General features: G+C 39.9%; 6 protein-coding genes across 7 annotated transcripts; 1 reads left to right on the top strand and 5 right to left on the bottom strand.

Moving 5' to 3' along the window:
* Positions 1 to 1729: 1729 nt before the first annotated feature.
* Positions 1730 to 5513, bottom strand: tlr18 (toll-like receptor 18). Its single transcript, XM_030783212.1, has 3 exons — positions 4528 to 5513; positions 3227 to 4403; positions 1730 to 2215 (listed from the first exon to the last, which is right to left on the bottom strand). The coding sequence occupies exons 1-3, from the start codon at positions 5511 to 5513 to the stop codon at positions 1730 to 1732; spliced, it is 2649 nt and encodes an 882-aa protein (XP_030639072.1).
* An 8413-nt stretch (positions 5514 to 13926) lies between these two features.
* Positions 13927 to 21674, bottom strand: LOC115818047 (semaphorin-7A). Its single transcript, XM_030781281.1, has 14 exons — positions 21596 to 21674; positions 19438 to 19577; positions 18988 to 19050; positions 18412 to 18507; positions 17978 to 18083; positions 17439 to 17546; positions 17060 to 17199; positions 16434 to 16609; positions 16060 to 16168; positions 15641 to 15842; positions 15341 to 15456; positions 14857 to 15029; positions 14687 to 14742; positions 13927 to 14273 (listed from the first exon to the last, which is right to left on the bottom strand). The coding sequence occupies exons 1-14, from the start codon at positions 21672 to 21674 to the stop codon at positions 13927 to 13929; spliced, it is 1911 nt and encodes a 636-aa protein (XP_030637141.1).
* Positions 21675 to 25655: 3981 nt separating this feature from the next.
* On the bottom strand, positions 25656 to 27479 carry lingo4b (leucine rich repeat and Ig domain containing 4b). Its single transcript, XM_030781283.1, has one exon. The coding sequence runs from the start codon at positions 27477 to 27479 to the stop codon at positions 25656 to 25658; it is 1824 nt and encodes a 607-aa protein (XP_030637143.1).
* A 14493-nt stretch (positions 27480 to 41972) lies between these two features.
* ctsk (cathepsin K) lies at positions 41973 to 46952 on the top strand. The gene is made up of 8 exons (XM_030781323.1): positions 41973 to 42061; positions 42927 to 43053; positions 43770 to 43892; positions 44451 to 44603; positions 45326 to 45544; positions 45800 to 45965; positions 46085 to 46193; positions 46382 to 46952. Exons 2-8 carry the CDS (start codon positions 42928 to 42930, stop codon positions 46479 to 46481), a joined length of 996 nt encoding a protein of 331 aa, XP_030637183.1. The 5' UTR covers positions 41973 to 42061; position 42927; the 3' UTR covers positions 46482 to 46952.
* A 2076-nt stretch (positions 46953 to 49028) lies between these two features.
* Positions 49029 to 53395, bottom strand: ethe1 (ETHE1 persulfide dioxygenase). 2 transcript variants are annotated; one of them, XM_030782185.1, is made up of 7 exons: positions 52922 to 53395; positions 52035 to 52179; positions 51597 to 51745; positions 50473 to 50602; positions 50204 to 50293; positions 49933 to 50049; positions 49029 to 49507 (listed from the first exon to the last, which is right to left on the bottom strand). In XM_030782185.1, exons 1-7 carry the CDS (start codon positions 53111 to 53113, stop codon positions 49461 to 49463), a joined length of 870 nt encoding a protein of 289 aa, XP_030638045.1. In that variant the 5' UTR covers positions 53114 to 53395; the 3' UTR covers positions 49029 to 49460. The 2 variants fall into 2 exon arrangements, 1 of the variants encoding a protein (XP_030638045.1); XR_004025545.1 differs by having other exon boundaries at positions 49398 to 49507; positions 49933 to 50052; positions 50206 to 50293.
* Positions 53396 to 59611: 6216 nt separating this feature from the next.
* On the bottom strand, positions 59612 to 66027 carry drd2l (dopamine receptor D2 like). Its single transcript, XM_030782018.1, has 8 exons — positions 65948 to 66027; positions 65629 to 65869; positions 64620 to 64729; positions 63624 to 63760; positions 61611 to 61816; positions 60907 to 60990; positions 60221 to 60548; positions 59612 to 59808 (listed from the first exon to the last, which is right to left on the bottom strand). The coding sequence occupies exons 1-8, from the start codon at positions 66025 to 66027 to the stop codon at positions 59612 to 59614; spliced, it is 1383 nt and encodes a 460-aa protein (XP_030637878.1).
* Positions 66028 to 70903: the final 4876 nt, after the last annotated feature.

Raw genomic sequence — 70903 nt, 5'->3', positions numbered from 1 at the left:
ATGCATCAAAGAATAAAAGATAAAACAAACAAACAGACAAAAACAATAAAAAAAAGAGGTTTGACTACTCGTATATTGATATGCTATACTTCACAGTTAATGTACATTTTGCGTGCCTAGGTTTCCCAAGAACTTGTGAACAGATGTGTATTTTTTGAGTGTTTAAACACTGTAGTGATCATGCACTTAAAGAATTTCAAATCATTTTGAAGAACTCTGACTTACGACAGGCATGGCAATACAAATCAGGCACTGAAGCAGAATATGACATGCAGTTTTAGTCTGGGACCAAGCACAGTATGATACCAATCTGTTCATTCCTGGTACTCATCATCAGTATCGGGAAAAGCCTAAACCTGAATAACATGTTCTCAGAGAAACAATGACTGTTTTCCTAAAGGGCTATTCACTTCATTGGCCGCATTCCATGGTCATTTTGTGACAGATTAATCAACTGGAAGTCTGAGTCACCAGAGAATTCCTGAAAATGTTTCAAATATGCAACCTTTCATGGTGACGCACCTCAAGTTCCCATAAGATGTAGATTTTTAGCCTTACTTTTTAATAAAGGCTTCATGGGCAACGAAAAGGACAAAACCAGCCAAATGAACTTTTTATTCAAGTAAAATGTGTATTTTAGATTACACCGTCTTCTTATTAAGTAATATTATTGGCTCTGTCTTATATATGTTATTTTATCCAGTAGTCATATGAACTTTGATTGTGTGCATTGGTATGGCCTGACTGTGCCCTAGTCTTCTATCTGCGCTGTTTGCCAAGAACACTGGAAGGCTGTGGTATGAGAGGAATTCTGCTCTCCAGTTTCCAGGTCATTTATTACTTCTGGTTCCCACTAGAAACAACAGAGTTGAAACAAAGTCTCTGTACTGGATGCCTGTTTAGAAGTGACTCTATTTTGTTGAGGTCTTTTATCAGTGATGTTATCTCATAAATGAAGGCCATAGAAAGAGAGAAATATTCACTATGAGTTATACAGAGTTGGTCGTGTTAAACTGTATTGTGCCTGCGTTATGACTGCCCATGCACTGGGGATATTTTGCAATTTTGTGTGCAAACCTTCAACAAAAATATCTAATGCAGTCAGTCAGTTCAAACTGGCTTGGTGAAAGGGTATCTAAGGAACTTGGCACTGAGGAGACTTTGAAACTTTGTGTGCAATCATTTAACACAGATATCTAAGACAGTCATTTCAAACTGGATATTGGTATTATAACATGAGATGGCATCTAAGACTCTTCAGAAAATAAAGGGGCTTAACATTGCTGTAGTTTCCAGAATTAGAGTTACTTAATTTAAAGGGGTCAAAGGAAACTAAATATTGTGTTAAATCATAGCTGGGCAACATAACTGTCTTGAGACATCAGCACCCCTTGCACCTCAGCTTGTTACATTGAGTTTAACATGTGAGATCTTACTTGATCCATCAATTTAGGGGACTTGTCATCATCTCAGAACCTTTGGCTGAGTGTCTTGGAGCCTGTAGAGTAAATGACATCACCATCAAAGGCACTGATGAGAGAAAGGGATTAAGAGCAAGAGGATCACATCGTTCAGTGTCATCATCCATGTGATCCATGCCAATCTTGCCAGCCTGGCAAACACTGAGAACCTCATCTCATTACCCTTCAGACACAATGTTCTGGCACAAACATTGTAAAGTCTGTCTCATGCTTGGACTCATGGCAAAAACACGTCATCTCTTTTAAACTTACATCATCTCTGCAGGGGATATGTTGGGTGTGTGGTTTTGTGGACTGGCTTCTGGAACAGTTTCAACCTCCCCACTGGTCTCCTGGAAGACCTCCGCACTTTCCTCTAACTTTAGAACAGCATCCCCTGTCCGCTGGTTCTCCGGAGGGAGCTCAACTACAGATATGGCACTCCCGGTAGAGGGTCTATTTCGGCCACTGGTTGACCGCCTCTGAACAAGGTTGGGCTTTCCCAGGACGCTTTTGAGTTGGGCCCAAAAGAAGGGTTGTTGCTTGGGTTGTTGAGGCCACTCTAAATATGTCTTGGTGCTCAGCATTTTCTTGAGTTTGCAGTACTTGCTAGGTAAAGAATTGGGATCAATGGGTTCCTTTACGACAAGGATGACATCGCTGAAGGTCTTGCCAATAGCTCGCTGCTGGGCAAAGTAAAGCTCATAGTTGCACCACTCGCTGTCTACAAAGTGTCGAGACAGCACAAAGATAACCTATAACAAGAAAGAGGATGTTAGAATGGATTTGAGAAATGGAAAAGCTGGTCACGCTTGTGTTTTTAGTCAGTCTCGGAAGTATGCTGGTTGGCATTATCAAAAAGTTAAACAGGTCAGACATGAATGCTGTGGAGGTTCATGACCTTACTGAATTAATTACTTATTTTAATGATTTGAAATTTCTTTCTTTGATATTTTTAATGATCTCACTTCTTTCTTTTCAAATGTTTTGAAATAATCACTTAATTTCTTTTTAAAAAAAATACTGATTCATAGTAATCAGCAATAATAATTGTTCTTTAATAATGAAAATAAAGTCAATGCTCCTTTCTAAATTTGTCTACTTGCTGATAACTTATCACTACTGTATTTGGTCCAGCAAGTTTCCAGCATGCCACCATTTCCAATCTTATTGTTAAACTGTCAAAAATCAAGGACATCATTGATTTTTTTATCTCTTGCGTATTTCACTGGCACCTAAAACCTTTTAAAAAATCTTTTATGTTTTTTCTCTTGCAACCCCCTCTTATAAACTGGCACCTTTCTCAATTATTTACCAGTCTGTTAATGCACAAGGTGACAGCACAAAAACTCTGTTCCAATACTGAATGAGGAAAGAAATGAGAATGATAGAATTAGAAAATGTAAAGATTGTATGTATCTATGATTCTAGATGTAATCTATAACTGATGTAATCTATTTATGTTTTCAGGTATGGGGCAAAGATGCTCAGCTACCAGCTGCTTTGGAAACCAAGCGACCAGCTACCAACTGCCTTTGAAACAAGAGTGTAAGGGGGAGTTTGCATTACGCGTCATTGGAGAGCAAATGAGAGCACAAGTGACGTTCAACAGTTTTAAGACAAAGATAAATTAGCTGATCAACCTAGCAATATAGCAGCCTGGTTTTGGCCGCCTGTCTCAGATTCTCAGAAACCATCAGACAGCCTATGACCTGGGGGAAGCCTGGGCTAGCAGAGACAAGTCAATGCCAAGCATCCGTACATACCTTACGACTGTTCTCAATGTTTTCAATGATGTTGTCAATGATCCACTTCCCCGGCATAAAGTCTCTTTCATGGATACAAAGACGATAAGGAGGCCTGGCATTCTCCAGACATGTGAGAAGATGGTCTCTCACCCAGTCAGCATCAGCGTGACTGTAGGAGATAAACGCATGGAAAGCATAGTGTACTGATGGGCCCGCTCCTTCCTTATGGGCCCGATATTTGGCTCTGATGATCTGATATGAGGCTTTAGCATACCAGGGGATGTTGAAAACGTAGCATACCAACATGATGGCCAAAACAACCACAGAGGTTGTTGCCACAGAGATTATTATGACAAGTCTTATGTCACAAGCCACATGGCCAGGGAAGTACTTTGAAACCATCGTATCAAGCAAAGCCTCTGGGTGGTAACACTTGTAGTTTTCAGGCCAGTCGATGATTTTAACCTTGCCTTTGGACGTGGTCTCATGGATGAAATTGTGAAGATCGCAAGTACAATGGTAGGGGTTGTTCCCTGCCTTCAGAGTGACTAAACCAGGCATGTCTTTGAATAATCCCATGTTTATGAGGCCAAAAGAGTTGCCATCCAGGGACAGGGACTGCAGATTGGGATTCTTCCAGCCTGCAGGAATGAATTTAATCTTGTTGCCAGACAGGCGGACCTCTCTGAGGTTGCTGGCCTTTTCAAAATAGTCCTTATCCACCCGCTCTAGGTTGCAGTAAGACAAATCAAGGAAGACCAAGGTGGTTGGTAGACACTTGAAGCTGGTGGTCACTATTTGGTTATGGTGAGCCAACAAATGGGTGATATTTGGCTTCCAGGTGCAAGCATCACCCTCGGCTGAACCCAGCTGATTGTAACTGAGGTCAATGATTTTCAGGCTCTTAAACTCACCTGTGAGTGATGCCACATCACTGAGGCTGTTTAGGAAATTATTGCTAAGATTAAAGAGGTGAAGGGACGGCATGGTGCCCTTGTAGTTACACTGCTGGTTGTAGAGGTAGCTACTCCTCAGTTGGTTCTTAGAGACATCAAGTGTCTGCACATCACCCATTTCTTGCCAAGCATCACAAGGCACGGAGTTGAAATTGACATTCCAAATTATCAAGTGGCGGATTTTGTTAAACCAAGTGAAGCGCCAATCAAAACGGAGGATGTCTGGATTGCTGATGTCCCTGTAGAGAGAGAGAGAGACATAATGAAGAGATCATTTTTATGAATTTTGACATTTCTGAAAAGTTTTTTTCCCCTGAATTCTTAGAAAGTGACATTGCAGAATTGGTGTTAAAAAACACTTACGAAAGCACAAGTCTATCCAAAGCTAGGTCTGTCACACTGGAATCTTTCCCATTGTCCACAAAAGTGGGCGAACGAGCAAAATCAATGTACATAAGTATCAGGGATTTAATTGGGCTGACTTGAATGTTCAGCAGGAGCATCCTCAAAAGGTTCTCATTGACCTTACCACGGTGAAAAAAAAGGTCATGAGCCCGAATGTATTGTAGGCCACTGAAGAGGTCCTCTGTGCTTGTATAGTATGTGAATTCAAAAAGGTTTCTGAAACGGAGAACACGAAAGGTCTTGTTTGCCAAGTCCTGCAATATCTGAGGCAGCACATGTGGATGGTTGTCTATGGCCACATCAAACCACATGTTCTCTGTTTGAACATGCTCCAAATACCCTTGTTCATACTGTTTTAGACTAGTTCCGGTTTTAATTGCAAATTTATTCAGTGAAAGGCTTTGCAATGCATCAAGGTCACCTTTCCTCAAAGTCTTGACCAAAGGACCACCCATAGACAGCACCTTCAGAGACGTGAATGCAGAGAAGACTTCCAGATCCAGAGTAGCTTTACTGTATAAATTATTTGACATATCTAGGTTTTTCAGTTTGATAAGAGGTGCCAGGGCTTTGGAGGGGATTGCATTCAAAGAGTTGTTGAAGATGTTAAGTTCCTCTAACAAAAGATTGAACTTGAAGGCTTCATCCTCAATCACTGATATGTTGTTGTACTGAAGCAAGAGGACCCGTAAGTTAGGCAAGTGGGAGAAATCAAGGTTATAGATGCCGTCCAAGATGTTGTAGGAGAGATCCACTTTTGTCAAAGAGGCTGGGAGATCACTGATAGGCACACGATCCAGACGTTGTCCCTTGCAGTCTGCTATACTCTGATCATCTGATATGTGGCAGGGGCTTTTAGCATCAGTTGGACTGATGAACAAAAATCCATGGACGCTGAGCAAAAGACTGAACAGAGCAATCAATGTTTGCCTTTTCTCTGCCATTGACATCTGTGAGGGAGAAGAGCAGACAGAATAACTTTCTATCAGTAACTTTTCTATCATTTAACATGAACAATCAAATAAATGACTTTCATCATAACTTTCATTATGAGTCAGTTATAACATATTTCTTTGTTGTAATGGGTGTAAAGGTAAATTATTGTATTCTATATGATTATGGCTTAGAGAGTAATGTAACAAAACAGTTGAGTATGTAGGTAACCAATCTGGAGCTATGATAACAATGTAAATATAAAAGAAACAGCTATTTTACTTGGTTCATAACTTTCAAATCCGTACTGCCTTCCATCCGCAAATGACTGTACCAAACACAAATACACCAAAATAAGTGAATAAATTGGATTGTCTCACTGACTTGGCTTTGGGAAAAGGGTCACTTTCAAATGATGACTAAATGTCACCATAAACGAACATGTGTTATATCTAAGTCTTTTCTCTCAAGGTTTACCAATGTAAGAAACGAGAAACACACATACTTATTGCATAAGACCATGGTTCCACTATAAGACATATTCAAACCCATTCCCTCTTAATTTATTAACTTTTCCAAGGAAATCAGTATACTTTACATAAACTGTGATTCAGGCATCATATAACATACTCCCATACATAAATAAACTTTTTATATTCAATTAAAATTCATTAAAAAATTCCTGCTCGATTTTACCAACTTCTTGATGACTACACTAACCTTTATATTCCAGTATACAGTATCATTATAAACAACAGCTATCAACAGCATGGGTGCCTATGCAGAAACCCTGCATTTCCAAAGATATCACTTTTCAGGAGTAATGGAAAACTTTTACTCTCCTAATTGTCATTATATATTCAGGTAAGTATTACTTCAACTTTATTTTTTCCAATTTTAATGGTGATAATAATAAAAGTAAAAAATTAAGTTACAAGGTTTGTGTAGACTGGCAAAGATATGAAGGTGTACAAATGCAGACTGCGCTCATAGCATATATATATCTACAAGATCATGTGACATACACATCAGACCTCATATTTATAAAAAAATATTACAAGTCTATCATTTAGTCAGTCATTCATCTTTTAAATTGTGTTACCTTTCCTCAGAAGAAGTGCTCATATCTTGGCGGCAGTATGCTGAGGTTTAAACATGAGGACAAATAGCAGGAGTTGTTCAAAAATTTGTACTACCAGTTTTCCATATTAGTAAACACAGGTACAATGTTCAGCAGGACAGTTTAAGTCTGCATATCACAGCGCTTGTTTATACTTGGGGGGATAACTTGTGGTTTCATTACTTCTTTGCAAACATTAAGCCACGTTTTATTGCCAAGTTTGACAAACAGTACTCCTGTGGTTGAAATTCTGCCAGGTGTGGTGAGGCAAATGTTTAGACTTCCATGTCTCCCTTTCCATTACACAGGAACTGTTTATAACCCTTTGAGGTCATCATTCGTTTTCCTTCTGCTTGAACTTAGTTCATTTATCTACAAATCTCATGTTTGTCCTCTCATATTCTACTTAAGGTGAGCGCTCACTGATCCCTTGACCCATTCTACCAAAACAAACTTCTGAGAGTGGTTAATTTTCTTTCTTCCTTTTAAAATGTAAATTTAAAACGAAAGAGAATTTAGATTGTCTAGTTTGTTAAACTGCTTGGAAAATGGTTTGAGAAATGCAGAACTCTATCCGGATGCAAATTCATAGCTACAACTCCCTTCCAAATTGATTGGCATTTCCACTATCATGGTGATGGTACAGCACTTTCAGAGACGTTTTTGGCTTCCATACATTAAAAGGTTTAAATATGCATCCTTGTCTCACCATTAAAATCATTAATGAGTCAGTTATTAATCCACTATTTTCATTAGTATACATGTCAGTCATCACTGTAATTTAATTTTGACTGTTCAGGAACTGAGAAATGTTACAACTGCATCATGACTAAGGCCCTTGACACTGATGAGTAATAATTAGCCTTGCATCACGAATTACAACACGCATACAAAAAAAATGAAGTCATGACTGAATTACAGAACACTGTGTCACTGATTTAAGAGTGATTAATAATCCAACCAAGACTTGTTGGAAAATGCCCAATTATGTCTCTCTTGTGTTCAAATGAAAACAATCAGCCTCTGTGACCTGACAGACAACAGAGAGCACAACCTCAAAAAGCATGACTGGTCTGTAGGTTGGCTATTAACCAAAAAAAAGATGTTAGTTCCTGATTTTCAGGCACGGGTAGATATCTGACATTCAGATGGGTCAAGCAAATATGTTTTCTTCAGCATCTGAACAAAAGAGCTTTGTCTGAGAGTAATATTTCTTTTAATAAATAACAAGAGTGATACCAGTGTATTAAATGTTATTAAATGTTATCTTGGAATGACTAACTGGAACAAATATTTAAAGAAATTCGGGGAAATTGTTCAAATAGACAGTGAGAACAAAACAAGATACAACCTGAAACCAGGATTAAAACGGCCTTAATCAAAAGAACAGGCACATACAAATACATGCCTCCTGGCTCCCTATTTAAATTAGAATGGATTTTATGACCATGGTTCATTTATCAGAGACTCTTGAAGCTTGGGAAGCATCTCACTCTGTGCCAGTTTCTCTATTACTGAAGTGTAAAGTAGCATTTCAAATGTAGAGAAACTAGAGAATTGTGAATTCATGTGTTACACATTTACAGCAAATGGTTATCACCTAGGGGAAAAAAACGAGAAAAAAAAACTTGTCGTTAAAAAAGGAGAATCACATTTCTTGAATGATTTCCATTCTGTTACATCATATTGCCTTTAGGCGTAGCTTCTATTATTTACTCTGCATGAGATGCACAGAAATCATGGCACTGTTAACTACAAATATTTTCTTATAGTTTGACTGAACTCCTTATACTCTATCTTTAAGTCTTTGAGTCGGGTAACAGAGGAAACTCCTCTGGAGACAAGGCAACTGAATGATTGTCTTGATCATAAAATTGTTGCTTTTTCATCACTTGATTTTTATCTGAGTTTCTTGCAGTTTATGAAACTGTGAGAGACCACAGACAAAGTGACTTTTGCCCAAAATTCCACGCAGTGAGTGAGTGAGAGAATGAGTGAATAAGTGAATGAACGTTATGTTTGATGAAGAGACTGTAAGAAAACATCACTTAATTTTCAGTTAAAAAAGATACTTCAAGTTGTATCAAGCACCTCAAAAGAACCACCGCCATAATCTCATTTTTACGGTAGACACTCATGTAACACTTGTTCTGGAAGCGAAAAAGTTATAAAGATTAAGTTATAAACAAAACAAAGTAATGGACACTGTTGTGTAAAGCAGCACAGTGACGGGTACCGATGGTTCTGTCTTTTGCGTTCTAGTGATTTTTAGCTCAGCCGCGAGCAGATAATGTATATACGGCTGTAACATCATGCAGTCTCAATTTCACATACATTTATTATTCTATAGCCATTCTATGTGGTATGTTTTGTCACATTAACCTATTAAAAGAGCAAAAACACATTAAATAGCCTATTTTAACACAATACTGCTTACCGGTAAGCTGGCGAAGTTTGTCAAAAATTGTACCCCGTTTCAAAACTGATGATATAGGAATGAATGACGGACAGGGCAGAGAGTTGGTATAAAACAGGCAAACTGTCGTGTGTTCTCGTAAAAACTGTGCTTTTAGTGAAAAAAAACAACAAAACAAACCACAACAAAAACAAAAAACTTAGGAATGTGAGATGAGTTGAAGAGATTCACAGGCGAGTCGTATAAGTGGGTGGTTGAGTAGTCCACATTGTGCAGTTACCATTCGACAAAGCGAACAATGTTATACTAACGCTGGTGATGTCAGTAGTTCTTAAAATCCAACGTGATCAAAATAGAGGAGTGTTGAGGGATAGCCCAACTTTTGCTCTTAATATGCGCCAAGAAAGCGCAGTCATGACACAGCTGTATTCGGTTCATATGACTCACCTACGCAATTTCATTGCACACTCAATTCTAACACCAGCACAATATAACTGTTATTCCAGAGTAGGCTATTGCTATGAGGGTGAAGGGCAGCCACCAAAAGATTCGATGTTGTTACAGGCGGATTAGCGGGCGTCTAATCAATGTTCAGGTGGCTCAGTTTCATGTGTTACCTTGTCTTCATGAGGTAAACGAACTCAGGACTTGACCCAGATAAACGGGGGTCGGGATGACTTTTGGCTCCCCATTTATCAGGGGCAATTGATTGCAGCTCACGTGGATTTGTAAAGGGCCTGGAAGACTTACTCATCACAAAACTGGAGATCAATATTCTCTCCTGTAAGCGACGATTTTCCCTCGCTGAAATGGACGCGCGGCCTCGAGACTAACTCGCTCCCCTATTGTCAATCAAAAACTCATTACGTTTGAGGTACAATCGACATTTATAGCTTTTCGAGATCAGCATTGGCGTCTTATGTTTACCACTGGACACACGATCATTTAGTTGAAAAAAGTATACCTTCGGAAGCCCGTTGGGGAGAAATCGCTGTTTGTGGCATTTGTGTCGTATGCTGGTGTATTTATACTTGCTTATCTGTGTTTAGGCATTTTCATGGTGAAGTGTTTGTTACATCACTGGTCTCAACGTTGGCCATGACCAGTGTTGGGGTATAGTTACTTCAAAAAAAAAAGTAATTAGTTGTAAGTAACCAATTAGGCTACTTTAAATTGTAATGGGATAAATTTACTCGTTACTCATTTTAAAAAGTAATCTCACTACTCATTACTTTTGAGTTACTCTCTAAAAGTACAAATTCTACTAAGAACATCCCATAGCTGTTCTGTTTATTTTTGCCGCAGCGCTGAGAAACGTGACGCTGCTGTAGTAACATGAGCTGGCTTGTTCCGTGATGATCTAATTCACGTTCCTAGCCGCAGTTCAGCATTAGCTCCCAACAGACTCCGCCTGGCAGGCTTCCTGAAGTTCGGATTGACTCATGGTGGGAATCTCAGTGTTCTGCCACGGGTCTGTTTTTCCGTTTGCTCACTGTGGTTTCTGTATGATTTACTCATTTCTGTGGTGATTGCAGACTCAAGCTTTGTTTTCTTTTAGTTCGCTTTCTAAACTTTCTAAAGACATCTTGAGTTTGTTTCCGTTTGTCTGAAATCTTCTCTGCGACAAATCAAGTTTACCCCTACCGGACGCATAAACTCATTTCCCCTAGCACAGTTCACGGGTTTTGTAAAAACGTTTTTAAGAAGGTGTAATGTGTTGCACGTAAAACCAATACATTTACAGCTACCATGGGGGCACACTAGAAAATAACTACATATGAATGATTCTATACTTCCTCTGTACCTTACAGTTGTAATTTGACTTAATTTACACACATGACAATAAAACTCCGTGAACAACCAAGACCTTTTTGTATTCATGGTTTAATCATTTCACTTCACATGTTCAGTAAAGGGAAACATGACATTTCTTAAGATATTTTACAGTATATATGTATTGGTTTTTAATATTTTGACATTCATCTTTAAAAAAAATGTTAGGCTTTGAAATTTGGCAAGTATATTTCATCATCTTTGCCTTGCAACATTTTTTTTTTTTTAGCATTATTCCATTTGGGGCAAAACAGATAACAGAACCATCTAGACTCCAGGTATCACTTGGAAACAATAACACAATAGTCTTGACCAGAGCCACCTGATACAAGTAGTGGTACAGTTACAAATATGTATGTCATTTCATTATCAGATGTTTGTTGGCCCTCTCCATTACATTGTGAAATAAGCTTGGAAGAACTGAGATTTTAATGGGGAAGTTAAAACATGTGAAAGCCCAGAGACATGGTTAAGTCTTGGTTACATAGGGAATTAAATGTTTTCAAAAGCTGATCTTCACAGTACAACTGCATGAAAGAGATGTGTATTATTAAAGAGATGCATATTATTAACGGGTAAATAACACCTTTTTTTTTTTTGTACGGTATAATGTTAAGGATCCCTGCCATGAAAGCGGTCTTTCACAGATTCAAAAAGAAAGACTTGGTGCACACACCCACATACAACAAGACCGTAAACTAATAATTAAAAAATAAAATTATAAACAAACCCAAAACATGCTGGATTCACCTCCAGAGACATCCACTTCCAAAAAAGTCTCCTATTCTATTTGTAATTTCCACAAAAAAGTAAGTAAGTAAGTAGGTAAGTAAGTAAGCATGTAAGTAATAATAATAATAATAATAATAATAATAATAATAATAATAATGTGATAAAAGTTGATATAGTTGCTCATATGTTGTTCAAAGACTATATAATCTGGATCTAGCTGTTGTCAAAAATCTTCCTTTGTTAGTAACCGAATGCTTCTGTGAGTGGGTAAGTACGTGGAACATTTGCAGTTTACGTGAATGTGAGTTAGAGAGGGATATATCTGGCATACAAGCATATTGCAAAGTGAGCAGAAGCATTAGGGTAATGAGGCAGTTAGACATTTGGCACATTCAATTCCCTGTTATGCAAACGGCAGATCAGACCTCAGGGCTGTCACAGGAATGCTAGGTAGCAAGAGAGAGTAGGAAAAAAAAAGGCGGGGGGGGGGGGGGGCAGCTCTTATATTCAGCGTGCAGGTGGTGGGATTTCATGGTTGGCTTTTATAATGCAGTCAGCACATATAGGTTTCCTTGCACAGTGCAATATATTTATACGCATTACACTCACATTTCTCGGATTGTTTTGGCTTAGACACAGTTCACGGAGTCAAGCACAGGCATGATGGCACAGGCAGGCACAGCTTGCACAGAGAGCACTCTGAAGCAGACAGGTGGTCAAAATCGACATAGAAAACACTGAGAAGCTGAAAACACAGAGTTTTTCTTTCTTTTTTTTTTTTCTTTCAGATGTTAAAACAAACAATATCAACTACATTTACTGGCAAGCTCTAACACATCTACAAATATGGCTCAGCAGTCAATACCGTCTTTAAGTGATGGCTAAAATGAATAAGGACAAATATATTTAGCTTTATTCGGGGGCAGCTGCACAGAGAGAGATGGTTATGGGAGTAAAAGAATCAGTCCTCGTTCATATTTAAAGCATTAGTTTTTGGCACATTTGGGGGCGGGGATGGGGGGTGGGGGTTCTCTCTAGTGTGTGGCTCCAGTACAGTGTTCCAGATGAGTGAATGACATAGACCAAAATATAGAATGAGACAAAAATGACACATGGAAACGTAATTTTTCTTTTTTCTTCCTTCACACTATGAATGATTTGCCCTCCAAAAAGATGGTCTTAATGGCCAGAGGGGGACGTCATTGCACAAGTACTGTATAAAACATTTTACCAGCAGGAATACTTTCCGTACAGATAGGCAGCGATGGTGGAAATCAGCATTTGCAGAACAATAAAATTACAATAATACAATAAGTAATATCAATACACAACCACAAGCTTTTTTTTTTGCAGCAATTAAAAAAATGCAAATCTACTTTTCATCTATGCAAGCTTATTTGGCCTTCTTTAATGTTGATTTCAAATACATTGTTATGGAAAAAATATGGGGCATATGGACCGTGAAATTGAAATATACAGTCGAAAAAGGAGGCAAAAGGCCACCGTGCTCAGGAAAAGCCTTGCTTAAACACAGCTGCATCCTCTTTCGATTCGTGCCCACACCACTTCCTCTCATAAAGCTGTCATCCTTAAAGTAAGGCTTTGTTTAATGTGCCAAGCCAAGAAACTACCAGATTTTGTTTTTTTTTTCTTCCTTTTTGCTCTAACTGCAAATTGTGCTTAGGGATAAGTCCCATTCATGCATGTTGTTAAGGCTTTGAATTTCTTCATCTCTCATATTCCTAGAAGAATCAAAAAGTTTTCAACAGCATGTTTTATTGTGTTAGAGCAATATTCAAGCTCTAGATGGAAGAGTCACAATGCACAGACAGGGTATGAAACTAAAAAATCTGACCTGGCCTACTAACCCAGGGCTAGGCTCGCAAAGCAGTCAAATGCATTGAAATTACTTATGTATGACCAGAAATGATGTAAGCGTGTTTGTGTGTGTGTGTGTGTGTTTTCAAGTGCAAATCCTTTATGTTAGATGATGTGGCTATATACTTCACTATTTGGCAAATACCACAACATATTTTAACAACATAATTTCCTGTATTCCTGTGTAGCCTAAGCTTGATATGAAGATGGCAAAACTGATTGCTCTCCAGTTTTTTTTTTTCCCAAGGCTCTTAAGTACAGCAGAGATGTAGCTTTAAATTCTGAATGGTGAAAAACGAGAATAACACGTGATTTAAGGCCACACGGAGACCAGCTGTGCTTGTCTTAACGACATTCGCACTTGCCTACATAATCATGCTCTGTAAACCTAGCCTTGGTATCTGAAAATTCTCTCTGAAACGCTCATCTCATGATTCGGCCACGTCTACAGCAGCCAAAGGGTGGCTGCAGCCAGCAGTAGAGAGGGAGCTAGGGTGGATGCAAAGGAAGCCGGTAGAGGACCGCTGTTGAACACCAACCGGTAGGACACCACCTCCTGCTTTAACCCGTCCTCTGTGGCCATGCAACGGAACACCCCCTGGTCCAGCTGCAGGTCAGGTGTAGGCCCCAGAACACAAGAGGTTCCAGAAATGGTGCAGGGGTAGTGCTTCACACAGTTATCTTTCTCCCATCGGTAGGTGGCATGGTAGGAGTGCACAGGGCAGGGTAGCAGAACGGGGCCATCTGGACTCAGTATTACTTCTTTGGGCACTGTTTTACGGCTCTTCAGAGCTAAGAGAGTAAAAAAAAAAAAAAAAAAAAAAAGAGTCAAGGTTCATTACTGCATGCTTTTTCAAGTCTGGAGGCTTTTAATCTTGAAACATTTTCCTTGGGGTAACTAGATAAACCCCAAAATCCACTTCATCTGTTGGTTCTGAACCGAGGCCCATATCTGATTCATTGATGCTGTTTGGAAAAACTCTGATCATACTTTGCTGGTATTACAATTACTGTTATCATCATCATTATTATTCTCTTTCTCTGATGTGTTATTTTCTGACATTTTTCCCCCTCATGGTTCATAATGAAGTTCTCTCTTTGGTCAGTGGAATACAAATCATGTGCATTTCTGATCCAGAATTCTAACATAACTCAAATGAAAATCTACAGACAGAAATCCTATGTGACGTATGTGCTGGACTCACTTGCAGTCTCTCCACAAACAGAGGCATTGGATTGCTCAAGGCTCTGGATGATTGTCCTTTCATTCACAGAAACAAGACATATAAGAATTAGCACTGACAAATCATGAAAAAAACCCCCAAAGATCTGAATGCTTTCTGAGGCTGGTTTTGAAATCATTAACTCCCAATACCCAGAGCTGATGTTATAGTCTTTTGGAATGGCTGTGCACTTCTTCCTGGCTGTGTCCCACCCACAGTAAGGGTCTCGAGAGAGGATGCACTCCCGGCAACTGTCTCCATAGCGACCACAGTCAGCCAACTGGATTCTCTGGACCTCCGTGGCTGTGCCAATATAGAGGTGACCCTGATAAAAAAAGGCCAAAAAAAGAAAACAACAATTAAAAAAATGGGGGTCAGACCAACAGTGTGAGTTAAAGAGTTGCAATTACGATGATGCCAATCACATGCTAAATTTATTTTCAAATTTCATTCTGCCTGAAATAATTATGCTCGTTTACAACTAAATATTTCCTTTCATTATGATTTAGGATTTGAGTTTGAAACTGCTGACTGAAAAGTTGTCACCTGTTTCAGAGTCAGTGCTGTAAATGTGTTAAGTACTTTTGTTAGTAATTTTTTCTTCAGGAGAAGAGAGGAGTGCATTGGCAATTTTACCTTCTGGGAGTCAATGGCCATGTTTAAGACTGGCCCCTCACTACGGAACAGGGAATACTGAGATATGATGAATGCCTCATCGATGGTATGCAGCACTTTAAGGACCTTCCCCTGCTCTGTGGAGACAGAGAACAAATTAGTGTCATTCTTCAGTGTCAAGAGCCGATTAAAAAACCAAGGTGCTCCGTACTTCATGGTCAATCCATTATTTACTGACAACAGGAAATGGCTGCCATTGTTACATCATGTATTTTTCTGACCAACCTAACCAGTTGGGTTTTTGTTCCCCCACTCTCTCACCTGTTCCCAGGTAAATGACAGAGTAATGCTCGTCATTAACGGCTAGGACGGTATCAGCCACGACATATGTGAAGTGGTCGTCTGTGGGCAAGTCCAAAGGTGCCCCTCCCACTGGCCTGATCACATCCTCAATCTCTGGGTGGTCCTTTATCACCTCCAGGTTCTTTTGATACTGGTTGGCCGGCAAATTCTTGAAGGCACACTGAAGAAAAATGTTAGGGACCATAAAGGAACTGCTTGTAGTTGCTGTTGTTGTCATTGTTGTTGTTGTGTTTAATACTGATTTATGCAGTATGTTTTCTTTTAAGAGTTATTTGAGGGTTCACATTTGTGAAACAATACAATGTTTTATTCTAAGGAAGGGAAATGCTAAGGAAATGTTTTGATTTTGGTTAAGTTTCTAGGTGGGTGATCTTTACCGTTCCTGGTCTGTGTCCTGTCAGTGGGCTGTTGTAACCTTTCAGTTTAGATGTAGAGAAGGCCTGATCAATGTCTTCGATGGAATATGCACACACCACAGTTGTGTCCCTTTGCATAACAGAGGAACAAAATATGAGAAAATGATATACATGGATATACAATTATGATGTGGAAAAAATGATATTATATTGAAACATAATTATATAAATTACATGAATTAAAAAATAAAATATGACAAACGGATTATATATATTGAACTAACTGATTCGTGGGTGTTACAGCTCCAGTGCTGTAGATTGGAGGCTCTCCAGGTAGAGAGACATTTGCTCTCAGTAAGTGACAAATGGTTCATTGTCAGATAAATCAAACTTACCAAGCGTTAGAAAAGAGGCCATACATAACCCCAGTCTTCTCCTGGGCTGTCAGCACAAACGTGCGTCTGATGTTGTTATACTGCTGAGGCATACTTGGTGTTCCACACATTACTCTTGCCTTAAGAAAGGTGGTCCAGGAGTCTGGCAACAGGTTCTTCGTACCTCCTTCATCAAGCTGAACCACACACACACACACACATGCACGAGTGCATGCACACATACATGCACATACACACAGACATGAACAGACAAACACTGGAGATCAGGGATACTCAGAGAGACCAGTCACTGCACCATGTTGCCTGATCTGTTATCATCTAACTGCTGAGCATGAGACGGAATAATGCAAATATTACAAGTCATCATCCGTTATAGCATTTTACTGCTCCAACAACTCTAGTGATTCGACTCATTAGCTAAACATCCAGTCCTTGATTAGCTCAAGCTGATGTTGTATGGCAGGGAGAGCCTTAAAATGTGCAGGAACAGAAGCAGGATTGGGAAATGTCAAATTACAGGATGCTCTTGTGTCGCTACTGCCTTTAGGAAATTAACATAGAGCAATTTACAATTTATATTATCATTTGCTTGACAGCGTTATTAGTCTGACATCAGAAATTACTACCATGCAGACTCGTCCAATGTGAGCTCTGTAGGGCTCCTCATCCACGCTGACCGTCTTATTGATCTCACTGAAGAAAAAGAAGATCTCTTCCCTATGTTTCTCTGATGCTGGGATCACCGCCGCTCCAGCAAACTGAGGATCTATACCACCAGAGAACACAGCAATGAGTTACCGAGAACAATCAATCCTATGAAGTCATGCAGCCCCAAACAGTGTCCCTCTGGGACTTCTTGAACGCATCAATCCAACCAAACCCAATCTTGTGGTTTTCCATTTAAACCCGAGGTTCACTCGTGACATCCATCACATATCAATCTCCCTACCCAACTCTCCCATTCTGGGGGTCAGCAGGACACCATTTAGAGATGAGCTCACTTACTTAGCAGCCATTTGTTCTCAGTCTTTAGCAGCTTGTTGGTGCTGTAGGTTCTTCTGATGGATCCAGGCTGCCTCGATACCGCAGACATAGCAGAGTACAGACTCCCATCTGTGAAACAGCGACAGTAGGAAAGATTTTATACAAATGCGCTTTCTTTTTCTCATCAAAGCAAGCTTACAAAAGAAAGACAGAGAATTTTACTGAATTAAATGATGTGCATAGAAGACAGACCCTACTGTTATTCTGCAGTACCACTGGGCAAACAAATTACAAATGACGCAAGAGAGATTATTTTGCAAATTCAGAAATGCTTTCTTTTTTTTTTCCTGTTTTTTTATTTTACAATTTGCTCCTTTCACGTTTTGTGTTAAGTTCCTGTCTCCTCTGTTTCACTTTTTGTTGTAGCCTTCTGCCGCTAACTGATAAATTCATTGACTTTGTATGACTGTAATAGTTTTTCATCACTCTCTGCTCTGACAGAGGGAGATCTATTTGCAGAAATGGAGCCGTTTCTGGTTGATCTACTTTCTCTCTCCTACCTGCTGAGAGGCTGATGAACCTTTGGGAGGGGGAGGGGGGAGAAATATCAGTGGCTGATGTCATCAGGCCATTTTGAGGTATGTCAGTAAGCACAGTGTTATTGACCTACAGGAAGAGTAGGATCAAATTAAAAACAGACTCTAATCCCAAATAACCATAAAGCAATGACTATTATGTCTTTTACAAACATTTGAAAGGCTTAGAATGTGGGGCAAACAGAACTCATGGGAATTTGCAAAACAGGGAGATGTAAGCAAAAACAGACAGGCTAAATCAACTGAACTGTGAAATTAAATGTGTATATGTATAGGTCAGCCTACATCTGATTACAGTATTTAGGGGGATGAAAAATGGTATATATTTTTTTTATCTCTAAGTCTGTTGAATATGATCAACAGATTTCATATCCTGAAAACAAAATGAGAAAGCTTACCAATAGCCAGCATTTAGGGGATCCTGCGTTTGTCCCACACACCACGAATGTATCATTGATTTTCTCAATGACAGTGATGAAATTGTCGCACTCCAGCTTAAAGCAGACAGAGATTTTACATTAGAACTCAAACTCTTATAGGCATGACCTCAAATTTCAATAACGAAGTGTCTAACACGCAGCAGTGCTCCTAAATACTCAAATAACTATTGAAGCGTATGTAACGAACACACAGTCTCCTCTCTCTTCCAGACGGACTCTGTATTGCAGATTTGAATAATGAAGCGATGAAGTAAAACAATTAGCATCATAACATAAGATATCACATTTCTCTTTTTAATCTCTCTCTCACAAGAGCTCATTAAAAAAGAAAAGTAGGCCTACTGCTCTTGTTATTAACCTACAAAATAGCCCCATTTTGTCTAAAATGAATGATGTACCGTTGATCCCGTATGCCCGCCTCTATTCTAATCAAAATTAGGCCACGGGGCAGAGTATTACTCATCCAATTTGTTCTGTTGTAGAGAGCGTTGCAATGCAACGGTCACGCTAGTCATGATGTAGGGAGCCACCTACCTGTGGCAACACTGATCTCGAGAGACAGTTTCCTTTGGCACTTTCGTCTACCGCGACTGGAATCTGTATTCATAAGCAGACAGACACTGCCATAATAACTCATCAGGCACTCACTTGAAAATCACCTCTTGCTAATGTCGCTACCGGAGTGATCAGAATACAAAGAATCAGTGAAAAGCCTCTCAGTGATAAGATGCATGTTTAAGCAGAGAACTGCCTCTATTATCTGATGTTTTTACCACAAATGCCCATTACTTTAACGAAAGTAGTTCCTCAAATATTGTGGAAATTTTTTTTGATAGATTTCGCATTTTCTTTTCCTCTCGTGAATAAATAATATTTTCTTGCTCTTTATATAGGCCTATGTGCTGTTTATATCCACTACTGTTGTAGGTAAGACAGTGAAACTACCTGTTTGGCGTTGGATTACTTCGTGAATCAGCCCCCTACCTGCGTATCCCTGACTTCGTTGTCCATGAATTTCAACGTGTAGATAACACCCTGCCCCCCCACGTAGAGGATGTCACTTCCCTCCTGGTGGTAAATTGTCATGTAGTTCTCAGGTTTCTTGAAGTGAAACTTGGCTTGCTCTGAAAGCCGGTGCAAAGAGGGTCAGTGAATAAATGCGTGTCAGTGACTTCTCGAGTCAACTTTATCAAGAAAACTTGTGAATTGAAAATGCGTTGACGTCATATCATTTGAGAATATCCAAAAACAAAGGATACAGTTCGGTGCTATTATTATTTGACTGCAACAAGAATGACTTGTACCATCTACAGGCTGCGGCCCCATATTCTGAAATGACATGTTAAGCCCTTGATCTTCCACTTAATGTCGTTTTTCTCGAGACATGACCGATTGAAGTCTTTTTTTTTTTTTAGGAATAATTTCTATTCCAAAGAATTCATTTAAAGGTTTAAAGGTACATTTATGATATTCTAGAGAGTATACTGTTCAGTTGTAGTCTATTGTGTCGTAACTTATGTATAATCAAGCTAAAACCATCAGACCGTGAAATGTCTTTCGCTCTATGGAAGGAGTTCTAACAATACCAACGAGCCGCTACGAAAGTGCATCCTGCGCTGTCCGTGGTGCTGAAATAAGTCCGGACAATAGGGGGTCTTTTATCTCTGACATTACCAAAAAACATTTTCCTGTTTGTTTTTTCTTATGCCTCTTATTTTCATGCTAGAGTGGTTCTTTGTGGATTATTTTTATGCTTTCAGTCCTGTTAATGGTTTAAATATCATACTGATTGTGTCGTTGTACTGTAGTTACAACAGCGGCATGTTTGACCCTGATTCTTTTCGTAGCTGTTAACTGAGAGCTCTTTGTAAAATGTGATTGCGTGATGTGCATAAATAAGCGTGAGTTTCATTTGTGGAATTTTCCACAGGCTATGTTCTCATTGGTCTCTCTCTCTCTCTCTCTCTCTCTCTCGCTCTCTCTCTCTCTGTCTCTCGTCTGCGTGTGTGTGTGTGTGTGTGTGTGTATTCGGGTCGCATGTTTCGCTGCTATGTCTTCAAAGTACCTCCGCTGCGGCAGTGCCATCATCCCTTTTAGCTCGTGTGCTTTAGCTCGTGCACCTGCATTGCAGCTCTGCAGAGCGAGCTAAGTCTGCTCGAAACGCAACATTACAAAATTATGCTATGCCTCTCTGCTGTGCTTCTGTTTATCATGGATATACACCGATTAAAGCATCCATAGCATACATTTTAGGCTGTTTCTGCAGAAACAGTTTTTATAGCAAATTTGCGCGAGTTTGATTGATGTGTTATTTTATTGAAATAGATTAGAAGTATGAACTTGAGAAAATTACTTTTTTCTTGGCAGTTTACGGATTGGTTAAGAACGCACTTATGTTCACTGTATGTTTCCATGACTACGAAGCCACACATGTCATCGCAATATCCTCGTTTGAACCCCACATCTCCGTCAGTGTTAATAGAGATGTATTAAGCAGCAGATATCTGAAATTGGGAACCAGTAGGCTACGGCAATGTCGTCACTGTATTGACCGAGTCACTATTGACCAGTTTCTTCACTGTGGTCGGTTGAAGCCTGTTCTAAAATTCACAACTAATAGCTATCGCGAATAAAATGGTGTGCTGAAATCGTCAGATCTTTCATAGAAGGAACCAGGACATTGACCGATCTCATTACCTCGCACGTTTTCAGAAAAACTTCAAATGCAACGTTTCACTATAACCATAATTTAGGAAGGAAAAGCTATTTCTCTGTTTTCACCTTAATCCAGCTTTGAGTCAGATCTGACTTAACATAATCAATTTTGTGGTCCTACGGACACGTACCAAGCATTCAGAATACCCTCATATGAAAGATTCATATGACACCTTTCGCACTACACGTTTCTCCCTACAGACAGGTTTATTAATCCACCATACACTAATCCACCATATAGAATACCTGCGTGTGATGTGAAACCCATTATTCATTGCCTAGGTACTTCAGAGAGGTAAGCAAAAACGTAAACAAACGAAACGTTTCTATCTTGCTAAACATAAAGCAGTTCCAGAATTGATCGCAAGTGATGTAAATGGTGAATTGTTTAAAAATCAAAACGATCTTGCTAAATCAATCCACCCACCTTGCGCAGTGAATTTCAGCCTCGGTGATTTTTCGGCCAAAACCATGGACAAAAGAGTGGTCAAGATTATTCGGTTCATATTTCCAAATCCGTCAGTGGTAGATACTAGAAGATACAGGTGAGGAAATTATCCTCATTAAAAAAATAACAGCTTTAAGAAATCACCGGACTTATATGTGTCGAGATAAAAGTGACTCAAGTCGTGTTATAACACACTACATTGACCTCAGTAATTCTCTAAGTCTGCCTGTCCCTCAATTCTTTCAGAAGAAGTCGGGGTATTTAACAGGCTCCACCTCAAAAACCAGAGGCAGAAAGAAGGGATGTGAGGGAGGAAGCAGTTGAAGCTTTATTACATGCATCGCCCTCTGCACCTCATAACAATTCCCCCGCAGAGATAATCACACCGTCCAAAACTTGTGTTTCATCCCTACCCTCCTTTCAGATTTTTCGAGTTTTGATCAGCAGTCTGGGGCTAATAAGAGCTTGTAGAATATTATGTATTCCCCATGTGACATGAGGGCATGTTCCAAAATGTCCCAGTAGAGATGCAATTTAGGAGGCTTGACACAAACCCTGTAACACGTACACACACACGCACGCACGCACACACACACACACACACACACACACACACACACACACACACACACACACACACACACACACACAGAGCACTTCCATAGGATTACAGGACCTCTCTTGCCCATCACTAACTGAACTGAATTTTGTTCTTATGTTTTGGGAGTTCAAAACTTGCTCTTGTTAGAATATACTTTCGAGTTGATTGTTTTCCTTCACTTCTGCTAACACTTCTATGTTTAAGAAAAATGCACTTGCTAATTGCAGGACAGTTAATATTGCTCCATCACAGCTTGTCAGTGTGCACTCGCATTCTCAAATAAGAATGATTCAGCAGTTCAGTTTTGCCTGGTGTGCATTTAGGGGATGTTTATTGACTATGCTGTGAGAAGATTCATCAATACTTGAATTGAGAAATCCTTATGCAGGGGAAGAATCTCCTGCATTTTTCTTTTACCTGAAGTATTGCGTTGCTCAATAGATTTGAACATTTCCTGATTGGCTTGAATACTTTGGAGTCTTGCAAAATCACCATTACCAAGCTTTGTCACTCTGACAGTCAGTGGTTAAGTACAACAATGAAAGCAACAATAACATAACAGCCACAACAGTATTAGACAGACCGAGAGAGTGAGTATGAATAAGAATTTCAAACTAAAGTCCAAACTAAAAGAAATTAAAATTTCAAAAACTCTGCGTGCATATGAAAGTGTTCCAGTAGTCTAAGTAAGAGGACAATCAGATTTAACTCACTCTGGAAGCTTTTGTGGAGGCTTTGAAAGCCCATTGTATTCGTATCTGTAAAGGCTGTCATACCAATCTAATTAAAGCGTTCAAACTTGAAATAGTTTCTCTTGTTTGTCCTTCTGAGTATTGTCTTAGGATTTTTTTCAGTTAGTAAAACTCAGTAGTGAGATGGCTCTTGAACCAGTTAATAGTTTAAAAATGTGTAAGAAAAAAAAAACTAGACGTTTTAACTGTAGAGCTGTTGAACATTCAGAACGTCTGAACCCTCAGCTGTTGTGAACAGAATGTTCGTGTCACCTTCCAAATTTGTACCACTTGCTCCACCTAGTGGACACCGTTGAAAGCAGCATTGATTCCAAACAGCTCACAGCTTTATTTCATAAATACTGTTAATTCAAAGAATACAAACAATCTTTCCTCTCAAATTTCCTGACAAATGTAATTGCTTTGAGTGTTTGTGCTATTGAACATTTTATTCCAGTTCTCAAAAGGATTATCTGTTACCACAGACATTCAATGGATAGACCTTCTTTATCAGAAGAGATATAAGGGCAAAATGAATTCCTGCACAGAGCATTTAAGTTGTATTTAGGTTTATTCACAAATTCTGCTATATTTTACATCAGCAGTAAACAGATCAAAACTTTAAAATAAAGCATCTATGGCTAAAACGATCCTGGCGCCAGACAGACCTATATAACAGATTGAGATTGCCAGAGGTAATCCAAAAGGGTTTAAACCTCTGGCCGTACACGTGATTATCTGTTTTTTTTTTTTTCTGGGTTATTCTGGGCAACAGCATGAGGGGATTCGTTTCCTGCACAGAGCCCTTTTAAAGCTGTGTTGGCTTGCTAACTGTCTGGACTAGAAAATGCCAATAGATCTGAGATACTGACCTTCACGCTGACACCTTCACAGATCAAAGGAGACAGATACCATTAATCAACCTCATTAAGATGCACATCACAGAACATGTCTGTTATCCCATTTCATTTGGAAAATGAAGCCAGATGTTGTGAAAACACGACTGATCAAATGAATAATTAAGTCGGATCTTCTTTTTCTCAGCTGCATGGACTGCGTCGAACAAGCGCGCAAGTCACCCCCCATGTAAATTAATCAGATTGTGTTTTCATTCCGACCCTAGCTGTGCTTCAGTCAGACAGATACGTTTGGAAACCAGTAAATAAATAAATTAATTAATAAATAAATAAGGGACAGCAATATTCAAAACTGATTTGACTGAAGAGGTTTGTGATTTGCTGCATGCACTGCTCTGTGCAAAGGAGGACATCATGTCCACAGGAGTTAACCATATTTATGAGAAACTGTTACTGTGTTGTATGAAAGGTAATAAAAATAACTTGTGATTTCATTTTGATCAGTCGTAATTGTAGATTATACTGTTACCATAGTTAAAATGCACAGTTACCAATGACTAATTATCAGAAATAGACTGAACACGAATCCCCCTTTAATCATTTAGGTTTTGTTTATTGGTGTTAATGATTTTAGGTCACTGCAGTTCTCATTTCAGCCGTTCAGATGCTGTCAGATCAAGAGGAGACAGAGACAACAGTCTGTTCATTTAACAGGCAGAGCTGCATAGTCTTTTAATCGTTTCAAATGCAAAATATTACATTTTAAAAATAAGGTAGCAAAACAAACAAAAATTGATTTAGAATACATTATGTACATTACATACATTTTATTGTGAAACAAAGATTCTCTTGCAAAGTACATAAATGTGCATTGAATATCACAAAAAAACCCCCATTGTGCATAGCTAAAAGAGGTACCTTTAAAATGTTTTCATTGTTAAAGACTGTTCAAAAAATACTCTTCTGAAAACACATGCATAATTTTCTGCACAACCATCACACCTTTTGCAATATATTTTCTAGCACATAAACTGAGTCCAATAGAACCCCAGAAAGTTTAAAGCTAAAACATATCCAGATAAATCCACCCTAAAACACTTCCACATAAATCCAAATATGACAAAAATGTATAACTGCTGTTATTGCCATGACTACAGTAGCTTTACATGTTTTTCTCAAGCTATATGGCAGCCATTAATTATCTTGATAACAATCATCATGTGCTGAATTCATAATTAGCCTGTTACTTGCTACCTCCACAGTATGGTTGGCAGTGCAGGTTCAAGCCTATACTGTAACACTTGGAGCAGCCTCAAACAACAAGAATAACACTTTGTTTTCATGACTAGTTGAGCCTTGATGATTTAATTTACATAATGTGTTCCGTAAAGAGAGCGAGGAATTGTTTAACTCTAAATGAGTTTCTTGATGAGGCATAATGCAATTGTGTCTTCAATCTTATTCTCAATAAGTTAAAATACGAAATAATACCATTCATTTTGTGATTCTAATCAAAGCAACATTACAAATGAACATCAACAGAAAAGAGTCCCAGTTTTTTTTTTTTGTTTTTTTTTTTTTTACCATAACATCCAGTATCTGATAACTGAATCTGGCACATTCTGTTTGTCCTAGACAACGACGGACAAATAACGTGACAATAATGAGGTCCTTATTTTGTTTCTATTTACAGTAGAATCACTCTGACTTCTTTAGTTATTGTACATCAGCTGCATAAATGCAACATGACAGCCAGAAACCATAAGCCCTAATCACCGTTAGCCTCTTCTGAATCCCAAATACAGTGCTATTCTGGGCTGAACTGAACTGTACATGCTGTCCACTCAGACTCAGATTAGCTTCATGGTAAACCTCCCTGTGTCTCCTCCATCACCACCGCCACCCACAGAACTACGGGGCACAAAGTCAATGGTGGCCGTATGTTTGATTTGACCCTTACTTTGGCTCCAGAAGAACATGAACACAAAGCAGATGGCCACTGAGCTGAGGAAAGACAGGAACCCCATCGTCGTGGCAATGATAAGTGTCTTCGCATCAAAGGGGTAGGGGTTGGGCATCTGTGCTGTCGAGTTGGTGGAGGGAGGGTAGGAGGTCTCGATCCAGCTCTCGTCTAAGAAATAGGGTGCTGTGCGGTTTCGTGGTAAACCTCGCACCTGTAGGGCAACGGAGATGCTATCATTGCCGGCAGCATTTATTGCCATGCACAAGTAGGCACCATTGTCCTGCACTTGGGCATATCGTACTTCCAGACTCCCATTAGCTAGCACACGGATTCTTCCCATGGAGCTAAAAGGAGTCTGTTGAGGAGAAAACCAGATTATGGATGGTGAAGGATAGCCATCTGCTTTGCATTCGAACAACACAGTGCTCCCCTCCTCTACTTGAGCCTCTTGGGGTTTGCGATCCACTATACGGGCTGGCCTGCATGTGAACACAGTTGGCAACTCTGATTCAGTGAAATCCCGGAACTCGCGCTTTCGTACCTGACCTGGAACCCAACATGTGGGTTGGCGACCATCAAAATCCAGCCGCCGGCGCCGCCTCACGACCCACAGTAATCGGCAGTCACATGCCAGGGGGTTGGCATCAAGTCTCAGGGTCTGAAGATTGCCCACTGAATGGAAAGCACTCTCCTCAAGGGTGCTCAGCCGGTTGGCAGACACATTGAGCAAGTGGAAGTGGGACAGCCCCCTGAAGGCTCCGGGCTGGATGTGAAGCAGGTTACCCCCTACCAGGTGAAGTTCCTGTAGCCTCAATAGTTCCCCAAGCAACCCACCCTGCACTGAGGTGATGGGATTGTAGGACAGGTCCAGGTACCTCAGATAGGTCAGGTGGCGCAAGGCGGCATAAGGAATGGCGCTCAAGTTGCAATAACTGATGGTCAAGCTGGTAAGGTTAAGCCCAATGAGGCTGTTGCTGTTTAGTGTCTCCAGTGAAGACCACTGAAGGATCTGAAGGCTGCGGAGCTGATGTAGTCTACGGAAGGAGTTGTTGGGCAGCACGCTGATAGTCAAGCGACGAAGGCGTAATCTTACCAAATTCTGGAGCTGTGAAAGTGCCTCACTTGGAATGGACGTAAGGTTGCTGCGGTCCACATTGAGCTCCTGAAGGCTCTGAAGCCCCACAAAGGCCCTCTGGGAGATAAACACTAAGTCATTCTCTCCAGCATCTAGCTGCTGTAGTTTACCCATGTCACGGAAAGTGTAGTCCAGGAAGACCAAGATCTCATTCTCACTGATGTCCAGACTGCGCAAATTAGACAGGCCAGAGAAGACTCCCACTGGGATGATCTTCAAGCGGTTGCTCTTGATATTCAGCAAGCGTAGGCTCTGCAGACCCTGAAAGGCCTCCACTTCAATCATGGATATAATGTTGTCACTCAGGTCCAGTTCCAGCAGCTTGGATAGGCCATGGAACTGTCTACGACCCAGTGTTTTCAGCCGATTGAAGGACAGATCCAGGCGCTTAGAGTCAGTGGGGATGCCCTCGGGCACAGTGGATAGGTGCTTTGAGGAGCAGTTGACCTCCAGCATCTCTTGGTGACAGGAGCATCTCTGAGGGCACGACCAGGAGAGGTTGGTTGCTGACACACTCAAGCCCCATAAGAGCAGGACAGGCCACACCCACTGCTGGGTAAACAGCTCCACAAACATCTTACCTCCTGCCTGTAACAAATCAAAGATGGAGGAACAGTTAGAAAATGTACACCAGTTTTGCAATCCTCACATCTTCACCCTCAGTCCGTTCAAAGAAAAAAGAAAAAACTCACCAGTTTTCTGTTGGAGTGCAGGCTCTCATAACCAGATGTTTTCAGGTTGGGATAGGTCTTGAGTTCAGTCTTACATAAAGAGGTATTTTGCAAACAGTCATATCATTCAAAGCAACCTAAAACCAAACAGAAAAGCCACATTATGCAATACTTCTAGTGTGTCAATGTGCTCTGACTTAATGACAGTTGAGCTAACACCAGAATGGAGGAGCCATCACAATTTCTCTAAAATCAAGGCTTTTTTTCCTTGGTAGTCAAATCGTTTTAAGATGGATCCGAAAACATAGGGGGAACATTTTTTCAGACATAAAAGAATATGCAAGCAGATTGGGATTTAGTCAAACAGAGATAGAGATTCAACAGAAATGCCAAACCCACGCAGGGCCAGAAAAGGCAGGGTCTGTGTCAGCCCGATCACGGCTTTGCCGCTATACAATCACATTGTGTCCTAAAAATCTCATTAGAGCTTGTAGACTGGGGCAGACAGTGCCTCGCTGCTCTGTGTGTCAACTGCTGAAAAAGGGCTATGTGGCAGCCATACCAAAACAAGCCCACCTCCTGACCAATCATCTGGAGAGGAGTGCACTCTTGAGGTTCTTGAGGTAAAGATGTTAGAAGACAGGTGTGCCCACCATGTTTAACATAGGCCTGGTTTAACCTCAGGGCAACAGATGCAGGTGGACAGAGCTGAACATAAATTGGGAATTGCCAGGACAGCACGTACAAACAGACCTCCTGTCTCCAGCATATTAGCAAGAGCAAATAAGAGATAAGAAACAGCAGCGGAAAGGAAATGTCTGAACCATGTTTACTAAAGCTTTTTTTTTTTTTTAACAAAATTGAATAATTTCAATAACATTGTAATGACTGAGAAAACTGACAGTAAAGGAAGCTCTAAAAGTAACAGGCCTCACTTTCAAGACTTTAGATTTAAGTCTTTGAGCGCTCAGAGTGTTCTGGGTGTCAGCAAAATATAAGGCAGCAATGACTATTCTTGTCTCATTTACATTTAAGAAATTCTCATGAGGAGAGGATCAATAGAGCATTTAATCAACACATGGAAAGCTAAAGTCTTGATGACACAAACATTTTACTGGGTGCTGCGGTACTTTACAGTTTTGCTCTGTTCATTACTGTCCTCTCCTATTGGCCACCTACTCAAAAAAAAGAAAAAGATTTAAGAAAAGATAAAGAGAAAGAAAGAAAGAAAGAAAGAAAGAAAGAAAGAAAGAAAGAAAGAAAGAAAGAAACCTTAATACATCACACTGCGATGTAATTCAGAGAACAGAGCCAAAAGTTTGACTTTGTTTTTTAAAATAACCTGTTTCTGAAGGTTCATTATAACAGTACAATACTGCATGCTACAAGTAGTGCTAGCATTATGGTCATATGATATACAATGTCTAACCACACACTGATACAGAATTAAACCTAACTGATAAAAAAAAAAAAATAATGCAAATACTGAGTCAAACCTGGGAGTGGTAGAGTTTTTTCTGAATTTCTAAATGGTTATTGTTTTGCCTTAGTCCTTGCTGAAAGGAGGAAAAGTTCCCAGAGGTGTGCAGTCTCGACCTTTCTAGTCATGAAAACGACCTTTATATCGCATGGAATCATTGACTCATAATCCACAGCTGGCACGGCCATGCTCCGTACAGGATGTGCCATTCTGTCACACTATAGCCTGTCTGTGTGACTATGAGCCTTGCTTACACAAATTAAAAGTGTTGAGCCCTGCACAGTGACTTGTGAAAGACAGAGACTGGCAGGTGGGTAGGAGCCCCCTCTGGCAGTTGACAAAATGTGACATGAGTCCGCTCTCTCTGAACAGTGTAGGATAGGGTTACTTACACAATATTTCCCACACCATAAATGCAGTCAAGCTAGATTATGCTATTCCTGATCATTAAATCAATTTAGTCCTATCAGAAAGTAAATAAACAGAATGCCACTGAAGGCTGACACTGATCTAGTGTAATGCTCTGATTGTATAGGCTCCAGAGTTCCAGAACTCAGTGCAAGATATTGTTTATTTGCCAAAAAGCAACTAGTTCATCTGTTTAACCTTTTAGAACATTCATTGTTATTATTTTTGTTTGTTTTTGAGTGGATTTTGTTTACATTAAGTAAGCTTTTAATTGGTGGTGTTTTGCCAGATTGCCAAGCTTAATGTTGTCTAAAAAAGCTTTTGCATAACACAACTAACACAGCATCACAACTTCAGCAGTGGTCAAACATCTTATCTAACAAATGCAATTATACAAAAAAAAAAAAAAGAAAGAAAGAAAGAAGGAAAAAAAACACTCCAACAAATCAGATGGAAGGTCTTCACAGATGCCTTCTGTGACCTACAACCATTCTGGGGTTTTTTTTTTCTTTTTTTTTTTAATCCCTTTCATTTAATTCAGTGAAAACAATCATTCTGTCTTGCTTTTTGTTCTCCTCTGTCAGCACAAAACATTTCCTTCTGACTTTATCGTATTACATCAAACCTCATGGGTTTGGGCCAGGACTCCAGGCCAGGTCCTGCTGAGTGAACACAGCTGTAATTATAGCACTAGAACCACCTTATGGTATAGTACAATGGCCTCACTGAGAACATGTAATATGTACTGGTCTATTTACAGATACAGGAGACACTACATGACAACTCATAAATTTTTACTCCTGATGAGCTGGTTTTAAGAGGTCCAGGTATGTAAAAGCCTTCTATCCTAGTAAAGAACAACATTCAAAGACAAAGTGTGACGCTTTTTAGATAAGTACATGAATGCTAAGATTATTTACCTAAATTGGGGACCAAGAAGGTTACTTTAGTGTTAAAGAAAAAAAATAGATAATAAGGCATTCTGAAAACTCTGTGGAGGGTATCAGTATCAGTGTCACATGCACACAGGCACACACACACACACACACACACACACACCTAAGTAAGTTGACAACTAACTAGACCTTAGTGACCTGCCTGGTCGTTTGACCTCTGCGCAGACAGGGAATGTGCAGTACAGGCCTCTTCTACTCTTCTACTCTCACTGCAGTGCTATTCTTAGTCCGTGGGGGTGAGAAGCACAAACTTATCCACACTCCAATCCCTAATTAGAATTCTTGAGATGCAGCGATACCGGCCGCATATGCGAGTTAGCCTTTGATTATTATCTCTGGCACCTGATTCGGGCAGATACTCTCTAAAGAATGCAGCAGCGTGGTACAGCAGTGTATTAAAAGGTCTTAGTGCATGAGCAGGTGCTCAGGCAGAGACAGCCTGGATGACAGTTTACCAGCATGCTTGCATGTTCTTTCCCTGAACCTTGTCAAGGGTGCAAAGGAAAGAACGAATACACAAACAAAAGAGAATTGCGAGGGGGGGAAAAAAAATGAAAAATGAAAAACAACAGAAGTGTTCAAAAGGTCTCTGACTACTTTCAGCCTGCAGAGGGAGGTCGTTTGAAAAGAGAACATTACCTGAGAGAAAATCATGTTGTTACTTTACATTAACAGTGAAAATATCACACCTAAAGAAAGAGAGAGAGAAAAAAAAAGAGTTGGAATGTGTTTTTTTTTTTTTAGTGGGACTGATTTGTTTGCTGCAGAAAAGAAGCAGTGTGAGGGACAGATAAAGAGAGGTGTTCGTCTGTCTATAACAGATTTAGGATTAAGTCTGTGACAAACGTGATTACATGAATTGACTGTGTACACATTCTCGGGCTGATATGCATGCTCTTTGAAGCCATGTGAAAATGGGGCTTTGTGAATTTGTTTGTGCTCTTTGTTTATGTGTGTGTGTGTCCCTGTCTAAGTAGGAGTGAAAGGAAGGTGTGTGTGTGTGTGTGTGTATACCTGCGTGGGAGGCAGAGGAAGTTTGAGTGTGTGTTCCTCTGAATATTTTGGCAGGAGGATTTCTGTTTCAATAGGTTTGAATATGTGCGTAAGTGTAGCACATTTGCATAGTATGTGTGGGAGCAAAGGAGGGGCTGATTGTGTTAATCTGAGTGGACGCTGTGTATCTGCGTGATTGTGTTGGTGGAGTAGGAGGTTGTATCAGAACAGGATTCAAAGAACCAGTTATAGCTCCCGATCCTCAGTCAAAAGCTTTATTTTATTTTTTTAAAATTTATTTATTTTTTTTACCATTTTTCAGGATAATTATATTCAATAATAATATCCTGATTACAAAAAGTTCTCTGGGAGTTTTTTTTTTTTTTTTTTTTTTTATGAAATTGCCGGAAGACAGATATTTATTTACCGCTATGACTCTTTTATGCTTATTTGATTGAATTGGGTCATGAGTATAGCTCCAACTATATTCATTTTAGAGGAAACAGGGCTTTGTAAGAATTTCTCATGGAACGACTGACACTGTGCACACTGCCCAAATCAGTCATCAGCGGAGAGGGGGTCTACTGGACGCATTACAATCATTCATATTCATGTCACGAGCTCTTTAGTCACTGTTGGGACAATACGCAAGATCCCCAAATATATGTGCATAAATAAATATAACACAAACAAGCACTGATAAAGAAAGAAAAGAAAGAAAACATGTCTCTCCAGAGCACATTTGCTATGCTCCCCAGGCCTCTGTTACACACTGAAAAGTCATATAATTGGCAGAGCTTTGATTCCTTGCATGAAAATTAGAAATCAAGGGAGAGAGAGAGAGAGAGAGAGAGAAAAGACAAATACTTCAGTGATGCAATTGATTTATCACAGGCGGTTACCATGTCCTTCACTCACACTGATTAAGTGAATGTACATCTGAAAGAAGCATCATTAACTAAGGGCTTTACAAAAGAGATGCCATTTAAATAATGTATGCTTGTTTGTGTGTTTGTATGCTACTGACTAATGCATGTATTTATGTATATGAGTATATATGTATCTATTTATTTGTACCTTCTGTTAAATTCACTGTTAAATCATAGTCTTGGATTTCTATGCAGACTGAAAGATATCTTAAAAAAAACAAAAAAAAAAACAAAAACAGTATAAACCTACATCCAGTCAAAAACAATCATCCATAATCCCAAATACTAGGAGACAGCTGAATCCTTGCTTATAATGTGCGCTCGCTATTGGCTGGACTTTCTCTTGTGGTCTCACAGAGAGACCACATAAATACATTTTCCATGCTCAGATGTATGCGAAAACACAGATATTAAAATAAAGGAGCACTCCAGTAGCACCATTGCTGTCTCGGTGCACCACTGCCGCACTTCAGAGCAATACAGAATGACCATCGTATTTATCATCAAAACCTCCATTTAACTTTTTCCAGCCAGATAAAGCTCAGACAGCCGACTGTCCATTAGTGAGGTCAGCCTGTGTCCTGAATATTTTTCCCAGCAATTCCTAATAGCTCTTGTTGGGGGGCATGAGGATTACATTCAACAGACGAAGGGGAAAACCCTGTCTGAGAAAGCTGACCCAGGACTTAAAGGGTGCTAAGCAAAAGCATTTACTCTCAGAAAAAAAAAAATTAAATAAACCAAATCGGTGACCTAGGCATGTTAATCTCATGAGATAGATGTTTGGGCATAAATTGTATACTGTATATTGTAATGGGACATACCTGCATTAAATCACGATGACTTTAGATCCAATGACTTTAAAATCCATACAGAGGACACCTAACACATGCATGGCATGGAAAAAAAACATTCCCAGGACTAGACAGCCATTGAAACACAACAGTTTCTTATACAGCTGTGGCAGCCTCACACTGAAAAGAGTAAATCGTTGAATAAATGCACTTGAAGACATTTGACACAATGACAAAGCAAAACAAAAGGCACTGGCTAAATGACTGCTAGCACTGCTATGCTCTATCAATCCTGGCTATCCGGTTAAACACAAGAAAGGGAGATAAATCACTCCCTGTGAGGTGAGTGGACGACTGGGTGGCCAATGCATAAAACGCCACTGATTAGAGTGCATATTTGGAGCCTCACCAAAGCTTCACTCTGTGGCTTTTAGTCGGGGCTAGACTGTCTTTGCTACACATTATTGTGATACAGTGTGCTACTTAAGCCCTCATTTAGAGAACTTCTGCAAGAGGATAGTCATCGTTCAAGAGACGACCAGGAGACCGAGACGCAGAAAAGAAAAAGAAAAAAAAGAAATAGAAATTAAGATATTAATCCAAACCTCGTCCGACTATGTTTTGAAATGAAGCTTGACGGATTGTCTGCTTTGAGTTTATCATGTGGTTCAGTAGGAAGGATGGTTGCAAGGGGAATATATTTTTTTTTTTAAATTGTGGAAGCCCTATATTTTAACTGCACTTTCAGTGTACAGCTGGATAAGTAATGTGGTGTACTGTTGTAGTACTCGAGGCAGGTCTTGGTCTCGAGACCAGGCGCAAGACCACATTTTCACTTACTCAATCTCGTCTCAGAATTGAAAGAAATTCTACTCGATCTTGACTCGGACTCAACACAGGTGGTCTCGTCCCCACCACCGGTCCATATGAAGAGGGCAGACATTTTATGTTACATTTTTGTTTGAACTCCCTGTAGGGAGCTGGAGATGTAGAGTGTGCCAACCTGCCCCTATAGCTAACAAGCCCCAATCTCCCCCACAGAAATTTCACTTTTGAATATTAAAGTCTCGACCAGGTCTCGCCTGCTCCAAAGACTCGGTCTTGACTCGATAGCCCCAAAATCCCAAAATCTTGGTCTTGACTCAGACTTGACCCTTTAAGGTTTTAGTCTTGACTCGGACTCAATACAGGTGGTCTCGTCCGCATCACCAAAGTGGTGTTTTATAAAATGGTAGCTGCAGTCAGCAGACATGATTAGAATGATTGACGGTTTTGGCCTGGATAAAAAAAAAAAGACTGATTAAGTTCACAAATCCGTTAAGGCATACCCAGTACGGAATAGTAAGTGCATGCTCACAGCTGAACATTCAGATTCATTATTTGATTCTCTAATTTCCAGTTTCAAGGTTTTTAGTTCAAACTTATTACATATGCAGTCTCAATTATTCCAGTGTTAAGGTTTTAGACATCGGATGCCGTCTGACGCACTCTCGCGTTCTAGGAGGTGGAAGTTTCTGTTCTGAACAAATCAGGTGCCAAGCCTGACGTTAACCTGGCCCATACCTCTGTCCTTACTAGAAACCACAGCCAAATTCTATTTAGCCTTATTAAGACAGTCAGTCCAAACCGCTTGTCTGAGTCAACGGAGGACAACACTCGCTCTAGCACGAAGTGTGGGATTATAGGAAAATAACCTGTTATGACAGGTTTGGGTCACTATTTTTATGGCTGTAAATGTTTTTCTCTCTTTGTTTCTTTGTTACTTTCTTTCTTTCTTTCTTTCTTTTGAAGAAACAACCAAAACTGGTCTGCAACATCAACGATATAACATACAACCTAGCTCGGCGAACAGAAAAAATACATTCTAACTCACGACAAGCAAAGTGATAAGGCTATACCATTTTGTAGCGATCCATATAAGTGCGTTTCAAATTGAAAGTAGTTAGTGCTTCGTAAATAACACTGCAAAATAAGTCAAATAATTGTAGAGAATTACTGAATTACACAGAATATTCGATAAATGAGAAACTAAACTATGAACTTACCCGTAGCGTACTGTGTTTTAAAGTTGTTGAGAAACGGTTCCATAATTTTACCGTTTTTCTTCGGTTCGGAGCTCTATCCTTGTCTCGATATCCCACATCTATTCTTAGTGCTCTTAGTCATGAGTATGAAAGTGCATGTACACCTGCCTTGAGACAAGTCCCGAACATTTTTAATCGTTTCCCTTTCTTCTTTAATTCCCTGTGTCTACGACACTTTTCCCCGGGGTCTACCAAGATAATTGCGTTTTCCAGTAGTAATTTAGGTCGACTCTCTCCGATGCTTTCCTACCGCCTTTTCCGAGTTCAGCGGGACGCGTACTTTACCATTTCAGTAATTCTGACCAAGTCGTAACCGTTACACGAGGGCTGCCGAACGAATAACAGATGATGTCACTCGTTCGAGTTGTTAGATATCAGTTAAGACCCTCGACTCTACAAGCGCTGAGGCACACCATAGTTCTTGAATATAGCCGTTATACTTTCTCGTTCAGTAAGCGTCTTTTATTCAACACGCAATGTGTCCAGAGTGTATCCAGGACAGAACAGGACTCTAGTGAGGACGTTTTAAAAGAATGATGAGCAAATGTGCACGGGTCAGCCAAATCTCCCGGATTTAGGTAAAACACCAGATGGATAGAGATAAATAAATAAATAAAGGCTCGTGGCTTGTATGTGACACAGAGTACATTCTGCTCTCGTGTTGGACACACTCATAAGTGACTCCGTAAGTTCAGAGCGTCAAAATCTACCGATTGCCCGATGAACAAAATCGTGCTAAAAGAAATAAAGTAATACTCACACTCATACAATAATCAATACCTTTAAAAAAGGTTAAAAAAGAATCTAAACTTCACACACTATCTGGGATGTTGAATAGTTCATTTCATTTTTTGAGTTTATTTATTTATTAATAGCTGAAACCAAATGTTTGGCTTGAGACTTTAAAATACATACTTGAACCTACACATATACATACATTAAATATCTAAACCACATATTCCACATTCAGAATAACTAATACAAACCATCTTTTGGATATGTTTTTGCTTTATTTACTGATTTAAAAAAAAGTATGAGTGAGAGAGAGGGAGAGAGAGAGAGACAGAGAGACAGAGAGAGAGACAATAACACAGATGCTTACATATTCCTTTTCAGGCACTTGAATTGTGCAGATTTTGGTAACTCATGCAGAGAGGCCAGTATATTTGCAGATATGGTCTGACATCATCTTTTCATGAAGAGTTATCCTTGAGTGATCCTTCTATTCTGTAACAAGGACAGGTTCCCTTAGAATCAGCACGGAGGCATATGCCAGCCATCACTTTACTGTAATAGGCCAAACAGGGAGGGAGAGCATCTGACACATAAGCAGGTGAGGAAGGCTATTCTCGTTCATTTAACCTGACTCATCCCACTCGGGCGAACTGCCTATGGTGCTATCTGAATCAGCCTGCTGTGAATGGTGTTCTGTTACAGCAGGACAGGCTGTTTATAACTATTATTTCAATGCATGACATACTCTTTTGTTTCAGGTAAAACAATAGTTTCTTTTGTATACGGGGAATATATCTGTTTCATAATCTAAATTAGTAGCACAGTCTTTTGTTACAAAATGTAAACACCAGAGGCCAGTTTTTTGTACATCTTACAGTATGCGTGTATGTGTGTGTGTGTGTGTGTGTGTGTGTGTGTGTGAGACAGGGAGACACACAGAGAGACAGAGAGAGTCTTGCGCTTGTGTGTCATCCATTAGTGTTTTGGGAGCACTGTAGCACTCTTGGCAATGCCGTTAGCAATCTAATTAAATTTGGCCACTGGAGGCAGAGCATCTTAAATGGAGAGGGAATCAGAGCCAGTCCTCTATTATTGGAAACGCTCACCTTTCTCCCTGTTAAGGGTCCTCAATAACAGTATAATATATGTCTATAAGAGTATAATACGTCTCAAAACAAGGCTGGTCCAATTTATCACAGCAAGCGGTTTAACCATTAGTGTCATTTCCGTGTGTAGTCAAGCAGAAAGTACAGGATAAACGTGTTTTTAAAAACGTGCTATCTTCTTTGTGTTGTCTTACCCTAGGAAACTTCCCAGGAAAAAAGGATTTTCCTAGGAAAGGAATGTTAACAATATTCTCTCTCTCTGTAATGAGATTGATGAACTTTGGTTCACATGCACTCTTCACTTGAGTTCTTTCGTTCTGGAACAGCTGGAAAAATCTAGAACATTCCATGGACATCTGTTCAAAGCCCTAGCAACAACCCTGTCTTGGTGTTTGGCCAATGGCTGTTTCTGTAATCATGACAGTTGCACTGAGATTATTCACATTGGGTGGCTTCTGTCAGTTATCATTGCTGTTTATTTGTGTAGAATAAGCCCCTTGTCTTTTATTTTCATGAAATGCTGAGTCAAGATGAACAAATATGATGTGAAAATGAATTAAATACAAGCCCTAAGCCAAAAACACATGACAGAAAACAAAAGAAATAAGTATTTTTGTAACTGCTTTTTTTTGTTGTTGTTTTTCCAAGTCAATGGGTGACAAAATGTTCCAGTGCAACCGTCCCAATGAAAATAAATAATTACAGCAGAGAGGTGCTTTTAAAATGTTCAAGCCTCTTGCTTACCTACTTTCAACCCTTAATGTAAGAATACATTAGTGAGTTTTGCTCAAAAAGCCCAAGTCCAAAAAAAGACTTTAAAATGGCTTGGTCAGTTTTATATAATAAACTAAAGCAAAGTTCTATCTAAATCATTATGACTACACACATCATTTTATTTATCTCTGTCTGTCTGTCTGTCTCTCTCTCTCTCTCTCCCTCACAGATTGTGAGAAGTGGAATCTGTATGCACATCTCCATTCAAGCCAGCTGTACTAAGTCCAAAGGAGCATTTCTGGTGCCTAAGCACTGTGGTCCTGTTTCTTAGCAGAGAACCGACCAGCATTCTCCGATCATGCCATACGTGGATGGAGCCGGTGGAAGACACTCCCTGTCCTGATTTGCGTTTGGCTAAATCCCTTAAGAGCAAACTTTGAGATCCCGCGGCACGTGGCCGCCGTACGAGTTCAGAAATTATGAATGTGCCAGAGACATGACAAGCTTCTGTGCACAGGGCCACATCCTGTTGGAGCAATAAAGAGGCTTGCCAATGCTGGCTTACATGGTCACTAATCTTCTATATGCGCACATGTGTAGATCAATGAAAATAACATATCCGTTCTCTGTACTTGGGGGGGGGGGGGGGGGGGGGGGCTGGGGGTTTGGACAATGACAAGATTATCCTCAGCAGGAAAATTCATGAATGGATTTACAAAGCTATATGCTTCCGCTAAAGCCCATTGACGTGTGTAATGAGTTGTGTGATGCTGTTTCAGTGCTTATTTTGATGCAGATTTTTTTTTTGGTTTGTTTATTTGTTTAAAATATTGTAGTCATACTGTTGACCTAAACAATACCAGGAATTGTTTCTGGGGTTCAGTTGGTTCTTTTTGAATTTTTTTCTTTCTTGTGTTTCTGAGGTGTATTACATCTTACTGACCAGAGAACTGTACAAATCCATAACACACAACTAATATTCAATAACATTTATTTTTTACCTCTTTTTTGATCATGTAAGCTGCAAAGAGAAACAGATCCTCCAAAATAATGTAAAATTCTCCTTTTATAAAATCTCCACTGCTAGTTTCAAATGCATAAAGGATTAAAAAATAATGTTTGCTGTAATCCTCCAGGATCTAAACATTTTTAAAGCCCTCCAGAATTCAGTGCATTAATCTTTGAACTGGTCAACGGGCGTGTACACACAGTTCATGGAAGGACTAAAACTGAACTCAGAATCCCTCTCACAAAGAGAACAAAAATGAAATGAAAAAATAAATAAAACGTGGTGAATTATCCTCACAGCTGCATCTGGATCACGTTTGAAAAAAAGTACATCGACTGCTTTCAATGCATAGCAAGTCTGAATTTTCAAAAGAATGACAAAGAAGACACATTTCAGACAATATATATCTCAAGCAAGGCTGAGTAACTGAACAAAAAAAAAATTAACCTGAGGATCTCATGATGGTCTCGGGATGAGTCACATGACTAGAGAAGTGCATGATGGGAAGTGTTGTGGTATTCTGAATGGTATGTCGGTAACAGGAAACAGCTGTGCGGAGACTTGCAAGGAGGCAGGAATTAGAGGCTGGGTAACACTATGCTTGTGCTCTGTGGCAGTGAGAACAAATACACAACTTCGCTCTGCTGTTACCGATTAACAAAAGGTCTACATTACAGTGTTTCTAACTTGTAGGTGTCTTGTAGGTGTCATGGACAGGCATGTTAATTTAGTAAGGAAACTAGTAACGCATAAGAAACACATCGTTAAAAGTCTCTGTTGTATGCTGTACTTGGGGTCTGGTTCACCCAGTGTTGATTTTTGTTGTTGTTGTTGTTGAGTTCTTAAGTTACAAAATCAGAACAACTGTGCAGCAGTCCTCCATACATCAGGGTAATGCGACAGGGGACAACCTCAATAGAATGACAGTGCACAAGCAGCATACCATTCTTGTCACGCAAACTGATTTTCACATGAACACTAGACACTAGTGCAATAGTCAGCATTTTGGAGAAAAGACCCATTAAACAACAACAAAACACCAATAACCACAAAAAAACCCCACAAAAAAACAGGCCCCTGTCAGCTCCAAATGCATATGAACACTAAAGTGCAGTGACAGTAATATGTGTCTTATAGTCACTGATGGACAGAAAAAAGAACACTTGTACTTTTCAAAAGCCCCAGTCACCACCTGAACCTAGAGTGTTATGATATACCCCCGTTCAGCTGTCAGGTTCACAGTCTGATGAGGATGCTGTGGGCGAACAGCAGTTTGGATTTGGTTTCACTACACAAGAGTGGAAGTTGTCTGTTAAAAGCCTGATGTTAGAGTTTTATAAGAGCCCCATGCTTCAGTGCAGAGCATCTGAGCTGAAAGTTTAAGTTAGCCTGACCTGTGAAAGGGATTACAATGATCAGTGAGACAGTCTCACTTCTGCTGGTGCACGAGTGAGCCCCATGTTTAATGCACATTGACAAGTCCATTTTTGATTTGTACTTTTTACACAAGGTCACGCGCATGAAAATAAATAAACACACTCTTCACAACAAGAAGACGCGCAAATTTAATGATACTTCAAAAGCAATTTGGAGACATTGCAAGGAGTTGAGCTGATTTCTGCTTAGAACTGTCCAGTCCTTTGGACAATTACAACCCTTTTTGCTGATTTTTTCATCTTGATGTGTCACCTTTTACATTGTTATGTTTGTTATAAATAAAAAGGACTTATCTTTTGTGCAATCTTCCGTGTCCATTTAAGACCAGTTCTTCTTTTCTCGTATTATCATTTCAGTGTAAGTTCTTGTTTTTAATCTATTTTCCTGTTTTAATGACCTGCGGATATTTGTGGAGCACAAATGTTTTAAACGTATGTTTGTTTTTGAATTCAATAAAATATCATTTTGAATTTTACCCAGTAAACAAGAGATTTTAAAGTTTTTTTTGTTGTCCTTGTTGTTTAAATGTGTATGCATGGTTACACGCGGCTGGCAATGTACAGTTCCTGTAACTATTTTGGGTACTGTCTTTATTTACCAACTCCACATGGGTAAACTACTCACCACACCGGGTAAAACACGCTGGGGATTTCCCTGTGTTTCTCACACATCTACAGTTTTCAAGACAGTGACTTATGTGAGTCTGACACACACACACACACACATGCTTACACATGCACACAGAGTAAATATCATGAGACCGTGTCCTCATTCATATTTGCACCTGATGCATAGCTGTGTGACCTCAGGACTAACGAACAGAGGAAAAGGAAGATGTTCTGCAAATATACCAAATTAACCTTCAGCCCTCCATCCAACTCCCCCACCGAGAACCAAATTTAAAACTGAATGAAATGTGTACCTGTCTATGAGTAGGGAATGTCACAAGTCTAATGTATGTTTCGGTGGAAAACAAACTAATAAAATTTGGCGTTCTGATAAGTAATAAAGTGATTTTTTTAATATATAGCCAGGTATTTCATTATCATTGTCATTCATGTAGTTACTAGGGTGCCACACATACTCTCTGGTTTTTAGTTTATCTGTGAGTTACCTTTAAGGCCCACAGACAACGAAAGTAAATATGGGAAATAAGTAATGATTATTAGTCATTACTAGGTCATTACTCATTATTCGAGTAGTGAATTAGTAATGGCTACTGTTCTGGAGACGCACGTAAGTTCCCAAACACAAAAGTTCATTTAAGCTACTTGAAAACATCGTACAAACTCACTGCTTTGACGGAATCAAACAACTGTTAGTAAAGTAACCCACGTTCAGTGAGTACGAACTCACAGTGAGTACGAAGACAATAGGCAGATTAAAAGTTTCAAATACCAGTACTTCAACTCACGGTAAATTTGTGAAATTGCACTCAGAGTTCAAGTAACTAGATTCAGACAAGGCTAGTTTGAATAACGTTTTGAGGTGACATTTTGAAAAATAGATTTTACAATGATAGCTGATGTGCGACAATTTAAACCCGTCATAATCACTTACTCAACTTTTATTAAATTCGCTGCAGGTACAAAAACAATAGTTACTGATTTGTACTGGTTTTCCAGCGCAATTGTAATCTGACACCTGACATCATCTGGTTGCTGGGAAGTCTGAGTGATCCCAGATGAAAATTTCGCGTCAGCGTTTTTTTTTTTTTTTTTTTTTTTTTTATCCAGTGCACTTCCTCAAAATACTTGGATATAATAGTCTGTCGCCGACCTAGTTTCGAAAACAGGAGGACGCGAAGGACATAGTTTGGGATCCCACCGACCTAGAATTAAGGTAAAGTTCCTTGGTTCTGAGGACTATAGGTCTTGAGTCAGAGTTTTAAGAATGGGGCGTTCGTGGGGAAAAAGTTTGTGCAACGTGATTCTTTTTGTGTGAGAGGGGACAAGATATTTGTCTGTTTTAGTTTCGCTTTTTTCATGCTTCACTATCGTATGTATTCGCGCTATACTAGTCTTACGATAAGCTAAAGGTCACAAGTGGTTTTTTGGATTGTAGTCATAACACTTTAGACCACAATTCCGTATATTTTCGCTGGGAGACGTTCTATGAAGTTAATCATTGACACGTCAATAAATTAGTTTAAATGATAACATGAAATCGTTTACCTTCATTTCCTAGAGTCTACATTAGAGCAACTTTGAAACACAGGAGTGCTCCGGCAATGGAGGAAAAAGTTTATCAGTCAGAGAAACCTTGACTCACTTCCAGTTTTTCTAATGCACTGTGAAATGTAATAGTTGAATTAAACATGTGTTGTCAAGGTTAACTAATGCTAAAGTAGTTGCATTTGTTTGATTGACTCAAGGTGGTAGGTTTGCTTAATTATTTTCATGGTAAATTAACTAATGGATTTTACTGTGTATTGGGTGAGATTTCCCCCTTTCATTCTCTTTTTTAAAGTCCAACAAATTGAAATAGGCCTTTTTCTTAGGTTTGACGCCCTCCAGTCAAACTCAAGCCAGATGCTTCAGTATCTAATCTTAGTTCCAGCTTGTGTCCTACGTTTGAATAATGGAAGAGCAAAGTAGCCTACTGTGTTTCCCACAAGAATCTGGGAGTTTGCGTTACCTGTTGCACTGATAGAAACCTTTGAATCCTTTCTGCATTCTTTTGTTTCTTTGTTTGTTTGTTTGTGTAGAATGCATTTGTGTGTTGGTGTACTGCTGCTTGTGGGGTCAGTTCTGGCCCATTCGCTGGATAACCTTTCCCTGGATGCAGCCTGGGAGGGGTGGAAGAACACTCACAAGAAGGAATACAATGGCCTGGTAAGTTCTATCAAAGTAAGAGAAACTGCAGAGTTATGCTTCACTGCTTCAATTTAGAGGGGAACAGATGTCGTCATTGCTGCTTTCAGGCAAAATCAAAGCGGCCCACAGCATGAAGGCATACACAGGCATTTGGGGTCAAAGTATTTCTCACTAAATATTTATGGAGGTCACTGTAAACCTATTCCGTCAGGAGCCCATGTTCAGTTGCTCCAGTGCTGGTTTTGCGTAGCGTTACTGTGGGAGAGGGCCTTGACTGTGTTTACTGTAACTGATTAGAAAACCAGAGAGTGAAGAGTTTCATTATGTTTCAAACGTGGAATATTCTTACTGCTTTCGATAGAATCCATGGACCAAAAAAAAAAAACCAAAACAAAAAACAAAAAAAAAACTATAATTTGTCAGTAGAACATCATTGATTGTATGAGCCTTCGTTGGTTTCCACTGGAGTAACCCCAGTCACATATACGTGGGGCATTCCTCTAAAGGGTGTAAATTGAGGACTGAACTGTTGGCTTAATGTTTTGGTTTACTCCTCTTGTTTTACTCAACCGTCAGCAAATATATCAAAATACATAAATTCACCATGTTTTTGCAATTATACCTGTTTTTTTGGTGGTTTATCCGAATAAGGGCAGTAGCATAGATGCCTTTTTGATGTGTGTGTGTGTGTGTGTGTGTGTGTGTGTGTGTGTGTGTGTGCGTGTGTGTGGTAGGACGAGGAGGCAATTCGTAGGACCATTTGGGAGAAGAACATGATGCTGATTGAAGCTCATAATAAAGAGTATGAGCTGGGAATCCACTCCTATGAACTGGGCATGAATCATTTGGGTGACATGGTAAGAGTTTTGTTTTTCTTACTCATATTATGTAAGAGAATGGGGGGGATCTGTTCATACCCTCTCAGGTGTTCCATTGTTTTGACCTGTAATACTTCTTTTGATGCAGGAAAAACTATCTGTTGAATGGCTTAACAGTATTTGTGGTAAATCTGTGAAGTTGCTAATGCAATGGTTAACAAGCGTCTGAAACAGGAGACAGTTCATTTCAATGTGTTTGTGATGTATGAGGTCAGGTGATTTCTTGGTAAACACAACTTCCCACAGTGGGGAGGATTCTTGGAGAATGTGAACAACTGATAAAAGATACCTACTAAAGATATCTACTTACTTTTTAAAGCTGTGTGTGTGTCTACATGTACTAGTAATCTGACTCCTACCCCACACTTGGAGACATTTGAGATTTAAAGAAGAAATTCTAATGTTGCGTGTGAAATCCAATTCTTTTTGACTTTTCTCCATTTAAAGTTTAAACACAAAGGACAATTTTGGGAGCTGTTGCTGGTGTTCTGTATACGTGAATAATTTGTCACTATGCTCACGTTTGTCTTGTCCCAGACATCAGAGGAAGTAGCGCTGAAGCTGGCTGGCCTCATGTTGCCATTGAATAAAGATCGTAACAACACGTACATTCCCGAAGACTCACTGAAGAGACTCCCCAAATCCATCGACTACCGCAAACTGGGCTATGTCACGTCAGTCAAAAACCAGGTGAGAGGAGACATGTATGGAAAACTGTGTCCCTGCAAAGTTAGCACTCAGCTAACACAGCTGAAGTTCACACTAATAAATCCTTTTATTTTATAAGTACTGGAATGCCTTTGTTTGTTTGTTTGTTCTGGTTATGTAAACAGAGTATTAATTGCAGTATGCTTGCACACGCATGCTCGAAATTAAGCGCACAGTGAACTAGGGGCTTTTAGACATCCATATATTAGATGGAGACTAATTCGTTTCCTGGGCTGTGGATGCACACTGCTTTATTTAAACTCATCTGTCACAGATGGTTTACTTTCTTGTATAAGACTTGAAAAGAGATGTAGAAAGGGAGAAATGGGGGACAAGAAATGAAAAGGAAAAAAAAAAAGAATGGTGTAAAAGCTCCACCTTGTGGTGGAAAGGACAACTGAACAGCATGTCACACCCAACACATGTTAGAAACAGCTTAACCAAGCTCTAGGTTTTAAGTATTTAAGGATCTAATTACATGTTTTTAAAAAAAATATGGGAACTGATATCATTTGCAAGGAACCAAAATCATTCGAAGAGTGAACAGTGGTCTTTCTAATGCCTCCTGAAATTTTTTTTTTTTTTTTTTTTTTTGCGGTTTCTGCTTTGGTTGACTCTTGGGTTGCGTGACCTTGTAAAGTGTGTGACTTTTAAAAACACATATGGCAGGATGATCACTAGTGTCTAATGGCTTTGTTTCTCAGGGGTCCTGTGGCTCTTGCTGGGCCTTCAGCTCTGCAGGTGCTCTGGAGGGTCAGCTTTTTAAGACTAAGGGCCAACTAGTTGACCTCAGCCCTCAGAACCTGGTCGACTGTGTCAAAGAGAACTATGGCTGCGGAGGTGGCTACATGACCAACGCCTTCAACTACGTGAAACAAAACGGAGGCATCGACTCAGAGTCCGCCTACCCCTACGTGGGACAGGTTGGATCCTAAACGTCTAACATTGTCTAATTTATGACGTCCCCAGTTAGCAGTATAAGCACGATTTTAGAATGGCGGTTTTACAAGGCCAAGTTCTACGGGGCCTAAATTTGTATATTTTGTCTGAGGGAGTTCTAAAAGCCCGCCTTGTGTAAAGTTCAAATATATTACCAAAAGATTTGAGATGCTAATAAGGTCACCAGTTCCCTGAATAATAAAGGGTCTATCTCTGTGTGGAACTGATCTCTCCTGCAGGACCAGCAATGCGCCTACAGTGCATCTGGAAAGGCGGCAGAATGCCGTGGCTACAAAGAAGTGCCGGAAGGTAACGAGCGGGCGCTTGCCTCAGCGTTGGTCAAGGCTGGCCCGGTGTCTATTGGCATCGATGCCACTCTGTCCACTTTCCAGTTCTACAAGAGAGGTGGGTGTTTCTCTGATTCTCTGGAATGTATCACACACACAGTGAGTTTTGTTGTTGCTGTGTGCACTCAGTCATATTTGTTCAAGTGTATAAAGTGTTTCGTTTTATCCCCCCCATAGGTGTGTATTATGACCGCAACTGCAATCAAGAAGACATCAATCATGCGGTTCTCTTAGTGGGCTACGGCGTCACAACCAAAGGGAAAAAGTACTGGATCGTCAAGAACAGGTGAGCTTTGTAAACATGTGCTGAGAGAGGAAGGCAGTAGTACAACAATTGCAGAGTTTTTTATCTAGTGCATTTTTAGTTTAAGTGCCAGTTATGCATGTTGCCTTGCAGTGTGTTCACAGTGAAATTAAGTATGTTTTTCATTTCTTATCTCTCTCTTATCCTCTTTTTGTTTCTTTTTCCTGAAGCTGGGGTGAGGATTGGGGAAACCAAGGTTACATTTACATGGCACGAAACCGCGGCAACCTCTGTGGCATTGCCAACCTTGCCAGCTTTCCCATCATGTAAGTGGTGAATGCAGGACGGCCTTTGAAGGACTTTAAGGGAAACCACAAAAATACTTCTGGCTTTTGCCAAATCTCCCAGGGGCTGAATGTGTCTGCCTTTGATACACTGCAATTGGATTTTAACGTTTTTTTTGTTCGTCTTTGGAAAACACTTTGTACTTTCTGCATTTAAAAGTAAGATTTGGTGGAAGACCTGGTTCAGAATGATTGCTAATTTTATGGACTTTTGTGAAAGATACAGTGCTGATGTATTTATGATCAATTCCAGTTTACAGCTGCTTTTGTGCAACATATGGATGTTGTCAAATGGTGTTGGTCCATATGTTGGTTTTTTTACATCTCCAGCTTTCTCATGCTATCTGTACCACTTCATTTAGTTCTGTGTGTTATTCGATAAGATTCCCCTGGTGGGGATCCCCCATCCCAGGAACAGTTCTGTTTTGTCCAAGCAATGGAATGTTGCTTGAAGTTGTTTTGTTTTTGTATTTGTGTTTGCTTTTTTTAATCACACTGAATAAAATGTTAAAAACATATATGTATATATATATATATATATATTTTTTTTCATCTTTCACCCCATTAAGTTTACTTTTTTAGTCAGTTAAACAAAACACTCAGAGACAATAAATATTTTATACATCACAAGAATGAAGAAATTAGCTATTATCACATTTAGAATAGGAAGCATAAGACACATGTAACTTATTTACAAATAACCACCAGAAACATCAAAAGATGGTGTTTTATACTCATTTCAATAAATGAAATTTCACAGCCGAGAGTAATCAGAGAAAAAAAAAAAAAAACTAGTACAACATATTCATTTAAGAGTATGTAACTATATCCAGGTCTCATTCACTTTCTTAATGAAAGACCTTTATAATGTTTTCAGCTCTGTAAAACCTTTCTATCAGTAAAATTTTGTCAGTAAAATATCAGCATGTATAACTAAACTGTTAATCTGCTAGACCTGTGTGAACAATGAGGCCAATATTTCCACACTTGCTCAATCTAAGACACTTTTTTAAAAAATTCTTTGTGGCGGCCAAAGAAAATTTTTGTGTGTGTTTTTTTTTTTACCAGTTCTTCTCGACGATAGCATCATTACATTCATCCCACTCAGTTTGACAGAGCAACCGAAAAACAGAAAAGATTGAATAAAATACAAACTCCTTGCTATAAAGGAAGTTCACGAACGAGATCGAGCTTACGTACCTTACTTCGGACAGCTTCGCGCGGATCGTCAGACTGCTCTGTCATGGAAACGCATGAATCCCAGAGCAGTGTCATAAAAAAGGTCTTTCTGCACGTAAACAAGAATGCCGCCGCCACCACACCTACAGCAGAAATGTGTCTTTATATCTCTCAGGCGCGATACCTGAAAACAGGAAATTATGACAGGCATCTATACATTGCGAGGGTTGTTCTGACATGCCGGTGGAATGCCAGAGAAAACCTCCGTGCTACTGTGAAAGGCTGAGCCTCTCATACTGCTTTGTCACCATTACTAGGAGTCTCCTCAGTGTTTAGTTGCTCCAGTCATATAATGGTCACATGAGTAGGCCATTGATCTCTGGTTCACAAGAGGTCACATAAAGAAGACAGGTAACGCTCGTGTGTCTGAAACGGGCAATTGTGAAAACAGTGCATCATGCCACGCTAACGCAGCAATTTATTTTTCCAGATTGGGAAGTTGTTGGGTAAAGACACATTTTAGTGTTGTTTCGCCAGTGTGCATTATTCCATGTTAATGATATACCAAAGGGTTGATTCTGGCATTCTCAATGTTGGCTAACTTCAACAACCATGTCCAAACTCAGATATAAAGCCAAAAATCCAGACAAGACACCCGATCTGCAAACACACAAACAAGACTTACATGCCTTCTTTGTGTGACATATCTGTGGAGTCATTTCAACATAGTACTTTGTAGTCCCCAAATATGACGGAGAGCATGTACAAAATGTGGTTTCATTTCACTCGATAAGGATGAAAACACCATCAGATTAAAGCTATCTGCACTTTATCCGTGTTGATCTCACTGTTTCCTTTCAAGTCCATAGAGTAGGAGGAAAGAGCCAAACAGACCAAAAAGAAGAAAACAAGGGAGGGAAAAAAAACCCCAAAACATCCCGCTTCCCAAAATCTTTTGGGGCTCACTGTATCTTTCTTGTTTAGAGTCCTGGTTACTTTATTTCACAATCTGTGACAATCACAAAAATACATTGCTTTCTCTATTTTTACACATTAATGCTTGACCTTTTATGTTGTGTATGCAGACAAAATGTGGGGCTTATCAAATTCTAATAAACAGCATTATCTACATGTGTTCAAATGACATGCGGTGAAACATTAGGCTCATAAATGTTATACTGGAAGTTTGTCATGAAGGCTTATTACTTTCACAGAGCTAATTACTGACTTATAACGTAACTGATAAAAGCAGTATAGCCATAAAAAAATTAATAACAGTACTTGATTCACACACAAAAAAAAGAATGCAAAAAAAGAAACATGAACAACAAAAATAATGAGAAAAGACAAGAACCTCATTAAATCAACGCCATTTAATTTTCAGGCTTTACACATTATAGTTAACATTTCGAGTTCATTACTTGGTAATACACGTTGCATTTTATGCTCATTTCATGAAGGCCACTCACTGTTACAAAGGTCAACTCTGATTTCAGATGATTGATGTAGAAATATATAGATAACAGTGCTGTAGTAGACATTTAAGTGCTCTAAAATCGGAACATCAAAGGCAAAAACATTATGAACGAAAGCGCATAATTTTGCATGTTCTACATATACTTCAGTCCTTTACCCTGGTCTATTGTTTGCAACTGGAGAGAATATCTCAAAATCAGTATGATCACACAATCATTAAAACATGGTCTTAGGTTAAGCTTTAAATGAACTGTTCCCTTAGCTGCCCCACAGGGTTTCTAGAAACCTCTTCCAATTAAACGTGTTCGGTTCAAACATCGTGGAGTCCACAAACCAAGTTGGCAGGCACCGCAATATCTGGAAACAACGCAGAGAACGTGAAATGTAGACAAAGCATTTTGAATATAATATCATATACATTTAAAGTGCACACATACTACTATGTGAGTACAGAGAAAAATCTGTGTTTACTCTCCAGGTTTTGGTTCCTAAAACATTTTGATTATTTGGTCTGGCTGTTTGTGTCTTCTTTTTAGCGACCTATATCCAATACCTTGTTTATATTGACAATGCATGTTGGACATAGGTACTGGAATTTTGCATGCTTTTCATGACTGTGTGAATGCCGCCACGAAAATACCAATCAAACAACATCAAAGGCAGGCCCGCATTTATCTTGGTTAAAATCCAAGAACATCAAGAGGACACGGACACTTTTAAGCGATCTAAATGCTTAGCGCAATGCCTGTGGGTTTGGAAAAAATAAGATACAAGGAGCGTACCAATCTTAGCTGGTTTGGGGAGATTAAGGTTCTTCATAATGTCCACAAACTCTTCCACTGATTTTGTCAGCCGTGGGTTAAATTTCTTCTCCTCGTCCACAGTGGACACCATCTGACCTTCAGTGTGTAGAAAAGTTGTTAGTGTCAATTTAAAGAGAGAAAAACAGGACACAACTTTAAAGCAGAACACAAAATGGGAATTTTGGCAGTGAGTGGAATTATGAAGAAGACAATACAGTATAAAGTCTATAGCATCAGCCAAATCATGTACCTTTGTAATCATGTGCAGGGTAGACGAGGCAGTTTCCAGGCAGAGTGAAAATCTTCTTATGAACCGACTCATACAGTCTCTTAGCGCAACCTAAGAGACGGCAAAATTATTCAGTTATGAGCTCACATAATGCGCATTGTGGTAAAAGTTGGGAGGAAAAGCTAATGGGTAAAATTCAAATTAATAACACACAGAACCTCTCAGAACATGAGATTTAAGCTTCAGGTCAAAGTTACGTTTGTGTATGAATGAGTAAGAGTGGCAGAAACCTTGCTGGAAGTCTGTTCTACCACAGCCCCTGATAAGCAAAGCATCCCCAGTAAATGCCATGGACTGGTCGTCAGTGACGTAGGTTACACAGCCATCAGTGTGTCCTGGGGTCTCTCTCACAGTCAGATGCTGAAGAAAAACAAGATGCAGGCACAGAGCGAATGGGATAATTGGGAATGAATCACAATATTTAGGAGTAATTTGAGTTAAAAGAAAGGAGGGCCCTACAGAATGACCGACAAGTAATAACAATCCAAATATATTTACTGTAAGCAAAACTTCATTCTACAACTACATTCCAGTCATTAATGAATCTGTACATCTGTGTATTCTGCACAACTACTCAATGAATATTTACGGGGTTAGGCTTAGGGTTAAACCCTCCAATCCCCTACATGAACGATCTTTGGGCCGGAATTACTAAGAGCACCAACTTCTTCGCGTATGCTGAAAAATACAATACTCAGTCAAACATTCTCCAACCCAAACAAATGAATTGCAACATTCTTTCGATAAAGGACTTTCAACTGACCCGTTTGCATACAGTATTATATTCGATGGATATTGGGACGAGGTTGATCGAACAGAGCAACTGGGCGAATCCACGCATCCGAAAAAGTGAAATTCCGCCCCGAAGTGATGGGCGAGGAACCATAACGCGTGAGGCTAGGAACAAAATCAATTTTAGTTTTGAGATATGCAAAGGCCAAATAGGTTCTCAACTTTGTGCGATTTAATCATGCTGAAGTCTTCTTCTCGATCCGATAACAGTCCGAGCGATCGCGTATCTAGGCAAAGCAGCCTTGTAAATCACATACAACACACAAATCCGTGTATTTGCAAGTCACGTGCCCATTTTTGCGTCTTCTGTCTATTATTTTACTTTTCCCATCCGCGACAATGGACAGTAATGCAGAACGCCCCACACTGCATATTTATTGGGATGCCCACGCCAAAATCCTAAACACGAGCAAGACGAGCAAAGGTCTAGACACCATTTTAGTAAATGATGTCCCTTGATTTACTATGGAATTATACATTTTAAAACGGCAACCAACCACGAGCAAATTTGGCCGTAAGTTGGGGGTAAGTTCAACACTTCCCATGTCCTCCTCACACCTACATGCTTTCCAAAAGTGACACGGTCTCCTTCTGACAGCATGACGTCAGCAGCAGCGCCGCTGTGTTTGGAAATGGCACTCTTTAACCCAAACACTTTCTTCTTCAGCAGTCCTGTACCTGTGATATGGTCGGCATGGCAGTGGGTATTCACTGATGAAACAGAAAGAGAAAATATTCACAGTATTCCGCTGAGAAAGATGATAACACTGAAAAGTAAAAAGAACACTAAAAGATTGTGTCCGACAGCCAAGGGGGAATACTGGAAAGGTCGTAATTGCGTAACTCTGTTACAATAACAAGCTTGCAGTGTTAAGTGTAGTCTTATGATGTACTTTTATATATTAGAAATATATGAGGTCAAAGTACTGTTGCAGGTTTGCTGTGTGATTCACTGATTTGTCTTTTTGTCTCCGAAAAATCAAGTAAGCTGATTGATTACCTGCTAGTTTCAGTTTAAGTCCCAGCTCATCGATAAGCTTAAGATCTCTGTCAACTGTCTCCAGCACAGGGTCTATGAGCACAGCCTCCTTAGTCTCTGTATCTGCCAGCAGGTATGTGTACGTGCTGCTGACAGGCTCAAACAACTGCGCAGAGAACAACAACAAAAAATACATCAGCATGACTCAGACGTATACATTTGTAACGCGTAACGACAATCCATCATTGTCACTCACGATAAGAATTTGACAACTAAAAAAATATCGTGGTAAATGTTATTTTGATTAAAAACCTTGCTGATCTAAAATGACAGGTTAATTAAATATTAGTCTGTCGAAACAGAAACATGTCGACTATGAACTTATCTGACCCCTCAATGGACAACCTACATTTCCTCATCTTGTGCCGCGTTAGCTGGCAAGCTAACTACAGCGGAATTGTAGTCGTCCTTTTAAAGTCAGTGAAATACGATTGCCTACATATAATGTTGCCAAAAGTTAATATATTGGTAGTTCTGGTAGCTGTACTTCATGAAATTATCGGGGAAAAAATACGATGTGATAAATTGTTTTCAACGATACGAAACTGCCAAAACGAACAGGTCAGGGTAAATACAGTTTACATAGCATAGTTTGATATATTATTCTTATAGGCTACATTTTCCGCATTTGAACTAGTAATTCTTGTTTAGTATTTTACACACTAAGTAGTCAACAGCTATGGAAAAAACAACACGGATAATACTCACAAACAAACAAAAGCTAGAAAATGCACGACATGCATACACACATACACATAGGCTATACATACATACATACATATATACATAAACTAGATTTGCAAACCGGTTTGCGACATTCAGCTGTTAGCACGTTAGCACAACTGTACCTGTCTGAATATAACCCCTTTCGACTCCATTCGTGCACAGTAAAGTCGTACTCCTGTACTAAAAAGTAGGGTAGTGTTTTTAATGACGTCGCTCCGTCGAGAGAGGAATGGCACAAAAGGCGATTGTCTGGTCTTCTGATATATCTGCGAGTAAGCCAAAGTCGGCTTCAGTCGTCTTATAATAAGGCTCATTTTTATCAGCGAAATTACACCCCAATCTTGGAAGCCTGACCGGTCGGATTCCTTCTGATGCAGTTCAGGATAGGACAGCCCACAACCGAACTGATAGTGAGATTGCTGTCGTCCTTAACCCCCTTAGACCTGGCGCAATGTATGCCAAAATTCCATAATACAACTATCATTAAGACATTCGATCGTCGGGGTGTAATAAACGAGATATGTATTCCTTGCTGAATAGCCAAAATGCCTTGGTTTATTAGTCGCCTTATCAATTATGTCGCCATGTTAAAGTGAAAAGTTGGAAAGCAGAGGGGCGGTCCATTGCGTGACAGTGTTTCTGCGGCAACAGATGACAGTTGACAGAAGTACTTCCGCATTAGCTACGTGATTAGCGGTTCCCAAACAAATGTGTGATCTATACGTCCTTGATTTTTTTACGTGATACCTGAGTGAGACGTGATAGCGTTGGTTTTTATTGTTATATACACAGTTAGATTCCCCCACGCCCCCACCCAGCATGCTACGTGACTTCTATCGCGTAGCGTAGGGTACAGCTGCCTCCTTAACAGCGCTCCGTAAACATAAGAAACAGACTGTCAAACCGTAAATACATTCAAATTTATTCTTAATTCTTGTTTGTTTACAGCAGTCAGAAGACAGAGTAACAACAACAAACAGTGATAACATTATCAGTTATTGTTGTTGCTGGCCTCACGAATTTTCAAGATCTCGGGGGTTCAAGTAAGGTGACAGTCTGTGGCGCTGTCATGATGACCATGCTGATTATCATTGTCTTTGCCACTGCTGCTATTTTACGTTATGTTTCATAAGTTATTCTGAGTTGTCTCTGTCGTTTCTGTGGGAGATTCTTGCTCTTCATCCTGTAAGAGAACATTAATAGTGACAGCTGTTTTTTGTCGACTTAAAATTACAAACAAACAAACAAAAAAAACCCAAATAAGTACAAATTTAAAAATAAATACAAATAAGAAAGGTTTACACAAACATCCTAGTATTCATAATCCTCTGGTAAGGGCACACACCGACACAGCAGTCTTTGAATTTAGTTGAAAGCTTTTACTATCGTCTTTAAAAATCTCATAGCTTGCTGCATGCATTTTCAAGCCTTATCTGTTTTTATTTCCACGCTACCTGTATGTACTGGTTTAGCCACTGAAGAAGTTTTGACACGCGTGTGTAGACGCCTGGTTTATTAGGCCGACCACAACCTTCTCCCCAGCTTACCACTCCTGCCAGTCTCCAGTCTCGATCTGATGTCTCACATACCAGTGGACCTCCACTGTCACCCTGAAGACCATGGAAAATCAATTTACTTGGTACTTTACGTGATACAAATATGAAGAATTGTGAAGATGAAGAAGACCATAGAGCAAACAAAACCCCCAAAAATGCCCCCTCCCCCTCCCCGACAAACCTGACATGAGTCTACCCCACCCTCCATAACGCCAGCACAAAGCATTCTGGGAGTAAGGTAAGAGCCATAGACTGAGGGCCTAGAGCAGGTGGACTGATCAATCACGTGGACCCGAGCCTGCCTCAGGAGTGGGGATACAGAGCCTGATGTGTGGGTGTGTGTGTATATACACATACATACATACATACATACACACACACACACACACACACACATATATATAGAGAGAGAGTGAGAGAGAGAGAGAGAGAGAGTTTTGGAGAAATAAAGCGTTACAGAAATAAGACTAGCATTTAATACATCATATTTTTCAGATTTCCAGGGAACTATAGGCTGAGTTCCCTCTCTCACCTCCTTCCCGAGTGTAGCCCCAGCCAGTTACCCAGCAGGGAGTGCCAGCAGGAAATGTGTCCCTGAGACTTGGCAAACACACTGGGCGAACGCCGTCTAAACAGCAGTCAGAACTGAATGAAGCTCTCAGCACAATCCCATGTCACATATGCCTAGTTTTTCTTTCTAGTTGGTTACAAAAGCTAGTAAAATGTTTCAAATGGTTAACTCATAAGTGAAGGACCTCCTTAAGATTTTCTGGTTTTGGAAATATAAATATGTCACAGTGGCGGGTGATAAAATATGATTAGTCTCCCTCTTTCTTTCATCCCATCTGTCTGTTCTCTCACCTCCCATGGACATTTCCGTCTCAGTGCGGAGCAGACACAGGTCGAAGTCATTGTTGTCTTCTGAGAAGCGTGGATGAGGATGTATCCTTAAGGTGTTGTATCGTTTCCCCAGCGACGCGTCAGATACGCTCACTGTGTCAATAATAACCTGCCAGTCTGACTCCACCAACATATTATACCTGTGAGACGTCACAAGAGAGAACGAATGAGTGAAGAAATGAAGATGGGATGAAACTGTAGAATCTAAATTCTTTGTTTTTAATCTCTTCTCATCTCTCTTTCTCTTTCTCTCTCTCCCTCAACTTTTTTTTCTTACTGGACAAAGCAGTGAGCCGCAGTGATGACCCAGTATGGGGTAATTATTGCCCCTCCACACACATGTTTGCCCCTCCAATGGAGGCTAGTTTGCCACCCCCACTGATCCTCAACCGCCACCGTGCCACCAACAATTCTCGACCCACTTCTGTCACCCACCACACCTAAGCAATCTGGGAAAATGAGAAAGAGAAGGTTCATCAGGAAGCCATTTTGGGAATCCAGGTTACTGGGGAGTTCTTTTGACCTGGGAACTCTACCTGTGGAGATGTTCATTGTCTGGTTGACTTGATGTTTTGCAGAAAATGAGGGAACCTGAGTCACACTGCAGTTCCACTTGCTGTCACAGGGTAGCGTCACTTCTCGCAGTTTGGATGGAAAGCACACAAACTTCACTAAGGTGGGGAGAGGGCGAGAGAGAGACAGAGAGAAAGAGAGAGAGAGAATTTTCTTCTGAAGTAAATTTGGCCTCTTGAGCACTGGGTAATTCTTTGTCATAACAGATGGACATGCGTAGGAAGAGGATGAAAAAAAAATTAAAGCATTCTCTCTACTGTATGGAAAACCAAATCCTTTAACTCATTCATAACTCTAGCCTGATATTGCCCTCTGAAATGTTATTCAGTAATGACAGACTACCTATGATGGCAATGCAGACAGTGAGGGAGATGATGATGGGAATAAGTATCATTAGCAAAGTCAGTCGTGTGGGGCAAAGTTTCCACTGGGCATTGAACTCTGTTGTAAAACAAACACATATAAACAAACACACACACACACACACATACACACACACACACACACACACACACAAAACAGCATTATCGAAAAACATTTCAAGTATATCTGAAATACACTGGAACAGAAATGGTTTGAACTCCTAATCAGAGCTCAACACTAATGAACCAGCTTTCATTTTGAATGATCAGAATTTAATATTATGGTCCCAGTGAATTTATATATATATATACATATCTCAGGAATGTAAATGTTTGCTTTCCGTGCCCACCTGACTGATCGAGAGAGGCCTCTTTAGACAATGTGAGCCCCTCTGCTCTCTCCTCTGAAACCAGTCCCTCTTCAGACAGCTTCCTCTGCTGACTGTCTGACTGAGACTCTGGGCCAGAGACAGAGGACCAAGGTTCCCCAGGCTGCTTGGTACTTGATAATGCGTTTGGAGGGAGTTGAGGTGTAAGGACTGACAATGAGCAGGGGTTCAGCTGAGAAACCCCCATCACCTGGGTGCATGGAAAGGTGGCTTGGATGTGGAACGTGTCTGAGAGATCCAAACATGGATCAGACGGTCGGAGCTGGGATGTGGAAGCCATGTCCTGGTTGTGTAGCATGATGGCTACTTGCTGCTGAGCGGCGTCTGAGAGATTCTGGCAAATGGAGTTTTGAGGTATGACTTTTGACTGGGAGGGTGGCGCAGTGGCCATTGGGGGTTTGTAGAGAGTCAGTGGTGGAACAGACAAATGATCAAGTTGAGGGGCAGATGGCAGCTCTCGAGTGGAACCGCAGGTATCTGAACATGGATGGATAAATGGAGGGTGCCCAAGGCCTTCTGCTACCATATTACAATCAGTCGAGCTCTAAAGGAGAAATTGAGGTATTGTAGTGAATTTTTTTTTTTTTACTTGCTGTCATTGTAAACCTGTTACTATGATATCCTTGAATGTTTTTTTTTTTTTATGAGTGAAATAATCAAAGCCATATCCTCCATATCAAATACACTACATGCTAAAATACTATAAATTTGTATATGTGAATCAAATGTACAATAAGAATTGGATTTCACATTTCAATGTCGCATTTTCACATTTAATTTATGATTACTGCCATATGTAATCCTTTCTTGTATAAGAAAATATATATTTGTACATCCCATACAAAAGTTTGTAAAGATGTTATAGCAGACCCTGACAGGAGATTTTGAACACTGTTTGTAGAATTCTTTCCACTTCGAAATAAACCTGTCGTTATACAGGAGAAGTTTCATTTGGATTCAAACTAAAGTTTTGTCTTCTCTCATTCATATTCACACACAGAGAGATGTATAGCTTGACCTTACCTCAGTAAGAGTCATAATGAGCAGTGTCAAACCACAGCATCAGATCACTGAAGTGGTTTTTTTTTTTTTTTTGGTCTGCTGAGGCTCCTGCAATGGACTTGCTTATAAAGAACCTTGGAGAAGCATTCACAGTGTGATCACATAAGGTATTAAAATAAATAAATAAATAAATAAATACCAAGTACACGACAGACAATGGCTGTGTCAGAGCCAAAGTGTCAGGGACATCTGTGTCAAAGTACTTTCTTCTTCAAAGCCCATTCATGCCCCTCGATGTGTCCGCTCTCCTCAGCGCTCCTTCGCTTCTCGTAACTCTGCTTCACCTGCTCCTTTGTTGTCCGCCCGATTGTTCCGCTCTGTCATAAAAAATAACATCGTCCTTGATTGTTCCTCACAGTCTCACTTCTTCATCTTCGTCAGAGCAGGTTAACGGCGTTCGCCGTCCCTTCTTCTCGACTGTTCATCCCGACTACTCTCTCTCTCTCTCTCTTCTATGAGGTTTTTTGGTGGCGTATGGAGGAGTCCAGCGGTAATGGATAGCCGCGTCTGTGTCATCAGAGCTGATTAAAAATGCATGTTGATTATTGTAAGGTTGAGTCAGAGTTTAACAACTGCAGGTAACGTAAACTCCTATAGCTGAGTCAAACAACCCATTGTCCTATACATATCATTTTATACTAGCCCACGAATGACGAGGTAAGGAAAATGAAAGGCGATATTATAGTTTCAGTTTTCTGTTCACAAAGCATAGCTATGAAATGTCGAATCATTTATTTTAAAATCTTTAAGTCATTATGACCTTCATGCTATTAAGTCATTTTAAGACAAGTCACAATAGAACTTTATAAGGTTTTTTTATATATATATATATATAGTTGTGATATATTGTGGTACCATACATGGAAAGTGTGATATCGTACAGTGAAACTAGTTGTGTATGTGTATGTGTGTGTGTGTGTGTGTGTGTGTGTGTTTGTGCGTGTGCGTTTTTGCGCGTGTGTGCGTGTGTCTGCACGTGTGTGTGTGTGTGTGTGTGTGTGTGTGTGTGTGTGTGTGTGTGTGCACGCGCGTGCGCATGCCTGTGTGTTGGACTTCCCTGAATCCTATTTCACATGAGAGGGGTATTTGTTTGGCTGATCATATTACAAGATAAGGCAGTGTTAGGTGTTGGCAGTCAACACAAGGAGGTCAGAAGAGTTCAACAAGAGCAGGTGCATTGGAAAAAGGATTAAAATGATTTGTTTAGGAAGGCGAGGTTGCTCATTATGTTAAAATGAGTTTATATGTAAAGAAAGAAAGAAATGAGAAATAATATAACCTTATTTACACATAATTTCCTGACATATAAGCAACCTAATGAATAACTGTTCTTCCTTCGTCTTTGTACTGAACTTAAATGTAGAGCAAAGACACACCATAAAACATATATGAGAGAGTTTTTTCTCCAGGGAATTCAATGTTTTAATCACATGATAATCTTTGTAGCAACTGAGAAAACACTTGCTTTGACAATAAATACGTTGACACGAGGGACACAGTTTGAATGTTCATATATACAAAAAAAAAAAAAAAAAAACCCTGCCACGTCAACCTTTTCCCACACAACTCTTATTCTGTCATGTTGGACTGAATCGACAATCTTTTAGTTCATCAGGCTGTTCTCTAGTTTACAATACGTTCTACAAGATGGTGTCACATCTATTGAAATGTTCCAATAGATTCCTTGTGTTCTAGAACAGTGTATCTCGATATCTGTAATTTCCTTATACAATTTGTCTCTTTCCACCTTCATGTATTTCTGTCTCATTGTCACTCTTTTTGTACTGTCTCTTTTCTTGAACTCTTTCTTCGATTGTGTTTTGATTTCTTTTCAGCCATTGTACTCTAGCACCTGCCATTTTTCTTTTCATATACCATCTGCAGCCCTTCTCTCTCTCTCTCTCTCTCTCTCTCTCCCTCTCTCTTTCTCTCTCTCTCTCTCTCTCTCGCAACTCCTTCTCTGTGCGCTATCAGCAGTGCAGGATCTTGATGAAGGCTTTGCGAAACTCAATGTTGAAGGTGGTGTAGATAACAGGGTTGACGGCGCTGTTGAGGTAACCCAACCAGGTGACAGCGCTGTAAAGCGAAGGGGATATACAGCAACTGCCACAGTGAGCCTTCAGCACGTGGGTGAGGAAAAAAGGCATCCAGCAGATGATGAAAACACCTGAGAGTAAGATAAACATACGTTAGATTAGATACGCACTCGGCACTTGTGTACATATGTACATATGAGAGTGACTCAGATACTGTGTGTGAAAGTTTATCAAGATACACTGCTCTCAAAGCGCCGTAAGCTCACACACACGGGCATAACCGTAAGGTAAGCCGGCCGAACAGTTCTCTGTGTAACAGGACTTACATCATGATACATCTATCGGTCAAATTTCTAGGTCTCTGCTCACATAATATGCTCTGTGCAATCATCTTCTTTTAAAAACCTATTCCCATCTTTTAAAACTATCCCTGATCACAGATCATCATTTTCGTATTTTCAACTGACCCAGTTTACTTTACTCTCTCTCTCCCTCTTTCTCTTTCTCTCTCTCTCTCTCTCCTTTCTCTCTCTCTACTCTTACCTAAAACTATTGCCAGCATCTGAGTTGCCTTCCTCTCTTTCTGCTGTGACAACCTTCCCCGAACTCTCTCCTTCACCGCTCCTTCTTTCTCCCGTTCTCCATTCCTTCCCCTCCAGCCCTCACGTCCATTCACCCCTCCCTGAAAGGTAGCCCGGCGGGGGGCCAGGGCAGAGCGGGTGGAGCAGGGCAGAGTGGGGCTGGGCGCCACGGAAACAGAGAGAGAAATCTTGCCCCGTCCAGCTTGTTGCTGTAACCCCTGCTCTTTCTGGGGCAAGAAACACACAGGCTCCACCTCAATGGGGTGCACCACTGCCTCCTTCACCAGAGTCTGACCAGAGAGAGGGGGAGAGAGAGAGAGAGAGAGAGAGAGAGCAAATGATGATGGGATGAGAAACAGACAATGGACAGAAGTAAGTAGGAGGTAGGGACAAAGGTAGAGAATACACTTTAACAGAATAAAAGTCGACTCCTCTTAAAACGATAAGTAAAATTTTTGGTTAGTAAACGTTTGGACAAAGGTGGATTCCTTTACCCAGAAGCCGTGAGGCAAGTTGCACTTCTAATTTTAAGTTGACAGGATTTTATTTTTATTTTCATAATGAAGAGAAAATTCTCTAGATGATAAAAAAAAGGGACAAAAAATAAAAATCTGAATTGTGGTGCTGACCGACCAGCCTTTGACTCACCACTTTTTTACGTTGGGGAGGTACTGAGGCAGGCTTCACTATCAGAGTACACAACTTCACATCCTCAGGGTGTGTGCATTTATTCTGAACAGCAGGATACAATAACAGGGAGAAGTGATATGAAAACAAAAAAAAACAATAATTATTCACCAACACAACAATGAGAAGATTCAAGACAAAAGATAGAGAAAGAGGGGAAAAAAAACCAAGAGAGAGAAAAAGGAAAAAGAGCAGAATAGAATACATCTTATTGTTATACATTGTACCCTGTATAAGGTATATTGGACTGTCATAATATAAAGCTTTAATTTACACCACTTTATGAACTTACAATCAATTCCTCTCCCCTCATTATTTTCTATTGTAATCATTACTGATATTCTTGTGCATTTGTGTGTGTGTGTGTGTGTGTGTTTTATTGTGAAAAACCAATGAAAAGTTATTAACAAAAAAGAGAGAAAAGAAAGAAAGACTGAAAGGTCTGGAAGGGCTGGTCAAAAGTCAGTAACATGACACACTGATGAATATTTCTTAATACTGCAGCTTGATGTTTTGAATCCTTACAGTAAAAAAATTCCATGGTAACAGTAGTTTTATGTTGTAGGCCCCTGTTTCCTTATCAGAAATGTCTGTGAGAGCTGGTTAAAGGAAGCATTGTTAACCGAGCTTGAAAATTCCTCCATCTTTCCAACTGACTTGTATACCTTCTGGTGTCTATGTCCATCTACAGTGTCTGGATGGAGTCCGTGTCTGCGAGGTGGAGCCGTGCGCCTGCCTCGTCTGCGCAGTACCACGCAGATCTGCGCATACACCAGCAGCGTGACTATGAAGGGCACGTAGAAGGAGGCCACAGATGAATAAACAACAAAGGCAGGGTCATCAAAACTGCAATTCCGTCCTTCCTGACTCGCTGGGAAATGGGAAGGAGAGAGAAAGAGACACAGGAGAGAAAGAGATAAAACATACACAAGATGACACAAACCCATCCGACGTCATGGGAGAACTGTTTGGTGAGGTATTTCATCATTTTTGGTGGGCTTGCATTTTAGTTCATGTATGTTTTAACGGCTGTTTTATGAATCTTTCAGGCAGCTCATTTTAAAGTGAATTTCATTTCGTTGTCACAAAACAACAACAACAACAACAACAAAAAGCTTAAGGAGGATTTGCAACGAAGGATTAGCTGGGATGCAACTCCTCAACCACAGCCGTACTTCTTAATACTAATTTTGCTCATAATTAAAAAGAGTACAGCACAACACGAACGTTCCTCTAGCATCTATGCCGTAATGATAACAACATGGAAGAAATTCATCTGTTCTGTCGTTTGTTGAGACGCTCTGTCATAATCTTTTGACATTCTATTCATCACTAATTATGACTTTTGAAGGATAATTTATTCATTTGAGATTTAAAAAGAAAAAGGGGGTAAGATAGATAAAACATGAGGCTATGATTAAAGGTTTAGAGTCATGGCCAGCGCTTCTGCGTTCGAACGCTTGGTCGGTTTTGGCTCTGCGTCTATATCCGTTCGGGTTTTTTTTTTGTCCTCCGCGCTATTCATCTAAATGAGGGAGAGAACTGATGAAGCTGACTGCGTGTTAATTCTCAGACTGGCATGTGCCACTTGAATTTAAGTGGCCGCTATTCATTTAGATTCAAGCGGCTGTTACATAAGTTCATTCCCCTCCCTCAGCATCGTCCTCAAGGTTACCACTTAAGATGTGCAATGCCTCATTCCGGTCTCTTCGCGAATTTACGGATAGGAAAACAAAGTAATAGACACATGGTACCCTCTCTCAGCAGAAAATGTGATTAACGAAAGAGAGCGAGAGAGAGGGGAAGAGAGACAAAGACAGTTAGAGGCGTCATTGTCTGCTTCATGTGCTGAACATCACCTGGACAGGAATGTGATCATGGAAACACGCTGAGGTTTGAGACAGAGCACATTGCTGCAGGATGACTATTGTTTTATTATATAAAAAGAGTGTGTGGGTTTTTTAAAGTATAATATACGTTGATATTACCATAATACGGGATTCAAATACAACATTTTCACTTTCCTTCTCATATTACTTTGCAATTTCATAATTCATATTTTCAATTGGTTCATGAATTCTTACAGCAAACAAATTGTTCTTGATCTAACATCATACAACGGATTTTGTTAATGATTGAGAACAGTATATCTACTGTGTTTGAATAACACTATTTCTGACGATTTATGCTCCTTGTCTTTATCAGGATTTTTGCGTATTTCTGTTGTTACCTAGTTTTTATGGTGACTATATCAGGGTAAATACGTCCAAGGTCAGATTCTGGTCTAAATTCCTGTCTAAAGTCCAAAGTCCTAAAGGTAAGTGTATAAGTTACAATGGAAGTCCGTAGCTCACTGAATTATTAAAGGTATCTCAGTGTTAACTGAGTGTTAACTACCGGCATACATGCTAATGCTCCAGGGATGACTCTGAACAGCATTAGCCATTACAAAACCAAAATACGATAACAGGACATTTCACCTGCCTCTATAGGTCTCTAATCTTGAAAAACAAACAATTCAACGAACAAACAGACAAACAAAATAAATTGAAACGTTTCAGGTAAAACTTCCTATCTTAAGTCTAACATATCAGTCACACACAATAACGCGATAATCAAATACCCTGCAAAGTGATTATTGGAAGAGTTCATGGTTGATGGGGATTTGCTTTAATTACCTGTGTTATTGAGACCGAACAGTAGAGGGCAGGAGATGGCGAAAGATAAAAACCAGACTACAGCGATCATTAGAGCGACTCTTCTTCTGGAACTATACCTGGTATTATAAAGCAAAGGCATGGCCACAGCAGTGTACCTGCAGACACACACACACACACACACACGTATTATTAAGGTGCTGAAATGTGGGAAGAACAATATTATGCAGGCGAGTTGTGAAAACATCGGTTTCCATTATTTAAAAAAATTCTTCGGTGAAAAGCTGAAAAGAAGAGTGGCACAAACAAGCAAATGTTTGCAGTTAATTTATTCTTTTCTAAGAGAAGTGAGAATCTGCCCTTCAGAGAGCAAGATCTTCTGTTATTCAGCGTGGTACACGCACACAAAAGAAAGTAAAAGACGAGAAAAAGAAGTGAGGACCACGAAGGATGAAATGAGAAAAGCAAGAAGCAGAATAAAAGCCACTAAGTCTGAACAACAGGTTTGCTTTTCAATGGATGCGCTGGACTGAGGTAGCCATGCTGGGTCTTAACCTGTCCTGTCATATTTGTTTGTTAAACGGAACACTTGTACACTTGTACTTGTTTGTACACTTAGTGCAACCTTGTATTTTCCTGTGAATATGCGCTCGAACTGTTCATTTGGAGTATTTTTCCTCGTACATTTTGTCAAGGGCATGTCCCAAATGTCAGGGTCACTCAACTCAACTCAAAAAAAAAAAAAAAAGAAAGAAAAAAAATCACCGAAGTTTTGCTTTAAAAGGTCAATACGAACATCTCTTTCTTTCATAACACGGAAAGAGAGAGCACATGCTACAAACACCTGATGCTACTGCTGTAAAAAGAATATCACCACATAACAGGACAGCCATTCACCACATAACAGGACAGCCATTTGACCTCTGGTCAAAAAGAGAAACTGGTGAATTTTCGATAAGAAGGACGGACTGAGACCGAGAGAGCTGTGTGAATGAAGGGACGAATAGACAGAGTTACCTGTCGATGCTGATGGCACACAGGTTTAAGATGCTGGCCGTGCACATCATGACATCAAGAGTGAGGAGGATGTCACAGTGGATACGACTGAACCGCCATTCACCAACCACCTGAGCAAAATAAAAAAAAAACATGCCCAATCCAGTAAGACTGACACCTTCACAAACCAACTGGCAGAGCGAATTTGTACCTATTACATTTGTAAGGTTATATCACAGAAACAGGCAAGATTCCGCTAGAATCTCATACTTTATGCGTAAAAACCAGACCAACGTACATAAATGGATGCACCCAGACACAAAAATCTAAGTATTTCATTTCTAAAAATAACAAGATAACATATGGCAATTTTGCTTTTGATCAGAGGTGTATCTAAAATATATACGATGAGCAGTAAGATTTTCTTTACAAGCAAACATATGCAAACATAGTTAGCTTGGATCGTTTTCATGCACATTGAGGTAATTTCATTGTGTATGAGCTATGTCGTCCCTTAAATGTCTACCAGTGGTCTTTGGGAAATGTCAAAGGAACGAAGGATATGAAAATCTCTAATTCAATTCTCTGTGAGTCTGCTCTAAGGTGGAAAAAATACACACGCTGTGCGAGGGAAACAGAAGATTCAAGGACATCTCATCTCACAGACAAGCAGATTCTTTTGTGTGGACATAGAGTGTACTGCGTTTGTGGTGTAACATTTTCTCAATATGATTAATGTACCCTTAGACACGGTTCAAAAATATGAGGTGTTTTCACGCAGTGGAAGCTGTTGCACTTGAAAAATACGGAGGTGGAATACATTAAATACAGTCTAGAACAATGGTACCTTAGCCCAGTCCTCGTTGACCAGTTTGCCCTCATTGTTTAATTACAAGATGATTTTTGCCATGGGAAACATATGTGCTCTCCACAAACAATTTTGGCTGATTTTAAAAAAACCGGGAAGAATTTGGCCTCGAAGGACTGGACTAGAGCAGCTCTGGTTTTAGAAAGACAGAAGAAAACTGACCTCCAGGTAAACTCCCCAGGGCATGACCAGCGTGGCCAGCAGCAGGTCGGACACGGCCAGGGAGACGATGAGGTAGTTAGTGGTGGTCTGGAGGGCGCGCTCACGCGACACGGCCACACACACCAGCACGTTCCCAAAGACAACGCAGAAGATCAGCAAGACCAGCAGTACGGCGTAAAAGTTATACGGCGGGGAAGGCGGAACTGGAGCGACGGAGCAGTTGGACAAAGAAAGGGATGTGGAGGACAGAGACGGAGAGAGGGAGGCAGATGGGTAGAAGGATGAATAGGGAGAGAGGGATGAAAAGGAAGAGGGAGAGTAGACTGAGGAGGAGAAGGATGGGGTCGGCGACACGGAGATGTCTGGGAGGTCATCTTCTGTCAGGTTAAGAAGAGGCATGGTGGAGTTCCCTCGGAGAGCAATGGGCTGCGGATGCACAAAACAAAGGAGGACGAAGAGAAAAACACATGTTAATTCACTTACAAACGAGCACAACTATTGTCCTCAACCGTGTGACGCTGTTCATTGAACAACAATGAATTAGCACTGAGTGAAAATGGGGAGTGTGGCGTCATTCACAGACACGCGGCGCTGGGCGATGTATCACAGAGCCACTGTTTTATGCTTCGCTCATTGACGAAATTTACCTCAGAAACACAAAAACATTAGCCAAAGAGAGGCGTCAGTGACCTGAACAAATCCTTACAGCTGAGACTACTGTTTGTTAGCCAATCAATAACTCACTGGAGGAAATGCGGTTCTCTCTTTACCCAGGGCCACTGATGCCTGACCAGGACTCCATATACTAACGAATGCCTCAGTGACCTGAGAAAAGACAGTGAAAAGGCTGAACGGTGTCCACTGATTGGCTAAATGGGATCCATTTATGTTTTTAATAAAGGTTAAAACTACAATACACCTGAAATGTGGAGCTCAATTAAAAAAAAAATGGTGATTTTGTGAGAAATGTTGGAAATATCACTTCATATCCTCTCCTCTTCTATTATACATCCTGATAAACATATTTAACATATTTAATAACATATCACAGAATTTAACTAGGCATTTGACATTACAATAATTTAAAGTTCTTCAAATGTTGTAAGGTGTCTTAGGCTTTCTCACAGCAACATAGATTCTACAGCTTTTTTATACCATAAAAATATGAATAAGAATATGAATATGAATATGAAGAGGGCATTTTCTGATAGAGCTGACTTATTCAAACCCTTTCATGACAGTTCAGTCACTTTAATGTTGTAAATGGCACATGTCTATTAGGAAATATTGAGAGATTCAGCTTTGAAAGGCACTGTTTCGTCTTAAGGGATAAATCTAATAAAATCATTTCATCCCTCTCAAGAAGCATCAAAACTCTACTGAATTCCACTTAACGATGAAAGAGGGTTATGTCCCCCTTTCCAGGACAGCATGCAGTGGTTTGGGAAGTTAGAATTAAATCAATTCAATGCGGCACACGAGAGACAGAAGTCCTTATTACCCACTCTTATTCAAAAAGTCAAAATTATGATTAAGGGCTTGGATCTGAGCCTTCAAACAGAGCCCTGATCTCTTCTGTGCTGAAATGTTTTCTACACCAGTTAATTTCCACAAAGAGTCCCCTAGCTCAACAATGCTTTTCTTCAGTGTCATTTCTATCATTTGTAAGCACAATGAAATCTGAAAATAACTGTTTATTTGAGTGAACAAGCACTCTCTCATGCCGTTTTTTTTTTCTGGACGTCACTGATTCTTTCCACTGATTGACTAAGAGATTTCTGCATTGTTTGGTCTCGTTGCCTTCCTATTTTAAAAGCCCCAAACCAGGCCGATTCCATTCACCCAAGAGTATGAATGGTGTAACAACAGATTCAGAGGACTGTCAGTAATTCCTCTACTGATCCTGGAACAGTCAAAAGTCAATGTAGGATGGCATTGTCTTGAAGGTACAGGTGCGCACGTGCACACTCACATACGTACTCTTTTCCTCTGACTCTTCTGCACACTTCAGTAAACGTGACTGAGTTGGCTGCAAATATGTCAGCCATTCTTTTAGAATAAGACTGAAAAGCGTATTACCTTGAAAGCAGCGTGATCTTTCATGTAATGATTTCATTCAGCTCTCACCAACAGGTTATTGTGCAGTTTAAGCGCTGCGAACATTTTTCACAAGATCGAGAGCATTTTCTGAGCAAATTTAATCAAACCATTCACATAAGGAATGCAGATGTTTAGTAATGCAACAACAAAGACGGTGTCATTTGTAATAATGGTAATGATTTTGAAAAAAAAAAGAAAAAGAAAACAAACAACAACAAAAAAAACCCCATTTTGTTCAAGGCAACTTTGAGCAGAGCTCCATGCAGTCTGTCACGCTGAAATGCTCGGCATGGCATTACAGAGATTCTCACCGCAATCATTTAACTCACTTTCCACACTAAATAGCTTCTTTGTAAAGAGAAAATGCATCCAATGCTTTTTGGTGTAGAATAAGACAAGGAATTTCTTTCAGACAAGGTTGGATGGCGTTCTAAGATTTTATTTATCTATTTTTTTTAATCAAACTGTGCATTATATGAAGAAAATAAGCTTATGATATTATTGAATCAAAAACGCATTTATTCAGCAGTTGACCTTTATTACACCAATAAATTGTAAATCCAGTAATACTGATTTTGGCATTAGTTAGTGCTTGTTTATATGTTATCACGCCCAAAAGGCTTAACTACAGATATACATGCAAAGTAAGCAAGACAGTAAACACATGTCCCCCTTCCCTGTGCTACCTCTAATGCAGTTAGCATCCATCATCCTTTCAAGCTAAACTGAGAATGATCACTGCAAGAGCTGGTTGATTGAATGACATCTCTTGAATGATATCCCTCTCTCAGGCTTTACTTACTAACCCCATTCTCTCTTCTTCCTTTACCCCACTGTCTTTCTTTACACTTAAAAAAAAAAAAGAGAGAGAGTGAGATCTCTTCTACAGAAGTGGTCCTCTCTGAGCCTAGAGAAAAGAGAAAGTCAAATTTGTGTCCAACCTTGCTCAAGGCCTGAGTGTGTCTCAGATGAATCTTTCACGCCTAGAGGACCCGTCTGAGGATTTTCATCTACTTCGGCGGCATAAATAAATCCACACGGTTTGAGGAGGAGAGGTTTTTTTTTTTTTTTTGCAGTGGCCCAATACGCCGGCGGTGCATAACAAGCAGTTGAGCTCGGGTATTTTGGGGTAAACATTTTGGCACACTGCTCCATGTTGCCTCTCCTTATTTCTAATTCTTTATTCAGCTCTGGAGATCCAGAGCCAAGTGTAGTGGAATTGATGATCATGTCCAATAGGGTAGAGGGTCAAATGAACAGAAGAGCACAGCACATTAAACTTTTGTTTGTGCCATATTTGTACCAACATCAATCTATATACGCTTTCACTGATATACAGCAGACTCACAAAGCATCTGATCATGCCGCTTACCACCGTACGGAGATCCATTGTGCTTGCATACTAAACAGAAAGCTTTTTCAACAAAGCACTAGTCTCTTAATTTGATGCACCAGCTCTTTGTTTTGGGGTTTTCTTTTTTTTTTCGTTTGTTTATGACAACCCATTTGATCAGCACCGCAGGGACGTGCGTTAACAGAGCAACGCACAGAACTCCACAAATGTTATTAGAGAACCGTACAAATGATCAAGAGAGGAGGCAGAGAAATGTTATTCTTTTTTTTTTTTTTTAAAGCTCATGAAAATTACATGCCAACCTATTGAAGTAACTTGTTGGGCAAAAAGAGAGGGAGAGAAAGAGAGAGAGAGGGAGAGAGAGAGAAAGAAAGAGAGAGGGAGAGAGAGAGAGAGAGAGAGAGAATGGGACAGACTGATTCATCAATTAAATATGAGGTGCTTTTGATCTACCTGGGAGTTCCAGAAGCTATTAAGTAAATTCTACACATACAAAGTCACAGATATTAAACAATAATGAAATAAATAAGGAAACACTGTAACTTAAAGCGCCGTAACGAATCACAGGTCCACAAAAACTGAAAACAAATTCATTTGCAACAAGCTTTACTTAATTGATTTTGACAAACACATCCTTATTCCTTTAAAAATCAGGATTCACATTAAACGTTTTCCTCCCCGTGAGCTACAGAGAAGACACAGTGAGAAAAATCAAAGCTGCCAGAGGACACAAGCACTTTAGGTAAAAAGCTAAGCTCTGCGTGGTATTTGGAGTCAATTATCTCATATAGACATTGTCATTAAAATACCACAGGTCGGCATCAGAAAGCACATTTAAAGAGTTCCAAAATCAAGGAGATCGCTGTCGTACTTCCTCAGTAAACATTAGTTATCGACATTCTTTAAAAGGTCACTTACTTTCAGTCAGACGTACGCAGTAGCTTGCACTTTAATGTCCGGAGAGAAAGAAAAAAAACTACAGTAATAGAGAACTATAATAAACCAGGTGTGAGAGTGAGAGAAAAAAAAAAAAAAAAGAAAAAAAAAAAAAAGACCAAGTTAATTGTTTACGTGCGCCGTTCGTTCACTGACCTTACAATTCAAAAGCCTTAAGTTAAGCGCTTCCCCTTCACATCAAGTGTAATGCAGATATGTCTCCCATGACACAGCCTCCGTCACTCTGCTCTCCTTTCTTCCCCCCCCCCCCTCTCTATCTCTCGCTCTAATTTTCCCGCTTTTCTGTCCCTCCCAGCGATTAAGCAGTCCCTCCCTCGCCTTCTCTCCACACACCACACAGCATCAGCAAACGCTCTCTCTCCGCTCTGCCAAGGATGAACTATAACACGCTACAGTGGGGAGCAGCGGGGGGGGGGATCTCGACTGCTGGCTCCACTCACATCCTCACGGAATTCAGCAGGGAAGAGAGAGAGAGAGAGAGAGAGAGAGAGAGAGAGAGAGAGAGAGAGAGAGAGAGCGCAAAAACAAGTTATAATCGCCTAAAGACTAAATTAATATAATCCGTATCTATTTGCAGTCAATGAGCATGAACAATAGACAGTAAAGAGGCCCCTGGGAACAGATCTAAGGAGACAGGCACCAGGCATATTGAGTATTTTTATATAGCCTGTCAAAGCAAATGCAATTTTACTGGCTGCCACTTGCAGCGTATAATTAATTGCACTGATGACGATGCTGATGATGAAGAAAAAAAAAAAAAAAAAAAGGACAATTTTGTGATTGTTTAGGGAGCCGCTTGTCTCTTTTTCTAATCTTCATTTTTATCTAGATTTAACTACATATTTCGAATGACGCCTGTCTATG

This window comes from Chanos chanos, chromosome 8 (assembly GCF_902362185.1).
Source record: "Chanos chanos chromosome 8, fChaCha1.1, whole genome shotgun sequence".
NCBI lineage: Eukaryota > Metazoa > Chordata > Actinopteri > Gonorynchiformes > Chanidae > Chanos > Chanos chanos.
This window is presented reverse-complemented; position numbering and strand designations above follow the sequence as displayed.

Bases quoted from the DNA above. Each gene is read 5' to 3' on its own strand.
- lingo4b (XM_030781283.1), bottom strand. From the start codon at position 27,479: ATGTTTGTGGAGCTGTTTACCCAGCAGTGGGTGTGGCCTGTCCTGCTC.
- LOC115818047 (XM_030781281.1), bottom strand. From the start codon at position 21,674: ATGAACCGAATAATCTTGACCACTCTTTTGTCCATGGTTTTGGCCGAA. The intron at 19,578-21,595 runs GTGGGTGGATTG...ACCGGCTTTCAG, and splicing joins GCTGAAATTCACTGCGCAAG to AGCAAGCCAAGTTTCACTTC. The intron at 14,274-14,686 runs GTGAGTCCAGCA...TTACTCTCTTAG, and splicing joins TGTTTGTGGAGAGACTGCAA to CTCTGAAGAGCCGTAAAACA.
- ethe1 (XM_030782185.1), bottom strand. From the start codon at position 53,113: ATGAGCCTTATTATAAGACGACTGAAGCCGACTTTGGCTTACTCGCAG. The intron at 50,603-51,596 runs GTAGGTGTGAGG...GTTTTTCTTCAG, and splicing joins GTGTCACTTTTGGAAAGCAT to CATCTGACTGTGAGAGAGAC. The intron at 49,508-49,932 runs GTACGCTCCTTG...CGTTGTTTCCAG, and splicing joins CCCCAAACCAGCTAAGATTG to ATATTGCGGTGCCTGCCAAC.
- drd2l (XM_030782018.1), bottom strand. From the start codon at position 66,027: ATGCCTCTTCTTAACCTGACAGAAGATGACCTCCCAGACATCTCCGTG. The intron at 64,730-65,628 runs GTCAGTTTTCTT...TATTTTGCTCAG, and splicing joins CCTGGGGAGTTTACCTGGAG to GTGGTTGGTGAATGGCGGTT. The intron at 60,991-61,610 runs GTATACAAGTCA...CCTGCTGTTCAG, and splicing joins ATGGACATAGACACCAGAAG to AATAAATGCACACACCCTGA.
- ctsk (XM_030781323.1), top strand. From the start codon at position 42,928: ATGCATTTGTGTGTTGGTGTACTGCTGCTTGTGGGGTCAGTTCTGGCC. The intron at 43,893-44,450 runs GTAAGAGTTTTG...GTCTTGTCCCAG, and splicing joins TGAATCATTTGGGTGACATG to ACATCAGAGGAAGTAGCGCT. The intron at 46,194-46,381 runs GTGAGCTTTGTA...TTTTTCCTGAAG, and splicing joins TACTGGATCGTCAAGAACAG to CTGGGGTGAGGATTGGGGAA.
- tlr18 (XM_030783212.1), bottom strand. From the start codon at position 5,513: ATGGCAGAGAAAAGGCAAACATTGATTGCTCTGTTCAGTCTTTTGCTC. The intron at 4,404-4,527 runs GTAAGTGTTTTT...CTCTCTCTACAG, and splicing joins TTGGATAGACTTGTGCTTTC to GGACATCAGCAATCCAGACA. The intron at 2,216-3,226 runs GTATGTACGGAT...TTCTTGTTATAG, and splicing joins ACATTGAGAACAGTCGTAAG to GTTATCTTTGTGCTGTCTCG.